The 61,821-nt window shown below is 34.8% G+C and overlaps 4 protein-coding genes across 5 annotated transcripts; 2 read left to right on the top strand and 2 right to left on the bottom strand.

Moving 5' to 3' along the window:
- Nucleotides 1-5,166: 5,166 nt before the first annotated feature.
- LOC129265534 (methionine adenosyltransferase 2 subunit beta-like) lies at nt 5,167-18,292 on the top strand. Its single transcript, XM_064101409.1, has 3 exons — nt 5,167-5,435; nt 12,772-12,965; nt 14,234-18,292. The coding sequence occupies exons 1-3, from the start codon at nt 5,249-5,251 to the stop codon at nt 14,498-14,500; spliced, it is 648 nt and encodes a 215-aa protein (XP_063957479.1). The 5' UTR covers nt 5,167-5,248; the 3' UTR covers nt 14,501-18,292.
- A 351-nt stretch (nt 18,293-18,643) lies between these two features.
- LOC129266023 (uncharacterized) lies at nt 18,644-22,238 on the bottom strand. Its single transcript, XM_064101410.1, has one exon. It carries the CDS (start codon nt 21,863-21,865, stop codon nt 21,251-21,253), a length of 615 nt encoding a protein of 204 aa, XP_063957480.1. The 5' UTR covers nt 21,866-22,238; the 3' UTR covers nt 18,644-21,250.
- Nucleotides 22,239-23,069: 831 nt separating this feature from the next.
- LOC129264976 (uncharacterized) lies at nt 23,070-39,731 on the bottom strand. 2 transcript variants are annotated; one of them, XM_064101906.1, is made up of 11 exons: nt 39,332-39,731; nt 38,291-38,325; nt 37,844-37,980; nt 37,508-37,558; nt 36,693-36,856; nt 35,483-35,597; nt 33,048-33,101; nt 31,946-32,166; nt 29,782-29,856; nt 25,570-25,675; nt 23,070-24,999 (listed from the first exon to the last, which is right to left on the bottom strand). In XM_064101906.1, the coding sequence occupies exons 1-11, from the start codon at nt 39,419-39,421 to the stop codon at nt 24,950-24,952; spliced, it is 1,098 nt and encodes a 365-aa protein (XP_063957976.1). In that variant the 5' UTR covers nt 39,422-39,731; the 3' UTR covers nt 23,070-24,949. The 2 variants fall into 2 exon arrangements, with proteins under 2 accessions (XP_063957976.1, XP_063957977.1); XM_064101907.1 differs by having other exon boundaries at nt 38,291-38,350; nt 39,332-39,485.
- A 4,874-nt stretch (nt 39,732-44,605) lies between these two features.
- On the top strand, nt 44,606-56,426 carry LOC129264975 (organic solute transporter subunit alpha-like). The gene is made up of 8 exons (XM_054902949.2): nt 44,606-44,887; nt 47,751-47,823; nt 48,779-48,939; nt 49,541-49,614; nt 50,077-50,235; nt 50,755-50,866; nt 53,459-53,711; nt 54,124-56,426. The coding sequence occupies exons 2-8, from the start codon at nt 47,769-47,771 to the stop codon at nt 54,540-54,542; spliced, it is 1,233 nt and encodes a 410-aa protein (XP_054758924.2). The 5' UTR covers nt 44,606-44,887; nt 47,751-47,768; the 3' UTR covers nt 54,543-56,426.
- Nucleotides 56,427-61,821: the final 5,395 nt, after the last annotated feature.

The following is a 61,821-nucleotide window of genomic DNA, read 5'->3' on the forward strand; positions in this document are numbered from 1 at the left end:
AATCAGAGCGTGGTGAGAAGCCTTTACAAACCAGAAAATTATATTTCTGAACTGTTTGCAAGAATTAATGAAAAGAAAGGTATAAAAATAATGCAAACTCGTAGCTATAGATGAAAAGTTATGACATTTGAGTTTGAAAAACTATTTTTTTTAGAAGGAGTGTTTGTTGGAATTCATGGAGAGAATATAAGTATATCACTAATTAAAAGTTGCACGAATATTCATCCCTGGGTAAAGACATGCAAGATTATTTTTTTACGTTGAAAAGTGCATTAATGGTACAGAGAACGGGGGTATTACCGTCAGCGGTATTCCTTTTTTCAGCGTCTTAATTCCTTTGCTTTTTCTATTCATTTTTTCCCTTTCTTTCTTTGCATCTATCTCCCGTTTTTGCACCACTGAAAGTAGCACCCGGGGCACGTGCCTCCATTGCCGCCCCGGCTAGATACGCCATGTAATAAAGTCCACTTTTCATGTCGGAAGAAATATCAGCTTGCGCTCCGCGCTCTAATCGATTGTTGAGTTATATATATATATATATATGTATAACATGTACATGTATATATGTATAACATGTACATGTATAACTTCACACATTTATATATATATATATATATATATATATATATATATATATATATATATATATATATATATATATATATAGCCATTCTGTTCATGGTTCCATTGCTTTTTATGTCTTGTTTTAGGTCTAAATCTAGGGGGAAAATCACCTCGCGTCTAATTCTCTAATATGACGTTTCTTCTTTAAATAAAAAACGGACTTGAACTTTCCAGTTTTTAGATCTGAATTAAAAAAAAATAATAATCAGCTCGCGCTTCGCGCTCGCATTAATTGTTTGATTACATACTCATCCAGGTTATGATTTCAAAACGTGGTTAACATGTTCAGTTCTCAATAATACTCATATTGTACATGACAGAAAAAGTGCTTAGATTGTCCGAGTTTCGGGCGGAAAATTAGAATTTCTGTTCGCGCTTCATGCACGCTCACATCATAAAGTTATGCTTATATATCCATCCAATTTATGGTTGAAAATGTGATTCGAATATACATTTTTTAGTCCCAGATATTGAAAATGTACAACTCGCTCTCGCATTTTATTGATTGGTGAGATTTGTATTACATGTACATTCATGAGTCACTGCAAAACGAATACTTTTGTAGGTGAGTATATTAAAAATTACTTCTGTGTTTCGCGCTCGCACGAATCTTTTCGTTAGATACGCATCTTCTTCATGATTACAATAACTGCCCAGAATATTCAATTCTCAGTTCTAAATAAAAATATACAATAAATTTAGCTTGCATGTGATATATTTAGACCTCATGAGATAAGGTAAGATAAGACTGTATTAGAACTTCGATCTTTAGTTAGGTCAAGCCCTCTAATATAAAATGAATAAATAAATAAATAATAACGTGAATAATGCCCCCCCCCCCCAAAAAAAAAAAAAATGATTTTGGCGGCCTATCGGGAAAGTGTGAATGATAATTCCCACCCCTACCTTTAACTGATGAAAGCCTGTACTGCCCTGGGTATGGTGGAAGAAAATGTGACTGAGGAGAGTGTTGAACACTTCCAAGACTCATGGTCGTATAGCTGACGTCGGTACACGTTACCGATATACATTTGTAGAATCAAGGGTTATACCGACAAACATTTTGAACATTTACGATGGAGCGTAGCTCGTGAGCAAAAAATAAAATAATATAATCACTTTTTAAAATGAACACCACTTCTCCCCCCCCCCTCTCCCTTGCATGGTTGTGGAAGTTCGTAGTGTTTTTCGTTTGCGCGGGGGAGGGGCTCAAATAAAGGATTATAGGTATGTTCGTTTTGATCACGCGAATCAAGCAGTGATAATAATACATGGGCACCTTGAGCACCTAACAAGATGGACACGTGTGCTATATATATATTATATTATTTTATTACTATTATTATCATTACTTAGAACTTATACGCTACTCGCCCCTCCCACTTCCCTCGTCTCCATTTTTTTTTGAGGGGGCCGCAGGTATAGGCATAATCTATAGCGTTCCCGCTCCCCCTTTCAATTTTTTTTTTTTTTTCATCGTCCATTCTGGAGATATATGATTTCATCTCTCCGATCCGCCTCGTCAGTGTGTAAATGCGCTAGCGTGAAGGGAGGGGGTCGCTAGCAACCAACCTCCAACCTTGGACAACACAAGAAATAGGAGAAAAAATAAAGGACATTTTAATATTAGAAACGAAAATGTCTGCTATGTTCTTGTTTGTCTTTTCCCCTGTTTATATTCCATAATGATGTAATGATTTTCATTTCAAGATTTCAAAAATCACATGTTCAGACCCCCCATTCCTCCGTGTCCAGGGTTGCACTTTGTGAATAAGAGAATTCAACCTGGTCACACGTCGTTTTATTTTCGTTTTCAGATCCTTTCATTTTACTTCTCTCTCCCAATTTTCTTTCTTTAGTCATGTTCGTTGTGTTGTAGAACAATAGAGTGGACTCTTTGACGTCGAAATAAGGTTACCAGACTAACGAAGGGAATGGGAAAGGTAGCGATAAATGGAAGCGAGGGGAAGGGGCACGCCCTCCTAAATTTTAGATAAGTGGGGTAGTTACCCCCTTAAAAAGGAAGAGGGAAAGAAAGAAAGAAAAAAGAAAAGAAAGGAAAAATGTGAAAATAAAAATAAGAAAAAGATGAATATCACATGTTTACTAAAACCAATAATACCAAAATAGCAGTTTTGACAAAGGAAAATACTTAAAATTTAAAGCAAAATAATCATACAATCAAAAATAAAAAGTTTGTTTTCCGCACCAAAATGAAGGTGTTTGGATCAAACCTGTACATCACCCCCATATAAATCTTGGAGGTGATTTAGCACCCCCGCTTACAAAGGCCATGTGCATCGGTGTTTCCACAGATCCAAAACAAACTTCTCGAATTTATAGACATTTCCTAGAATTTTTAATTTGATTTTAACAAAAATTGTACAAAAATGTAGCCAGCCGAAACTTTCAGCAAACAATTTTAAAAATATAACATGAATGTTGACAGTTGCTATGTTTAATTATTGTTTACTTGTAATCTTTGGATTTCCCGAAATTTCCTGCATGGATTTGTTTCATTCGGAACCTTTCCTGGAAAAGGTAAAATTTCCCGAAATTTCGGGAGGAGTGGAAACACTGATGTGCATCACGGGAATATCTATATATAACCCTTCATAATGCAATGTTATATCTAAGTAATATCACGAACATGCTATTGAAATAAAAATGTAGGATTTTAATATAAAATCGAAAAACTTTTCAAATTCAACTCTTTGCGTTTACTCGCATTTCTCTATTTTATTACTAAACTTTATATGCCCTGTCGCCGAACCCTGCATGTGTCTTTCCACATTTTTTAAAATCGGATTAAAGTGACATTTTTAGATTGGTGACTTCATTTTTTTGTACAAAATACCATCTGGACGTCTCAGGATTCTGGAGTTTCTTGGGGCTTTGCTATCCATGCCTAGAGAAAGGGGAAATAGAGAGGAACGATAAGAAAGGATATAAGAAGAAGAAAAGTGAATGAAATAAGAAAAGAGGAACGATTTGAAAACAGAAAAAGTAGAAATCATTATACAAAAAAAATCAATCGCGAATATACTTTTTAAAAAATCAGCTTGCGTTTTACATGCGCTCTTATCATTATTCAGGAAAATATGCAGCAATATTCCAAAACAGTTTATACAATGTTTCGTATTAAGATCTTAATTTCAACAAATATCAGCTCGCTTGGCGTATAAACTTTATACTTACCATAAGACCGTATTTGATTAGAATGACCCGATTCAGCTCTTCATGTCAAAATATTAATAATTTTCAACTCGTTCTTCGTGCTCCGCGCTCGCACCATTCTGTTGTATAATCGATGCAATTTAATAAGTTTGAATCTCGGGTTTTCAGTTATTTTTTTCCAAGCAATGTGCTTATAATGACAATCCTCGGTCCTGCTAATTGTTAATATCATAATATGTTGGGTGTGGATCATTTGGTGTGTGTGGGTTGAATCATATTTTTAATAAGTACACTCTATTATTCATGCCAAAATTTTAAACGATATTATGTTTCTTTTGTTATGAAAATGCTAATACGCATTTACGAGAACAATAAATCAAATCGAATTGTTTAAGATGAACATACCCTGCGTGATTACCAAAAGTGAGTAGAATGACCCGTTTAAGATGTTCATGTTCATAAAAAAGTTCGCGCTCCTATATTTATTTTCAAGGCGAAATATAAAAATAAACATTACCTTGCGCGCTTCGCGCTCGCATCATTAATTTAGGCCATATAGGTCCATGATTGTAAGAATAAAGCTACGATGTACTTAAAAATTCAGACTTTAGTTGCATGGGACACCCCCCCCCCCCCTAAATGATAATAATCAAGCATTTATCAGCCGATGTGGAAGAAATGTGGATGGAAATATTTCTTACCCCCCCCCCCCCCCGAAGTACGTAAAAATATACATTCTGGCACTGGCGGCGGAAGATCATGCTTCAACACCGCCGGAACACCGCCAATCCAGAATCTAATATTTTTATGCTTTCGCCGCCGGCCACAGAATAATGCAATTATTTTTATGTCCTTTTTATCCCCAGCATATACCTTTATATTTTATATATTTTATGCTGCACCAAATCTTTTTATATAATTATTATAAAAATGTTCGTTATATACATTGGTTGTTGGGCTGTGCAGTTATGTGTTGGAGGGGGGGGGGGGACAGCTTTACGTTGTGCAGGGGTGGATCCAGGTTTTTCTAAAGGGAGGAGGCACAATTCATGAGAAAATTTTGAAAAGAAAAAAAAAAGGTTTTCATCTAAAAATTTACAATCTAAAGGTATTTCGCCAAAAATTTGTCAAGCAAAAGAAGAAGAAGAAAGGACCTCGCGTCCAAAGGAAGGGAGTGCATACGTGAGTAAAATATGGCAGATTTACTACACAAGTTTTGACTACTACTCTCAAAAAGGTGCTCGGCCCATTAGAGAAACAGTCTTGAATAAATGAAATGTTATATTCATGTGACTGCACAATTAAAAATGAATGTCCTGTATTATGTTCATTTTTCGAGCGATATGGGAAGAGTCTTACGTAATACCAAGTAATTTGCATACCCACATAAACAACGAAACGTTCACGCATGGGATAAAGCCATCCTTCCCTCAGCTAGCCATGGTCCATGCCTCAGCTCACGACACACGCAGAGCTCGAGAGACCACATGTTCTTATTCTATTCTCAAGTACATGTATGATGTTCTGGATCGCACATATTTTATTCTGGTGCTACACTTTCGCTTTATCTTCATGTAATATTAAAGTACATCGCCCCAAATTTGCCACGTTACTACCATCCCGGCGAGGAGTCAGTAAGTCTGCATTTTTCTTATCTTAGATGGTCTGTACATAGCTTTCGTTGCGCTATCAGAATCTGTTTTTCTTCTTTCATACTACTTTCTCTGCTTCGACTAGAACCGTCAAGGCACTATAGAAAAGAGCCAGCAGAGAACATGCGCTGGATGTAATGTTTACAATTCTCAGTGCATGCCGGCCGGAGCGGCCTTGCCCCCATTCACTATTGGTTGATTGACAGTTCTCGCTTGCGTGTCCGTTACGATCTCAACGCAGAGGGAGGCATACAATTTTATTTTCAAATCGGGATGTCACAGTAATTTGGGAAATCGTCTAGTAGACGAGTTCTAATATAATCACATTTTCCTACCTACTAACAACTTTTCATTCAAAATAAAGATGATTTCTAGGGTTTCTTAGAACAAGTACATAAACTCATAAACATAATTCATCTTAATTTGAGAATTTTTTAAATCAGCTTCTCACAATGTTAAACGATCCCTTTAAAGGCTATGTTTACTCGTGGAATTTTTCGAGATGAGAAGTATATCATCACGACAAGGTGCTAAAACACGACCATTGTCATTTTGGATTGAAATGGAACGCAAGAAGGTCATCAAGTCATCTAACATGAGAGAATGCCGTTTGCCGAAAACATGCTACTTGGGTGAAGAAGTCCAGTAGCTTGTTTCCAAATTCTGATTGGTCATCAAACGCGTCGGTATAATGTCCCAGTGCATAAATATTTCGTAATTGGTGACGTCATAGCCGTTACTTTCAGCGAAATTTTGTACATTCTTCGACGATAGTTGTTCGTTAGATTGGGTTTTGCCTGCGAACCATGTGAACCTGTTGAAGATTTTTGCCATGAGGTTTTCTATATATAATATCAAGAAAACAAGAAATTTGATAAATATGATTGATTCCCGTAATGTGCAACGCTGTCACTTTACTTATTAGAATAAATATAAGAAAATAGCACATTATAGCTGTAATGGCAAGGAGCATAACTTTACAAATTCATATATTAGTAGGCCTACACTATTGATTCGTATAATTTACACAGAATATACAAAAGATTCACAAGATAAATGTGAAAACATAGCGTACAAGAAAATGTCCATAATCAATAATTTTCATAACAAATTTGTGTGGCATTTTGTAAAAAAATCATTGGCAAGAAATGATGTCATCGTTGCCCCCCCCCCCCCAAAAAAAAAAAAAAAAAAGACAAGCCAAAAACGGGTTTTACACCAAAAGTTGTCGCATTTACGTTTCGAGAAGTATCTGGCAATAAAAAAAGAAAGCATCACACATGCATTGACATGATGGGGCGCCCACCCGTCAGTAACGCGCAAAAATTAATCCTTCTTGATTGCTGTTATCATATCTAGCGCTACTATACCCCCACCCACCGAAGATGCTTGTCGGGATTTTATTTTATAGGTGCTTATTATCATTATTTCTTTCTTTTTTTGAGGGGGAGGGTTGGCAAAAATGTTTGCCCAGGAGCGAATCCAGGTTTCGCCAATATGGGGGAGGGAAGGAAAAATATGTTCATCCACAATTTCCCCGATCGGCAGCTAAAAGCTGATTTTTGTTAGTAAGTGTTTTCTAAGGGGGGGGGGTGTCCTAACCATTGAGTGAAGTTTGAACTACATCTTACCTTTTAAATTTACCCCCCCAAAAAGAATTATCTGACAAGGCCGAAGTAAATACATGTAATGCGAGCGCGAAACGCAAGCTCATTTTTTTTAACATTTCATTTACATGCATATTGACATGACAATTGAATGTTATGAGCAGTTTTTAATCATGAATAAGATAACTAAACAATTTAGCGCGAGCTGAACATTAATAAAGGAACTTTTTAATGATGGTTTGCAGAATATAACTCAGGAAGAGAAGACATATGTCAAACAAATAAAAAAAATACAAGCGCGAAGCACGAGCTGAAAGTTCTAACTGATCTGAAAAGGAACCTGTTAATGACGGTTTGTAGTGACTCATGAAGAGGATACATATCTCACCAATTAAATAATGTCATGGCGAATAAAAAAAAAAATCGTTATTCCGACCGGAAAACTTTCTAATTAGAGCAGCTTTTGTATACATGAACATGACAGGTATTTAATTAAACAACTAATATAAGCACGAAGTTCGAGCTGAAAATTTTTGATTTTCCAACTACAGAAATATTCAATGATTTATGTAATGTTTCTTCATTTTTCCATTTCATTTTGTTTGCTGATGACACTTATCTAACATTGTCTCTTCACACAAAGATTTTGATATACTCCAGCGTAAGACAAGTGAAGAACTCCGCAAACTTATCGACTGGTTTGATTCCAATGAGTTAGCAATCAATTATGATAAAACATGTATTTTGTATTTCTCCAAATCAAATATTAAGTCTCCTCACCACAAAGTCAAAGTGAAAATTAATAATTTATATTTGAATGTTTCAATGTCAGTAAAATTCCTTGGAGTTTTATTAGATGATCAACTTTTTTTCGAGACCATCGCATGAATTTACTTAATAAGATTTTCAAGAATGTTGGTATCATCAATACATTACGTTCTATTTTACCCGAAAAACAATTATTTATGTACAACTCACTTGTACTTCCTTTTATTTATTATTGTAATATTACTTGGGGAAACATAGGAAAAAATCAATTAGAACCCTTTCATAAATTGCAGAAAAAAGTCTTACGTATCTGTACTAAATCATATTTATGAATTTAAAGTTGCAGTTTTGATGTATTATATTAAACAGGAAATGGCACCTGTAAACATTATGATCTTTTTTATCATAATAATGATTTTCACCAGTATAATACTCGTTCAGCTTCTCATTTTCATCTTCCACTGACCTCAAATAATCAAATTCATAATTCTTTTAAACATGCAGGACCTAGAATTTATAACAATTAGATCCTATAATTCGTTCAACTGCCTCCTCATTTAAAATTTTACTTAAAAGACAATTAATTGGTGGTTATTCATCTTGATTCCCTTTCCCTTTTCTAAACATACCCTCCTCCCCCCCCTCTCTCTCTTCTCTCTTTCTCTCTCTTTTGTTTGAGTGCAATGGGTCATGGATGTGTTGGGTTTGGGTGATTCTGTGTTTGATGTGTGAATCAGTGAATGTATAATGATTATAAATGATTATTTGAATACTTGTAAAGGGGCAACTGCCTACAAGATTTTAATCTTTTTGGTTGCCTCTTACCATATGTTGATTTTTCTTTTACATGAATGTATAAATTATATTTATTTGTTGTATATTTATTTGTTGTGTGTCTTGTTACATTTATGCATTTATACAGTATGTTATTTTACATTGTATTTTAATATTTTTATATGGTTAATAAATGAATTGAATTGAAATATGGACATTCTAAGCTCGTTTTTTAAATCATGAACAAGATAGGTATCTAATTAAGCACCTGACATGCCTGATGCAAGCGCGAGATGATTTTTTATTTTATTTGAAAACTTGACAGTTTTTGTAACCATGAACAGGATTGGTAGCTGATCAATAAGTTCAAGTGAAGCATGAAATGAAAATATGTGATTTTCTGCTCTGAAAACCAGGGGGCCGTTTCATAAAGCTGTTCGTAAGTTAAGAGCGACTTTAAGAGCGACTGGTGAACCCTTCTTACGCGCTAAAGCATCGCCAATGAATATACCCTTTACCACAAGAAAGGATCACACTCACGGGAATGTCTGAAGCGAATTAACGAAAAAAATTTAAAATGAGAGATTCGACATCAGTGGCATCTTTAATTATGTAGGTGTCGGGAATACTCACAAACACAATTGCAAATATCTTGATGCGTGGCGTTTGCATTATTCAATTGTGTGGGATGATGGGCATCTTGCCATCAGTCCTGATGGACATATTGCCATTTTCAAATGTTCTCGATGTTCTTTATCTGCCTTACACGGTTTAGTTTGATATATTTTCTTGAAAAAGATGATTTATTGTAAACCTAACATTATTGTTCTCATTATTATCTTTTATAATTGTTGGATTATTCTAAAGAGTCAATTGTGTAATTATTGAAACTCCGTGTAGAACTTGAAGGTCCCGTGTCCATCGCTACGGGACCCAACCCAAGTACATAATGTGGAATCCCCTTGGGTGTCATCTCGTCTGACTGAGACTCATATAGCAAACTCGAACATTGGTCCTGCTGCTTTACCCAAAGTACCAATTCCGGTACTCAAAAGGCAACGCTGTTGCTGTTCGTCAGTCATGGCTGAAGTGAAAACCTATAATGAGCTGATAGTATGTAACATGTAATCATATGGATAAATATTTTTTGTATCAGGTATGTTGTCGAGGCCGGCCTCGAGTCAAAATTTTGTCGACTTTGGCATTGGCCTTGGGCCGAGTCATGTGTAAAAAAAATCGACCGAAGAAGGTTTTTTTTTCAACGCCCTCGTGACTCGAAACTTTACTAGACATGCTAGACTGAGAGCCCATATAGTTCACAAATTGAAATTATATTGATTTTATCAAATAAGTGTAATTCCGACATTTATTCAAACATAAATTCAAATATGCCAACCTTCTCCTACCCCGAGTAGACTGAACTCTTCGTCACTTCCAAACGAATCGGTAAGCTTTCCCATCACTTCGTCGTTAAAAAACTCATTCACCTTATGACGGAGAAGATCCGTCTCACCTATCTTGGAGAAAGCCTGGTAGTAGACATCTTCATAGCGCTCAGGATTGTCTGTTAGAGGTTTGATGTTCGAAAAAGTGGCAGACATAATCAAAAATTTGTCTTATCCTGTTACAGAAGATACAATATTGCCTAAACATGTAGATCCTAGTATGCTCTGCATATTAACGGAAGGACCGGGCGGAAGGAGTGTTAATTTCAATTTATGTGACGACACGGATTGACATTATTGCACATATAATGTGTTATGAACACAATGGATAAATTCCATATTTAGTTTTATCAACACCCATACGAGTCATTGATGCACATCATCAACATGACTACAGTTTAATCAAGTTTTATTTGGACTTTGTCCCTTGATATTTCTTTTTATTCAATCTCTTTATTCAGTTATGGGACTGTCGATACAGATTCATCCAAATAAGAAACACGGTATTTGGCTGAGTGCCTAAATACAAATAACAACAGAACATAATAGATATCATGATAAATCAACCTTCATGTAGTCAAGAAATATTATTAAAAAACGGTAAAGTTGTTTAGTACTTGAGTTGTTTATTATCAATATCTTTATTGCTATCATTATCATTATCATTATTATTATTATTATTATTATTATTATCATTATTATTATTATTATTATTAGTAGTAGTAGTAGTAGTAGTAGCAGTATTAGTAGAAGTAGTAGTATAAGTAGTAGTAGTAGTAGTAGTAGTAGTAGTAGTAGTAGTAGTAGTAGTAGTAGTAGTAGTAGTAGTAGTAGAAGTAGTAGTAGTAGTAGTAGAAGTAGTAATAGTAGTAGTAGTAGTAAAAGCAGTAGTAGTAGTAGTAGTAGTAGTAGTAGTAGTAGTAGTAGTAGTAGTAGAAGTAGTAGTAGTAGTAGTAGTATTTGTGGTTTAAATGGGTGTATAAATAAATTTGTCATGATTGCGGATCGGCAACTACGCTATCGATATTGGAAACAGAATGGAAAACAAATATGTTTCTGACATAACGAATACTGCATTCATTTTGGTAAAACTCTTTCTCCTTTAATTTTACCCCAGCAGAATTGGTTTTCTTTGTTTCAATTATTTCTTCTTTCTCTTCATGGAAGCCATTCTTGCGGGTACTATAGCAGCCTGATATGCCTGTCAATGCAAAGTGATTCAGCAACATTGACATTGGTGAAGTGTAAGTATAGTTACGGTATGGTGAGAATGACTAGCAAGCTCGTACATGCCTTATTTCTTTCCGATATTGTGCGTCAGATCTTCTCCTGGAATCGCTTTCTCATACTTCGATCGACTTTCATTCTTTTTTTAAAATCCTATTCAGGGGACTTAGTGGTGATGTATGCCATGATGGAATTAGTATATAATCTAGGCGGAGGCTGCAGTTATTGTCTTTGCTGTTATGCTGAACGCAGGCGATAGTCTGATCTGGCGAAGACTACACATTGTGGCTGCGTCTGCTAACGCAGCCACAATGCGTAGTCTTTGCTAGATCAGACTATCGCCTGCGTTCAGCATAACAGCAAAGACAATTACTGCAGCCTCCGCCTAGAATACGATGGAATAGGACTTGATCCATTCTTACATTTTGTTCTTGTGAGAGTATGATAATTTTGAGTCCAATACACACAGCCTTCTGGAGTCCACACTTTCCAATAGTCTTCCATACTTCCATACCTGTGCTAAAATAAACAAGAGTGTTGTGCTCCTCGAAGACAACGATTTAGCTATTCCTTGACTTTGGCCCTAATCTCTGGGCTACGAGATCTGATATCCTTTGCATCGGACGTCTAGTCCCTGGCATCGTGAGGTCCGAGGTCCATGAGTCTTTGGCCTCGGGCAGTCGATCAGCACTTGACCTTTTCCTTGGCCTCAGACCGTATCCCTAACATCATGAAGTCTGAAGTCCGTGTGCCCTTGGCTTCAGACAGTCAATACTTGACTTTGACTTTGGCCTCGGACGTCTAGTCCTTGGCTTAATGGGCCCTTGGCCTATTGCAGTCAGTACTTAGCCCGGGACTTAGCCTTGTACTTGAACTCGGGCATTGAGTCAGACCTCGGCTTTCAGACCTGCGCACACCACTGTCAGATGTGTCCAGAGGTTCATTCTGCTTTGGCATCAGATAGAAGCAGATAACTTACATCTATAAAGAATGTATTGATAAATTATCGGGCATAATGTAAGTGAAGAGCCGGGTATTTTGATAGGGATGCACATCAAATTCCTGGGGAGCGTTTCATCAATATTTTCATCCGACAAGTTGTCAGATCTGACATCTTTCCATGATTTTGATTGGCTGAAAGGCACTGTTCCTATGGTAACTGTCGGATAAAATGGGACTTGTCGGATAAAACGTCAGACAAGTCCTTTCATGAAACGCCCCCCTGTACACCCTCCATCCCGGATTGCGCCTTACTTACTTGATGGTCCAACACTAACGTCATATCCAGTACCAACCTTTTTGCAAGTGTTAATTGCTCTAGCTGTGACATAATTCCAGTCCTTGCAGTAATGAACATCAGCTCGTCAATTACACTGAATCCGTACAACATAGTGATCCAAATAAAACCTGAGATAGTGAGATAATGGTTTATCGTTGAAAGTAAAGAGTTTGAAAAGCCAAGTAGTCTGTTTTTGTGTCCATTCTTCACTATTATAGATTGTGCTGTCTTACGAGTGCCCATACTGTACGGCCAGATCGAGACGATAGAAGAGAGTGCTGTCACTACCCTTCTCAATACCTTGATGAACCAAGACAACGTTGACTTGGTGAATGATTGTTGCATCCGATGTCCAACCCATGTTGATGATATCGCTGTGGTCTGCAGACAAATGTGTGAGAGGAGAACGACGGTAAGAATGTGTGATGACGAAGATGGGCATGCCACAGGGTAGGGGTTGAAGTGGCGATGTGGTGTTGATGATGATGGTGATGATGATAACGAATATTTCAGTAATGTTGATGATCATCATCATTGTTAATGATTATAAAAGTGACATTAACGACGACGACGATGCCCGACAATGATGGTGACGATAACTTTATTTTATTGGTCATTCATTTAATGCAATGTGATCTTTTGACCCCTACATGGCTTTTGAACTTATCATCCTCATGAACACAGGTGTGGTGTTTATCATTTGTACCGAGTATAAACAGTTGAAAACAATTGATGCAGATATGAATAAGAGCAGGTTTAACAAAGTCTTGAAAAAAGGATGGACATGACCTCATATCATTCGACCTTTAAACACCTAGATGACCTTTGACCCCATCATCCTCATTAACACACATGTGGTATTACTCAAAGCTTTGTACACAAGTGATGCAGAAATTAAACAAAATGAGAGCACTTTGAATAAAAACTTGACTTTTTGAACCCTAGATGACCTTTGACCTCATCATTATCATGAACACACGTGTGTTATTACTCAATGATCATTTGTACCATGGAGCTATTGTTAATAGCTCTATGTTTGTACCAAGTGTGAACATAACTGATGCAGAAATCAGAAATAAAGAAATGAGAGCAATTTGAACAAAACTTGACCTTTCGACCCCTATATGACCTTTGAACCCCACCTTCCACAACAACACACATGTGGTATTACCCAAGGATCATTTTATCTAAGTGTGATAAAAATTGATGTAGAAGAAATGAGAGCAATTAGTAGAACAAAAATTTTAACAGCCTAACGGACCAACAGGAAAAGTGATTACAAGGTCTCTGCCGAACTTATTTCAGGCGAGACAAAAAAAATAACAGGCCGGCATCCCCTACAGATATCATGGATATGGGCCAATTCCAATATTGTTTTATCTGATAGAGCTTTCTATGTGCCTATATTCTTTATTGTATAATGTGTTCGAGTTAAGTATTCATTTTGTAAACAAAACAGATACTTATAGTATAGTGGACATTTCCATAACGCAAATAATATAACCCACCAAACTTGGTTATACATGTATAACGACGCTTAAATTTTACCCAAGCGTAACCAGACTTATGGACGCTGAGGGCATTCAAGGATTTTCTTCCTTCATGTAGACATCTATCCGGATACACCTGGGTAGAGGGTGGTAAAATAAAAGATTGTCATTTATTCATCTGTGTGTTTAGGATCCCGAGTCGGTCAGTGGTGTGTTCCATTGGTGCAGAGCTGACTTCATGACGAAATACACAATGTTAGTCACAATAGCCAATGTCTTCAACCTTCCTCATGATCACATTAGAGCTAACCCAGTCCAACCAACAGGTGAAACGCCACGCCCCAAGGATTGCTCCATGGATCGATCAAAGCTGGTAAATCTGGGTATTGGACAGACCACACCCTTCACCGAAGGGATACAAAAAGTGATGAAACCGTTCATCTCAAAAAATCAATGAGATAATTTTTTTATTCGATAAACTGGTACTCGGCTCAGGCTTACCAATCATACCGATAGCTACACTCGAAGAAACACAAGTCAAATGGATTTTGAAACCTCCTTGGTATTACTATTATGTATGATGCAGGGCTATGTGCAACTTTACACCTGTTATGTCGCACCTTTCATAAAGGAAAGCACCTTTAGAGTTAATTCTTTCAGAAAGGATATAGGCATGAATCTCTAAAGCAATTGAGTAACTTTTTGGACTTTTGCTAACATCAGTGTTGTGGGACCCTAAATGTCGTCAGTGCACGCAATTATGTTTCAAGAGGACAGCCATAAGTATCATTACATGCTCTGCTGTATAAAAATATTATTTTTCATCCGCTCCCTAGTCTTATTATTCTAAAACTTTAGCGGTTAATAGGCCATTATGACACAATTTGCAGACAATTTTTAAGATTGTTGTGTATCATAATTTAAGAGCTCAAAACTTTTGGACCTGAAAAACATCAAGGTTTACAATACAAGAATTGAAATATGGGGAAAAACCCTCCAAATATTTTTTTAACCTTATGAAAAAACGTAGGACAGAAAAACAAATGATTCAACTGCTTGATAAAAATAATGATGAGTTATATATGGATGAGGAAATAAAACGAGAAGTTCTCATGTTTTATGAAGAACTTTACGGTTTTCAACAGGTGTCAGATTTTCGTGATATTTTGCAAGAACTAAAAGAAATCGAACATAATCCAGTTTCAGACGAAAAAGCAAAAATGATAGAAGGAGAGATCTCTTTCGAAGAAATTCGTAAAGCAATTAACAATTTGAAGACGGGGAAATCCCCCGGTCAAGATGGGTTTACTGCAGAATTTTATAAGTTTTTCATGCAAGATATTGGAATTTATTTATCAAGAAGTTTGAACTCAGCATTTGCTTGTGGAAACTTATCACATTATCAATATTTAGGAATAATAACTTTGTTACCGAAGGGGAATAAGCCGAGAAACTTGCTCAGAAATTGGCGACCAATTTCTTTACTTAATGTCCAATATAAGATTCTTTCCCATTGTATTTCGAATAGAATAAAACCGTTGTTAGAAGAAAATATACACAACGATCAAAAAGGTTTTCTCGCTGGTAGATATATAGGTGAAAATATTAGAATTATTTATGATATAATTTCCTACACAGAAAATAATGACATACCTGGTATAATTCTTTTTATCGATTTTGAAAAGGCATTCGATTGTGTTTCGCATGATTTTTATGGAATGTACTGCACTTTTTCAATTATGGTGATAATATTATAAAATGGATTAAAGTTATGTATGCTAAATCTACTTCTAGTGTTTTGGTTAATGGCTGTTTAACCTCACGTTTCAACATTAAAAGAGGATGTCGCCAAGGGGACCCCCCCTCTCTCCCTATTTGTTTATACTGTGTGCAGAGATCTTAGGAATGTTAGTAAGAAAATCTCAACGGATTGAAGGCATAGTTATTGATAAAAAAGAATACAAACTATTGCAATATGCAGATGACACCGTTTTGTTTCTCGATAGTAAGGAAAGTTTGCAAAATGCACTAGACCTTTTAGACATGTTCTCGAAATATTCTGGTTTAAAGGTTAACATGACTAAACGCAAATATTGTGTATTGGGTCTCTGAAAAAAACTGTTCAGATTGATTTGCCTGTGACTGATAAAACGTTGATTAACATGAAATTCGTTAGATATTTAGGAATCGATTTCTGTATTGGTCTGAAAAATCTCCCTGATTTCAATTATAATAGAGTATTTGATAAACTAAAAAGACAAATGATATCATGGTCAAAGCGTAATATTTCTGTATTTGGTCGTGTAATCCTTGTCAAATCATTGCTTGTTTCACAATTCAATCATTTATTCATGTCTATTCCAAATCCGTCTAAACATCTTTTAAAATCAGTAAATGTGTCTTTTTACAAATTTATATGGAAGGGGAAACCCGACAAAATAAGCAGGAAACAGATTGTTTGTAACTATGAAAATGGTGGACTTAAAATGATCGATGTTGGACACTTTTCTAGAGCTTTGAAGCTGTCTTGGATAAGAAGAATACTGTCAAACTCATGTGAAGAAGTTTCTCATTTAATGTATGCATTTTTGAAACCGTTAGTAACATTAGAATGGGGTAAAGGGGATATATATTTCACCAAACTATCACTCATGGTCCGAAACAGTTTTTGGAAGGAAATCTTTATTATAGTTTCCTCCTTTATTCGAAATGTTCAGTGTACTTCTCTTTTTTGGCCGGCTATTCCTTTATGGTACAATTCTGATGTAAAAATTGGTGGAAAAGGTATATTCTTAAAGGAATGGTGGGACAAAGGCATTAGATTTATTAACGATTTATTAGATGAGAATGGAAAACTTCTGGAAAGAGAAGAGTGTGAAAAAAGATTTTCAATCAAAATTCAGTTTCTTCATTATTATGTCTTATGGCAGATTATTAAATGTAAGTATAAAGCTCAGTTGAATACGTGTAATATGAAATCTAATGAACCATTATGCCCTGCTTATATCTTTCATTTACTGAAGGACAAAAAAGGATGTAGACATGTATATTATATCATGTTAAAAGAAAATGATGATAACTTGACTAAATTGTGTAATAGATGGTTTGTCAATGGCATTTCGATGGACACCAGAGATATGAAAAATTATTTTAAAACGATGTTTCGATGTACAACTTATACTACAATGAGGTACTTTCAGTACCGACTGCTAAATAAGATATTATATTTGAATAAGGATCTTGTAAAGATGAAAATAACTGCAGATGCAAAATGCTCTTTTTGTGGAAGGGAAGAAGAAAACGCTATACATTTTTTTTATCAATGTCATGTGGTAAATCTTATCTGGGTACGATTTACAGACTGGTTATACAGTTTAACAAGATTTAGAATAAATCTTTCTGCTGTACATGTTTTGTTTGGTTTCACAGAAAAAAGAAACGATGCTTTAAATTGTTTAATAATTTGGACGAAACAACAAGTATACTCTGCTCGTGTGGAAAAAACCATACCTAATTTTGAGAAAATTAAACAATATATAAGAAAATGTTACAAAAATGAGAGGCAAATCAGTATTATGGAAAACAAAACACATAAATTTGATAAAAAATAGGTAAATTTCGAAAGAATTCTTGTCATTTTGTAATAAGATTTCCGGACCTTTATATGTATTTCTGTTTAATGTAAACATATTTTCATGATGAATGTGCAGTGTGTTTCGGGTGAGAGGTGATCAATTATTGTTGGAGTGGCCTTGTTCGGTGCTCATTTGTTCTTTGCTGCTGCAAGTGTCGGCGGCGGAACGGATGGGTGTAGGACATGGCCACTCTAGTATCGGTTGTCTTTTGCTTGAAACGCCCTGTAGGCCTATACTTTGTACAAAATTATGCTATGTGTGTATGATATGTTATTTCATTTATGTCATTGTTAAAATGTTTATGCAAATATATGCCCTATCGGAGGGAAATAACAAAAAGCTTTAAAAAAAAAAAAAGGTTTACAATGGGATAGATGACTGATTTTTCTCTTGCCATTTTTCAGTCGTACTTTATAGTTTTGTAGTTTCACATTGCTGTGAAAAAAAAATCGTTCAGAATCATTTTTCCCGTTCTTACTGTTAGATTAATTCATTTTTTTATTATGAGATAATATACTGCAGTTACAACGACAATAATGAATATCTATGAGTAGTAATGTTTACAAGGTTTATGGTAATATATCGTTTCATTTGATTAAATTAATTATTGGACGAATCTTGTGTTCATCTTCTCTGCATTTTGAACTTAAAATTTTGAAAACCCGACGCAATAGGTTTTTTCTTCATGCAAGCCTGTGCACTGGATGGAGACGACGACGATGACAACAGTAAGAGGGTGGTGTCAGAGACGAGGCGGTCCACATTTTAAACCAACTCCTTTGAAAAAAAAAAGGAACCATTGGGCCCCTCGTCATGCCCGAGCTGCCGAACCCTTGAGGATGCTAAAGTCACTGGCCCATGTTATGAAATCGGGGTTGGTCTAACTCTGCTAAAATAATTACATGGTATGCTGAAAATATAACCAAAAAAATGCTTACATTGTACGATTGATTTTCGCTGTTTGTTTATTTATTTTCCGATTATTAAAAAACACAATAGATAAATAACATAGATGGCATCAATTGAAATAAACAAAATGAATTGCAAATATGTTGAATAGATAAAATAATCGAAATGATTGCCCATTTTAGAGTCATTAACATAATTACTCTGTTCTTCCATGGGGTCCACTATAATCATGCGATATAGCTCCTTCATCATGCTATATAGTGACGAAGAAAATTGATTCAGTTATTATTCTAATGCAGACAGTTGAAAACGAACAGAGTAAGACATTAACAGCTGATAAATCTAATTTGTACTTTTCTTGATTTTTTCACAGTTGGCTTTCCATAGTTAAACCAGAACGTTAGACCAGGGTTTGAATCAAACTCAAGTTCAGAATACGGACCATTCTATTTCTGCTTATGACTTCCATGAATCCCTGAAGATGCACCGCACTTTCCAGTTTTAATGAACTAGATGAGAGTAGTCATATTAAGGACGTTCCACAGTTAAAGTGAAATCCATGTCATTTTCACCAAACTTTGCACATAGATACTTTAGAACCTTAATATTCGAAATACGCAAAAATCAACATAGGTCCATGTGCTTGATTTTTTGCTATAGAGTTTCAAAGTTCACCCAAATTGATGTTCTTAAGAATTGCGCATTTAAAAGAATTCGGCATTTTTAGACCGCCCAAGATTACTACAATGAGTTTAAACCTCTATTGCTCAGTCAAAATACATGAAAAAGTCATCAAATTTCGCAAGAGAGTTAATAATTGTATCGTTAGAATGGAGAATCTATTTATAGTGCTATTTGTTTGCAATTTTAAGTTTAACAGCACGTTCCGTTCTTAAAAATGGCGCAAAAGATAACAAAATCCCAATCTAAAAAATGTGAAATTTCAGTAACAAACTACAAAAGTACAATAAATGCTGCACTTTATTCAAAATCCATGTCATTTTCACCAACTTTTGCAGAGGAAGGTATACCTAAGACGTACAAACATTAAAAAATAGGGGTTCATGTGCTTGTTTTTAAACTATCAGTATTTTATTAGAGCAAATGTGCTTTTTAAAACACCAAAAATGCGCCGAATGCTTTGTATCTATGTGAAGAAAAAATCAAAACCACTCACCATTTATTCAAAGTCGGGGTAATATTCGTGATTCTTGGCAGCACTGCAGAGTAAAGTATTTTGAAATTTTAGATATATTTTTTTTAATGGTCCATGGAATAATTCAATTTTTTAGCTTCATGAAGTAACGCATCGGATCTGCAGTTAAAGTGCAGAAGATGAGAAAAATCAGCTCATACCCGCAGCTAATTAATCACCTGTTCATCCATTGTGACGTCAGCGCACAGAGTGTAAACTATGCGCAGATCATAATGCGCACAAACATAACTGTGGAACGTCCTTAAAAGTTACATTATGACAGCGCTTCTTGGTTATAATAAAGGATCATTACTTTCAATATTTATCGAAGTCACCAACTATTACAGACTCTTACTTTCAATAATTTGTTCATTATAATTCAAAGTAAGTATCGATTTCCATAGTATCTTTGCAAATAGGGATCAAGTTTTAGTTACACATCAATTAATAATGCTATATATCCACTGAATACAATAACATGAGTAGAATATATATTTTAGGTATGCTTCTTAAAACGAAGAAAATTACAATTCAAGTGGACACACAGTATATATTTTCACAGCATACAGGTACAAAAGTATATCAGATACATTCATTTAAAAAAAATACCTGAAAAAATCATAGCAATAGAAAAGTGAGGTGAACATAGTATAAAATTACGTACATAGAGCATAAGACTTGTGTAATACTTTTCAATTCAATTTAAATCCTTTTATGGGAATCTATTATTTCCATTCTCAAATTATACCCCAAACTTGCATACTCTCCATTACATTATATTAACATAAATACAAAATTCAGAGAGCTATATATAGGGAATTGAAATCATTAGTGATTTTCAATGCTACCAAATATAAAATACCTTAGTTATGCATCTAATTGACTTCAAAACATGATATGTGTACGCAATAAATGAATTCGGTGAAATGAGATGCATAAGCATATTTTCAGAAAATCAAATTTCAACAGATAAATTAATATGAAGGCCGATAGTCGGGCGTGTCTCGGTCAATGAAACAGATACATCTTACCAGCATATCGATTATGAAATTCTTGTTTTACTAATAAATTTAAGAAAATAAGCGAAGATAGAATATGCTATTCTCAGCATACTAAGTTACGACAATCATCTGAAGAGGTAAGTTTGCGGGTCATCATATTTCAGGCTAAATTTTCCATCCTGGGAACCTGATGATATTACAATTTTTCCTCATTTTGTAATGAGTCAAAGTATATAAAAGTTCCATTAACCTCAATTTTGGCTACTTGAGCTTTGAACTTCAAAAAAGGTGTGACACTATGGTGGGAACACCTCCATCCCGAGTAGAGCGTCAGGTTTCACATCAGTGGAATAGAAGAGTCGCGGGGATATTGCACCTAGACTTGAAAAAAAGGATAGTGAACAATCATGGTAATATGGCAGCAATTTAATTCAACAAATTCGTGCATTTTCTTTTTGTATCCAGTCTCATGACTCGATGTAAAGCTTCGAGTAAGAACTTGACCGATTAACTTTCGGAATCTCCATCACATGAAACTTCGGAAACTGTCGCTCCAGGACATACACGGTTTTGAGATTTTCCATTGACCGTTCGGCTGAACTCGTTAATCTTCGGTCCTGTGCATCCACGTACATCTCGATGTATCCAAGATATATCTCCAGCTTCGGCAGAGTCGTCTTCAATCCATTCAGGAGCTGATCAATGAAGATGATGCAATCATTACATGGGGATAAGTAGGTGAAGAGGTACAGCGAATGTTGGGCGTGGTCGTTCAGGTGTACCATATCTTGGAGATTCGATATGAGGTGACAAAGGACTCGTTGTTCAGCGTGCTCAATGATGCCATTGGCCTCTCTGCAACTTGTAGCGACGGCAAAATCCCAACTAAGGAATCCCCCACCTCCGAATGGATGACCTCGGTAGATAGGTTTCTCACTGTCAAGTCCAGCCATGTCCAAAGAGAAAGCAGCAAATTGTTTGCGACCAGGGGATCGCATGCTGAATTCATCTCTGAAAGTTAGATACAGACGCTTGAAATATTCCTCGACTGAGTGCGTTCTGAATTCTTGATAAAATTCCATTTTTTCTGGATTCTCTCAGAAATGTTCAGGAAGTAGTCCTGTTCGATATTATCCCCAATGCGATTTATTGTTTCAGGTTCAGGAGGCCTCTAGCTAAAAAAAGAAACAATAACTTCTTGATCAAGGATCTGAACTTGAATGTCTCGATAGCATTGTCCAAGAATAACAAGTTGAAAAAATCATTTCAATCCTGGTTTTCTAAACCATAAATAGTTTTCACCGTAATAATGTTCATGCATGCACCGAATAATATTGGTTACAGACTAAACGAACGAGCACCGCCCCGCGACTAATCATGATTCAGAAAAAGAATCTGTTTATAAACATAATGTCTGGGGAATCCCCATCATCTATGTCGATGGATACGTATACATGCGATCATTTACGATCATTGCGCAACACCATGTGTTGCATCAAAATATCTTTTAATCATTGCAGGGCCATTGTCGTGACTCTTACCATGGTTATGACCGGGGTTATGACGGGCAAACATTGATGACGTTAATGCAAAAATAATTGCTAAGATTGATCTATTCAACCTGCAAAAAAGGTTAAATTATTAAGTTACGAGTTTTAATAGGTACAACTCAGATTTTCTCAGATGCCAAATGTGTATGTAACCTACATGGCGAAAAAAATTGACATGATGTAGGACAATAATATACCTAATATGCCGACTTTAAAAAATCACACTATATGGGGCTAGTATCATGAAAATATACATTTCCTTTGTTCAAATAAGACACGCTTGTCGATGGAGGGGGGGGGGGTAAACTATATCGAGGGACCATAGCTACAGGATAGAGAATGGAAGGAAAAATGTAGGAGAGGAAAGAATGGAGACGGCATGAAAGGGGGAGGGAGGGGGGAGAGCGAAGAGGGAGAGAGAGAGCGAGCGAAGAGGGAATGAGAATTTCCTACCCACGAGAAACAACTTGCCTGATGCATCATGCATACGATTCAGGGAAATCCCCTTGACGACAACAGCTCTGCGACGGGGGAATTCCCTGAGAGCCATTTCATTACGTCATCTCACACAATGTTCCAAAAAATAATTCCAAAATAATTTGACTTTGTAATTAATTTCGCACTGCACAATTTCACGTGTTCAAATATGTTGATCATCATCATACTGATTATACTAAGCACTAAATTAATTTACATTTTATTTTTAACAAAGAAATAACAACTATTGTCACATTAATCTAATTCAAAAATATGCGATCTAAGTTTATTAGATATATCAAAACAATCATAAATATATTCATTTCAGATTAGTCACACCAAATTGATACATTCCAATCATTATCAATATTTCATGAAGAAAAATCACTGTAAAAAATAATGATAAACGAATGGAGAACTATGTAATCAGTTTGAAATAATGAAAACAATTTTTTTTTTTGGGGGGGGTATAATAATAGTTGATGCTTTATACTATCACCAATGCCATCATCATATTATTTTCATAATGTACCTCTCTGGAAGCAGGCAAAATTCTCTTGCTGAATCCAAAAAATTAACCGTCAATGTAAATCAAATCATCATATTCATAAAATAGGGTTTATGAATTTACACAAAGATGACATATCAAAAAGAAATCATGTGGTTTGGCAATGCCATGCTCTTAAAAGAAAAGGAAAAAAAACAGGAATAATGTAAAAACATGTTCTTCCACAATTCAAAATATATAGCCGTGAGAATCATCACAATAATAATAAGAATGATGATAATATTACAGTAATAATGATACTTTTAATCTACTGCTTCTGCAACTACTAATTACGTCTGCTAATAATAATAACAATAATAACAATTCAACATGTTTCCTGAATATATCCTTTCCAAACATTATATTGAAATGAAATATAATGGTCAAAGCTATAAAATTATCATATAACCCATAACCATTTTTTTAATGGAAACTGGTGATTTGTCATGTTCCATTAAACTAAAGTATAAAACTATAAATTTATTCTTCCTGTGGAAACAACCTTTACCAAGGTTAGCATACCTTCTACTGAAAACATACTGGACACCACAGAATTATCTAAAAAAATTAAAGAAACCATATAATTAAATATCAACCCTCAATAAAAGATTAATTGTTCTACATTACTTATAATATTCGATTGATTGAATGCAGCGATGTCAAAATAGAGTTAACTAGGACTTGGAAAACATAATGAGTTGAAATAAAAAAACACATAAGAACAGAATACTCCTGATGAGGAACAATGGAATACGTAAATCAAGAGATTTCATCGACCAGAAAGAACATCGGAGTTATATCATTTAGAACAATTTTAAGTACATCTACTTTCTAAAAACTTAAACACGGCCTAATTTCCATGGCATAATTCCATTCATTCTGATTTCAACATCAGATCATTACTCACACCAAACACAAATTTTGAGATGGCAATATGACTGTAAACTCTAATATTGAATTTGGAAGAAAAAAATTGGTATTCCCAAGGAATCTACCAAACCTACAACCTGTAATATTTCATCTTAAGCTATTAATGTGATTAAGATCAGGAAGATTTTTTGTCTTCTACATATTCAATTCATGGATAATGTTGTGTTTTATTTGAAGAATAGATGTATGGGATAACTGCCTGATGTTATTCTTATTATAGTAGTATATAATATACATTGGGGCCCGTATTCTGAAGTCAGGTTTAACTTAGACCACGGTCTAACTCTGACCACAGTCTAACTCTGTGCTAAAATTATGGGAAGCCAAACGTTTCAAAGTTTTGTTACGATGAATGCTTCTCATGTTTACAGTGCTCTTTACTAATTCTTTAATGGTGAAGACAACTGTCATACTTATCCTTCCCAGGCAGTTAATAATGTTTTGGGAGTCAAATGAGCTGACACATTGAACCTCTACTGTTAGAGATATATGTAACAACTGGCTCTCCATAGTTAACCAAAACTTAGAACCAGAGTTTAAATTAAACCCGACTTCAGAATATGGGCCAAAGAGACAATTTATTTCACTTGAGAATATGACTTGCTATGAAGCACACCTAGTGTCTTGAGAGAACAATAATGTGAGGTCATTCCTAGAGGTCATCATGAATGGAGGAAGCCGTGACATTCTTCTGGTACGCTATCAAATAATCCTAAAACATTCAAAAAGAGAACAACAATCTTCTATCATCAATAGGAAACAATAAGTCAATTCACACTTGAAAAAAAAGAAAAAAAAAAGTTAAATAAAAACTACAAGGGAATTTTAAGATGTAGAGAGGATTATAACAAATATTGTGAGATCTAAGATTTTTTGTCATTTCGATTGGAAAAAAATATCACTATTATTACTTTTTCCCTATTTAATAAGTCTTTTCAAATTTCCTAACACTTTAACTGTGAAAACAAAATTGGGGCTATGATCAATTATCTCTCTTTTGCACTAAAAATACAAAAAATAACGATTAAAAGGAGAACAAAAAAAGTGTGGACAAAATTATTTTTTCTTAAGGGACAGGAGTACCTTAACTATATAAATTGTCCTAACTTGGAAAAAAATTACATTGAAAAATTAAATAATGCATTGTTTTTTTCAGGAATCCAATTTCGCTTCTTTCCACTTAATCCCCATTATAAAGAAAAAAAGAAAAGGCAATGAAAAGATACTAATAAGATTTTCTGCTGGAGTGTGTGTGGCCTGGACTTTAAAGTCCCTGAATTACCTTTTTCTTTGAGCCAAGTTCTGTTGAAGAGCCTTGCATAGTATCGTTGACCAGTGTCACACAGGCAGGAAGCTACCACATGCCCAGGTCCGAGTTGCTTAGCAACCTAAATACAGATTAATAATTTTTCAAAAATTATAATAGATCATAGTGTAAAAGTAGTTTGTACAATCATAACTAATTTTCAATTACATTTTAAAACTGAAAAAAATTATGTATGCCTACAAATCTTTAAATGAATTAAGGTATATCTGCACATGAATTACATCAAATAAAGTCATAAACATAACAGCAGTACTATAGTGGCTGTTGTTTATGCTAATATTACATTTCCTAATCCTACTACTTCTTTAATTCTCTTGATTACTCATCTTACTACTTCTACAACAACTTCCAAAATTAATTTGAAGGCAAAACACTTTTTATGGCCTGTAAGGGGTGCAGCAATTGTGCTCAACACGAAGCAGTTGACCATCCCGGGGGGGGGGGGCCACTTACATTGACGAGTGGATACCATGCGTGACCAAAAAAACACGTAAAAAGGATGTCTTTTTCAAGATAGGGCACGTTACGTACGTAACGTGATAAGGGTGTCAAAAACACAAAAATATTGAAAAAAGGGTATCTATTTCGCTCGGAAAAATATACGTGTTTAGGGTCAAATATGCGGGGATGATAAAACAAAATCAAAATGTTTTATAAAGGATGTCCTTTTTGCCCCAACACTACGTGTATAGAGTCCGATTTGCGCGAGGTGTGAAAGGTGGAGCCGTACAAAACCAAAATAATGGTGTGTAAAGGTATAACCGACGACCGACGGACCCATGACATAACAATAAAATATCGCTGTACTTGTTTAGGGGTTCATTTCAGGGAATACTTGCCAAGAGTATCGTTTTATTTCTAATAGGCCTACTTGTTAAGTACATCGCTGTACTTGTTTAGGGGCTCAATTCTACTTGCCAATAGTATTTGTTTCCAATACTTGTTAAGGGTAGGGTTTCACACGCCTTGTTAAGGGGTGCATTTTCAGAATATGGAAAATACGTGTTTAGGGTGCTTTTCAAGACCCCGTGGTCGCGCATGGTATCCATTTGTCAATGGAAGTGGCCCCCCCGGGTTGACCATATAGGTCTTCCCTTCTCAGCAAAGACCGATACAATTACACATATGCTGCCCTCTTCAGTCCAATGTAGGCCATATATAATAGCCACCTTAATTATTACAACTGAGAGTACTGAAAACAATTCAGTTGCAATGAAGCTCATAGTCAATGTGTATGATAATGTTGAAGTCAAAGTAAAAACCCCACATGGCTTTTTCTTGTTTGTGATAGTGAAATATCATGGTGGGGGGGGGGGGGGAGAAAAAGAGAAGAGGAAAAGAAGGGAATGAAGAAATTGGAAGAAAATGGAAAGAAGAGTATAAAAAAGATAGATCTTGGCCTTGTATATCTATAATACGCCTATAATTCAATTCAGAAAAATTAGTAAAACTACCTTTTAGGTGCCCCCCAAAAACAATACCCTTTCAGACTTCATTTCAAAACCAATTGAAGTAATAACATATATAAAATACATTTCTTCTCTCAAAATTTGGCAAACAAACCATTATTGTTGCAGGTTTACAGCAACAGAAGAAAAGTGACAGTTTGAAAAATACCATCAATCATGATACATTTTAGAATTATTTCATATCCAGTTTGGTATAAAATGGAACTGTTGAGTTTACTAATATATTCAAATTTTATGGACAAGTGCTTTTTCTTTAGCTTCCTCAAAGCTTGCCAGAGGATTTTACGAGACATAGCAGGACGTCATAAATGCGGATTGCTATTTGATTAATATTAACATGTTATAAAGAAATACATTATTACCAAAGTCCAGGGAAAGAAAGATAATTAAATCATTTAAAATCAGGTCTATTCTCAAGAATTTACACTGAATGGAATTTGGACAATACAATAAGAAAATATAGCACATTTTATCAAGTTTAATTATGTAAATGTAGGTCAAATGAAACTGCCTCAGTTTTTACCATATAACAAGGAATTGTGTATGCATTCTTTTTCTTTCAAAATGTAAGATTTACAGATGAATTTTGCACTAATATTTCTTTGACTATAATGTCATTTCAAAGTAAAGCATGTTGCTCAGAGACAACAATACAACCCCTTCTTCCTTCTGGGAAAAAATACAAGAGAGATAGCAGGAGATGAATTTATTTGTTTTCTAATAATAGAAACAAATAACACCTGCATAGATTGAAATCAAAAGTTTAATCAAGCCACAAGTGATTGCTTCTTCACGGTGACTATATACCATAAACATCTTGCTACCACACACACCGATCAACCACAACGTGTTGTTTGCTTTACAGCTTTATCAACAACTCATCCCCTTAAACAAATTGTTGGAATATAAAATGCTTCTTTACGAGGCAATCAAAATACAACAACCTCATCATGGAGTAATTATGTATCATTTGAATGTTTATCAAGCCCAGTTGTTGTTGATTTTTGACAATTTATGATCATCAAATCACACTATTTAATCTTGGTCAAGGGTCGCTAGTTGGAAAAAAAAAGGACCTGATTTGCAAAGAATTTTTGTAACATTCTCCTGAAATATTTGAAATACTTGTAATTCTCTCTTGGCATCTCAAAAATCCTTCATTTTGTTCAGAATAGAAAAGAAAGAGTTTGAAGGTTAAACAATGCTCTAATAGTCAGGGAGATAAATCAAGTAGAATTACTAAATGAAAATCAAATTGCCAAATCTATAAGTATATATATAGAGAACTATTGATTATTAAAATTAATTCATTGAGGAAGAAAAAAATACCCACAGTTCAAGGCTAATTAAAATAATATTCAGTTTCTGATTTACAATATAACCATAAAAAACTCTACCAATATTATATTGTTGAAATCAAACAATCATCTAAACTATACCAATTGAAGATGACAAGGTGAGAAAAACATAAATACTGATCTATAAAATATGATATTTTGGAGACTTTATAGTAAAGCCAAGTATTATGAGGAAAAGTGTATCTTTATACAGTTATACAAATGCATCAAACATACATGTACACGTTTATTCAGGAATATGACTCACAGCGTATGACATCCAAAATTTACAAAATTAAATAATTGTAATTCAATTGACTTCTCCTTATCCAATCAGTATAATTTTGAGTATTCACAATAAAAAAATTATCTTTATCATTTCAAAGCTTTGTAATTCTCTGGCTCTACAATAACACAACAGCTACATCTAAAGTTAATTAGCACTTTAGCAGTAATTGTTAGTCACGTTTTACTGCATGGGAAAACTGTAACATCCTAATATTGCCATGGCAACAAATGAGCAACATCGTTACCAGTATTTGCAGGTCCTTAACACGTGGCCTTGCTACTGGTTCAGTATATCTTAAAGTCTTCACAACAACTGCAAATTTTGATGATTTTTTTAAATCATTTTTTCAATTCTCCTTGATGTTTCATGTTATCTAATTCTTTTTTTAAATTGAATTTGATTCCCATTTTATGAAAGATATTTACTAACTTCTAAATCAAATAGTCAACAGAAACAACAAATCTTTTCTTTAAAAGTCATGACACCCAACATTCACAGAAATCATTAATATACATGTACTTGAAAAAGTGTGAGGTTGTCATATCTTTTATTTCTAAATAATCTGCTTCCATTTCACAAAAGATCAAATGGAAAAAAGAGAAACAATTTCAAAAATCTAGAGCACACAAAGTAATTATCAGTTTCTGTACGGATGAGTGACACATGAAAAGTACTGAAATTGAGAGAGAAGCCCAGCAAATTTTGTAGAAAGGATTGACGTTTAAAAACAGGAATGAAAATTGACACTTTAAATCAAGTGACGAACACAAATTAATGTAAACTGTAATTCTACAACTGTGAAGCTAAGAGAGGGTACTTTTATGATTTAAGAAAATACATCGTGGAGAAAACGGAAAAGACAAGGAGATTAGGTAACCAGGCCCCCCCCCTGGGTTCCTGTGGGTAATTGACAACATTCTCCCGTATATGTCCAAAATTGCCCTAAAATATTGCAAAAAGGTACTTTGTACATTGCTACTTGGCAAAAAAAAAAAAAAAAACTTGTGAATGATCAGTAATAAGAAAATTAGCTTCCCTCTTCTGTTTTTTTTTAAAACTGGGGTGAACTAACCTCTACTGCTGCTACTACATTAAGACCAGATGAAGCACCAACAAAGAACCCTTCTTCTTTCAAGAGACGAAATGTCTACATTAAAAAGACAGATAAACAACAGAAAACAATGATTATCAATACGACTCCATCTATATCAATATATCCCACCAAAAATACTTTAGATGGATCAACAAGACATTATAAAATATCTGAACAAATAGATTCTGTATTTGCATTTTACATATTGATAGTTATAAATCCATCATTATTTTGTAATTAGTAAATAAAGCGACCCTCGATTATCCTTATCTTGGAGACACCACCTACAATAAAACAATATTTCTCCCAAAATGAGGAACAAATATTTGAAATCTATATTTAATCTGTTTAGCTAAGGCTAATTATTTTGCAATCTGGGTGTTATTAAGTCATTTGGAGCTTGCTACAACAGCCAAGGAGTGTAGAGTTCAATCGTGAGGTGACAATCAATGATTCTCATAGAGAAATTGTTGAAATGCCAATTCAACTAAAAACTAAAATATTCTTTTTTCTAGAGTAGAACAAATCTAGCTTTTGCTCTTTTGAACTTATTGTTCAATTGTTAAAATATGCCAGAAATTAAAACTGAATTGTCTTTGACATTGTCTCCCTATTGAATCCTGAAAAATAAGTGTGAGAAAGAAAACAATGGTAGTCCACCAAGGGTACACACACATCTTACAAGAACTCTGAAAGTACAGTTTGTAAATCCTAGATTAATTTTCGTTGAAAATATTTCTGCAAAATCACTTCCTGTTATTCTTTCTAATGTGGCTGTCAGTATAAATAGACAAAATATCTTTCTCTTTTCTTACAAGAATAATTCACGACATAAGATTTAACAAAATCATTTTTTTTTCAGAAGAAAAAAACATTTAAATGATTAATTTATGTTTCTCTTTGAAAACTTTTCATCATTGAACTCTAGATAACCTTTCCTCTAGTTGATAATTTGATCAAACGACTATAAAGGCAGATTTTTAATTGAATAAAGAACAAATAAAAATGCCACTCTGCAATAAAGCCACCTGACACTGAGTTTGAAATCAATTGAACATAACCTTTCCTCTATTTCATAAAACATTTAAATACATGAAGTTCTCGATTTTACAAAGCAATTAATAGAAATACTTTTCAGTATGAGTTGTAACTGTCTAAAACTTACAATGAAGAAACTGTAAAGATTAAGCACAACCTTTCCTCTATTTCATAAAACAATTAAATAGTTCTCAAAGCTACAAAGCAATTAATAGGATTCTGAATAAGCTGGAACTGTAATCTAAAACTTAAAATGGAGAAATTGTAAAGATTAAGCATAACCTTTCCTCTATTTCATAAAACAATTAAAATTTAAGGCCATCAATAGAAAGAGTAGTAATTAGCAATTTGTTTCAATTGTAGTATTTGCTTCAGTCAAGTGTTGATAAATAAACATTCCTAACAAGTGATTTAAAAGCTATTGATTTGAAGAATAGATTGACAACAGCTAACCTTTCACCCAATTCTTAATCGATTTGAACAAGATTGTATATTTACAGTCGCTAATTAATTGGCACTTTGATTTTATTAAATTGGTGTGCATGTGATTCTACAAATCAGTTGTTTTATCACCATTCCCGCATGTATAGCCCAATTAAACTATTTGAAGAGGAGTTCAGTGGGTGAAATACGGAAAATGTGCAACTTTGCTTTGAAAGAAAAAACTTGCAGAAATCAACAAAGATTGTAAAAATTCTATGAAATTCTTCTTCATGTATGTGTGTGGAAGTTCAAATCACAAAAGTGGGAGGGGCATTTATAATAAGTAAAATAAAGTCTGTTAATCAGATCAAGAGGTCCGATGAAATACATTTAATAGTGCAAAAACAACTTTGAAAAGAAAAAGAACAAACTTGCAAACTTGTACACCCTTTTCTGAAAGAACAATTGGAGGAATAATAGACTTCTCATGAGGTTGCATGTTTTATCAAAGTTTATTCTAAAAAATTTTTTTTTGTAAAAATGACAGATGAGCTTGAGACAAATCAGCTTGAACTAGTGAAAATGTTCAACTTGGGTAAAGTTGTGACTCATGAATTATGAAAAGTTGAAATTTTAGGCCTATTGGACAAGGGTTATTAGGTTAATCAAGTTTTCAACTTACCATACTGACAACATCGGTATCCATAATGCACAAAGCCTGATCAATGGGAGCGCCCTTTAGGTTATCTGTGACCCGACCTTGACCTATGCCCTCTGTGATGGATGATCCTGGTGACCTTTCTATCTTACCGTGGGTGAAATAATTATAGAGGACACTACCTTGAGGGTCTGCCAAGACGACCTTTACATCCTTACTCTTTTCCTTCATGTACATACCTACCCCTGTAAGGTAGAAACAAAACAAGTTGGTTAGTATGGTCACTGAGTACTGAATTATATGTTTAAATAAAGGGATCATTTGGTTACCAGCAACAAAGAGGTTAAATGGGAGCTTTAAGTAAAAGCAGAAAACTGAGGGAAATTCATCACTGAGGGTTTGGCAAAACCTGTAAAATAACAGTTTTAAGTTAGTGAAGTCACATGCGAGCAGACCATCTCATATGTCATGTGATATAGTCAGAAAACTGAAAATTATTTTACCTGTACACTTAATATATGATCAGACACATAATTTGATAAAGTCGATTCCCTTGAAAATAATTTTCATTTATCATGACCCATGAAAAGGGTAATTCACCTTCGAGTTAAATTATGATTATTATTATCATTTATCAATATCATCATCATAAGACGTAGTAGAAATAGAAGTAGAAGTACTACTACTACAGTGGTAGTAGCATTAGTAGTAGTAAAAACATCATCTTCATCATTATCAACATTATTATCTAATGCGGTTTTCAGACTGAAGGCAAAGTGGAGTGGACCGACATTATACCACTTTCAAACTGGTAAGCTCTGCAGCGGTGTATCTGCAGTCGTTTCTGTGGTTTCCAAGCGAGTTCGCGCCATATGCGTGGCGCGAGGAATCTTCCCCATGCAGCAATGAATAAAGTTACGCGCGAGATTCGCGCTACCGCACTTCCGGTGCGGACTTACTCCGTATGTAACCCTCTTCTCGAAGTGGGTCAAGTACTCTGCTTTGAATCCGGATTGAAATAATCCTAGAATTCTCATACTGCCCTCCAAAATGGAGTAACTCCTTTTGGTCTCCGGAGTAACTCCACTTAAGCTGTCAGTATGAAAGTGGTATAAGAGTATCTCACCTGCTAAAGTGCCACCTGTTCCGGTGCCAAAGGTAATAGCATTAACCTTTCCCTCTATGAAGAGAAAAAAAACATCAAAGCAACATTATCAACATTAGAATATCATTGCATGATTAATATTTTATATAGTCCTCCAAGCTTCCAACTGATTGGTGGTAATTCTGATTATCATGAGTGCTAGCTCGAGATAAAGCAGGGGTACAGTGATAAAAATTGTGCTTTGTATCATCTGGCAAAGCACGCTATATTAATCCAGCTATCATTATCATCATGATGAACAGAAACATTTTGCATGACATAATCAATTCTAGGTATAAAATATTTACACATTCTAAGTAATAGGGAGGAATTTTCTCTACTTAAACCTTCACATTCCCAATAATTGCATGCCTATTAATGATAGGCTATGTAAATTAAGTTGTACTTAGAGATACAAAAAAAAGAAACTTAAAAGCTTGGAATATAGACCCAGATGAATTCCAATATCTCACACACACAAAAAAATTGAGAACAGACACTTGTTATCTAATTCATATAATGCATTTTGGACTTGCCTGTATGAAGATGTAAAACTGTATCTTTACTTATTTAAATGAAATAATATTATATACTGTTTAATTTGTATGACATTTCTTTAACTTTAGTTAAAAAGAGCAACCTAGCTGAATATAAGATGATAATAATATTTAAATGTCATTTAATTTAAATGTAGCTAAAAAAAGCAACCTAGTTGAAAGCACATTAAGTTTCTACCTATATTCATAAAAATTCACAATAATAGCTTAACAAGTGGAATGCCTCTGGCGGTCTCACCTGCATCACGCTATTCAATATAGCAGCAGTGCTGACTTTGAAAACTACTATAAAATAATTATTCACAAAAACACAATTCATATAATGATACAATACTATGTTCATTGACATTTGACCTTGATCATGTGACCTAAAACTTGTCAGTGATACTTGATTACCCCTATATCCACATTTCATACACTATATCTATAAACTTTGAAAGTTATGACAGCAATCTAATAATTACCTCTAAAATGGCCAAAGTTCAATGACCTTAAATGACCTTTGACTTTGGTCATGTGACCTGAAACTCACAATAGATTTTCAGTGATGCTTGATGACTCTTATGTCCAAGTTTTATGAATTAGACCAATATACTTAGAGTTATGATGGTAATTCAATAAATACCCCCAACATGGCCAAAGTCCATTGACCTTTGTAATGTGACTAGACTTGCACAAGATGTTCAGTGATACTTGATTACTCTTATGTCCATGTTTTATGAACTAGACCAATACACTTACAGAGATATGATGGTAATTCAACAAATACCCCCAACATATGGCCATAGTTCATTGACCTTAAATGACCTTTGACCTTGGTCATGTGACCTGAAACTCGGACGGGATGTTCAAAGATACGTGATTACTCTTATGTCCAAGTTTCATGAATCAGATCCATAAACTTTCAAAGTTATGATGGTAATTCAATAAATACCCCCAACATGGCCAAAGTCCATTGACCTTTGTAATGTGACTAGACTTGCACAAGATGTTCAGTGATACTTGATTACTCTTATGTCCATGTTTTATGAACTAGACCAATACACTTACAGAGTTATGATGGTAATTCAACGAAAACCCCCAATTTGGCCAAAGTTCATTGACCCTAAATGACCTTTGACCTTAATCATGTGACCTCAAACTTGCACAGGATGTTCAGTGATACTTGATCACTCTTAAGTCCAAATTTCATGAATCAGATCCATAAACTTTCAAAGTTATGATGGTAATTCAACAGATACCCCCAATTTGGTCAAAGTTCATTGACCCTAAATGACATTTGACCTTGATCATGTGATGTGAAACTCAAGCAGGATGTTCAGTAATACTTGATTAACCTTATGTCCAAGTTTAATGAACTAGGTCCATATATTTTCTAAGTTATGCTGTCATTTCAAAAACTTAACCTTCGGTTAAGATTTGGTGTTGACGCCGTCGCCGTCGGAAAAGCGGCGCCTATAGTCTCACTCTGCTATGCAGGTGAGACAAAAACTATCTTAATAATAATAATAATATTCCGCATTTATATAGCGCTTAATACATCGGAACGACGTCTCTAAGCGCTTTACAGACATATTATTACCCCGGTCATCGGATCCTTGCATGCCCGCATACAATGTATGCACCTTCTCCACTCCCTGGGGAGCATTCCAACAAGATTTCCAAGACTCAATTGTTAGGCATACTACATATAGGCTTTCACATCCTACCGGGTACCCATTCAACACCTGGGTGGAGAGTGGCAAAGTGTGGATTAACGCCTTGCCAAAGGACGCTAGGCCATGGTGGGATTCGAACACATGACCCTCTGATTACAAGGCGAGAGTCAGAACCGCTACACCACGACGCTTCCAATCTTACCAGTCTGTTCCCATATTTCTGGTCCAGTCGTTTCTATATGTGCTTGTCTATTGGCAGTGTTGTCAAACTGATTTGTCCAAATTGCATTATCTAATGATTCAGCATGTCTCCTTGCCTAGAATGAAAAAAAAAGTAAATTATCTCCATTAAAACCACTGATAACCTCTTGATTCATGGTTTAGAAGTGAAAGACTAATTAATGGTGGAAAAGAGTTTTAATATTGATTTTTTTATTTAATTAAACATCCATTCATTCAAACTCGATTCATTTGGAAATATGAGAGAGATTGGGAGAAAGATAGACAGATAGAGAGAGAGAAAAGGACTGATGCAGAGACATGGAGATAGACAGACAGAAACAAACAATACATAATGATGCTCTTTGTTCAATTTTACTCATGAGGCAAATATTTGCAGTAGCATGTAAAGTAGGCCCTGGACCACAGTTCCGATTTGAAAACAGAAAGCACAAACTAAATAAGGTATTTCTGTTTAAAATTCCATTACTTATAAATCCTAACAGATAAAACTGACATTGAGTGGTCATTAATAACAATGAGAACTATAAGTGTTTGTGCTGGAAAAATGGGTAAACTAAAAATGCAGAATAAAGAGGAGTTTGCTACAATCTTAATAGGAAAATTGTCTCAAACTTTGGACTTCAATACAATGGTTTACTTTCAAATGGTTAAATGCCAATTTGTCCAATTACCAACTCATCTACTATCATTTGGTCTACCATCCACATGGTCTAATTGCCATTTCGTCCACTCACCATTTCGCCTAATAACCAGTTGGTCCGATAGCCATTTAATCCATATACCATTTGTGTCAATTGGGCAAAATAAATGAAAATAACATAGATATTAGATCAACTGGTTATGAGAAGAAATGGTCACAGACGAACTGATGATTAGTCAAAGTGATGATTAGACCGAATAGTTATTGGACCAAATGGTTGTTGGACGAAATTGTGATGGATGGAATGGCATTAGACTAAATGAAGGTAGACCATGTGGTGAGTGGATGAGTTGGCAATAAAAGAATTGGCAATTTACCAATACAATTTGTATTAACAAATATTATATGGACTGAAAATTTTGTAAAAAGAAAAGAATTCAAAACAATGGTCTGAAAACCTAACTTAATTTTAAACAGCTTTCATGACAAAAGAGCATCTAGAATGTATTGTCAAGTAAGAGCAACTGACCTGGTGGTTATAATTATCAGGATTATCAAAAGGCACAACAGGAACAGGAAAGACTTCAGCACCAAGGAGTCGCAGCATGTCAATCTTTTCTTGACTCTGACTATTAGGCATATAGATCACACACTTGAAACCCATGGCATTACATATATGGGCTAAACCAATGCCTGACAGAAGGTAAAAAGGAAACCATTATACAGAAGATTAATGACTTGTATGTTGCTCAAAGTATATGTTCATTCTATCTGAATCTATTATGAACTTAGGCTATCAGTAAGTACATGAGTAAGCAAGTGAGTGAGTGAGTGAGTGAGTTAGTAAGTAAGTAAGTAAGTCAGTCAGTCAGTAAGTAACTAAGTGTAAGTAAGTAAGTGTAAGTCAGTAAGTAAGAAAGTTAGTAAGTAAATAAGAAAGTTAGTAAGTAAGTAAGTGAGTGAGAGAGAAAGTGAATCAATAAGTAAGTCAGTAACTAGAAAGGTAGGTAGGTAAATTTACGTATTTAAACTTTAAACAGATGAAAAGTTATGAATTCAAACATACTGAAAACTATATCAAAATTAAATAGAAAACATCTGAATGTCTTCACTTAAAAAATAAAGAAAATTGAATATGAACAAAAAATTGAATTAATAAACAGATAAATGTAAATATCAATAAAATAATGAATGAATAAATGAATGAATAAATACATAAATTCTTTTAATAAGTAACAGTAAAGAACAGTAAATGAAGAAAGTGTACATTAATCAATTAGTCATTTATTCAAATAACTGAATAAAAAAATGAATGGAAAAAGTAGCATAGAATTCAAAATTTACCTGTATTTCCTGCAGTTCCTTCAACAACTGTACCGCCGGGTTTCAGCCGACCTGAAGAAATGGAAAAAAAACCCAAAACAAATGACTTGACAAAGAAACATTTACCCACTGCTTTACTCTTCACCTTTATTTATACATTTTTAAAGACAGACCTTTCAGAAAGAGGCCATATAGTCAAAATAAGGTATAATGCTTACCACAATAAAACACACAAAAACAACCCCACAAAAGTTCTGATCCAAGTGATTATTTGTAATGTTTTAAAAACCTTTCTTTCTTAATCTACTGAATACCACTTTAGATACTGTACATCGTTTTGAATAATGCATCACTTACCTTCGTCAATGCCCTGTTGAATGAGAAAAAGGGCGGCTCTGTCTTTTACTGAGCCCCCGCCATTAGCAAACTCTGCTTTCACCACAATATCACATCCAGTCTCCTGACTGACTTTATTCAATCGAATCAATGGTGTCCTTAAAATAATGAAGAGAAGAATATTTGTTTAAAGATTCATATCAACTTGATAAGGAGATTGAATAGGGAATGAATTTTCTTTGTTCATCTTTAATGGAAAATAGGTAATCAGCAATCAAATCTTGAAAATGAATCCTTTTAAGCAAAAAGAAAAACAAAACAAAACCATCAAATGTGTTCATGATATAGTTCATATTTTGTTAATCTCCTTCATTCAAAACCATCTTTACAGAACTACAGAATACAATATGTAGACCTAATTTATTTTTAGTTTAGACTGTTTCGGATAAATCAGAAGTAAAAACTTACTTGCCAACCATTCCAACAAATCCCATGCGCACATCCTGCAAATAAAGAAGAAACAAACATCTGGAAATTACAGTAAAAAATCAAAATCAATATAAACTCAGCATATAAGTACACAAATGGAAATTAACTTGAGGTCCTTCCCCATGCCTGAACCTTCCGTCAAAACTTTAAATTCCAATTCATTCCATCCTCCTCTGACCTTTATGTGGTTGGAATATCAAGATTACAATAAAAATATAACATGAACCCACTTTGTATCAAGGTGCATAAAGTCAAGAGCAATGAATCCAATAAAGTTTTTGAAAATATTTTTTAAAGACTCAAAAGAGATCACAATTTTGATGTCTTCATTTCACTCAGGAAGTATATTTCACAATGTTGGGCATGCATGATCATGATTCAAAGGCCATGAAAGGGTCTTTGAATTTTTAAAAGTAAACATTATATATTTTCATCATCGCCATCAGAAAGGTAGGCTAGACGTCTAGATCTAGGTGTTCATTAAAAAAAAAACTCCCGACAGTGACAGTAACACCAGAAGATTAAATAACTCACGATCAATCTACAGTTGTTGTTCCCTTAAATCTGTGGGTCCTCCAAATAAGTTCAATGAACAATATAAAAAATGTTTTTCTTTAAATCCCCCCCCCCCCCCCCCCGGCCCAGCCCCAGGGGCCAATATGATTTTGATTGCAACAAAAATGGTTAGCTCAGCTCAGGTTTGAAAAGAAAAAAAAATAAGATGATTGATATAATTATTCAGCCGTGTCAGCTATTGATCACATCATCAGGCAAGCATAATGAAAATGCATAGCCACAGACGATAACAACATAACTAATCTGACCTGACCTTTGATCCAGGCCAGGCACTGTGCATGACGAAGCGTTTTCATTATTCATCTGTGATCAACAAACAGAAATATGAGTATATGGGACTGAGTTAAACGACTCGGTATCAACGATAACGCGATACATGCAAATGCAACAGCACACAAAGAATCACATAAATGCACATTCCTAATGGTTTATTAGAATACTCACATTTGAGAGTAATCTCTGTAATATGCTCTGATCTCTTTTGCAATAGGTTGACAGTATTTTCTGTCCGATTTTCCTCAAAGGCGATGCCATATGTTTAGAACAGGTATTACAGTACAGAAACACTAACACAAATTATAACAAAAACTCATTAAGTGGGCGGGGCTTAGAAATCAGCTGTTAACCTCATGCAAGAATTCCAAGGTCAATCCCAAGTACATTAAGTTATTAAAGTTCATCAAAGTTGTCAGCACTGACAAGCTGCATTTTTCTCCGACAGTTACCATAGTAACAGCCAGGGGCCAGTGCATCTTAGCCAACCAGCCCCATGGATTTCAACCTTTTCATTAATTGTCAGGACTGAGAAGCTGACAACTGTCATAAAACACCTACACCGGATCTGAAGGTTCTATCTACAAAAAATAATAAAATTAAATCTCTTAGTACAAAATCAATCAAAATGTATAAAAACTGCTGTGAAAGACCTCCTCCTTTGAACATTGAACTAATTTCCTGATAGCACTCCAGTGGAGTTATCTATAGATGGATGCATGGGGCAACTTGAGGGGGGCCGGGTCATTGAAATTGGAACTTCGGGGCGCAAATGAAGAAAAAGAAAACAAAAACGACAAGAAAAGGGCAAATGAATAAAGGCACAGAAAAGGAATACCACTGAAGGTGATTTATACTCCTGTCCTATATGGTAATGCTGTTTCCAATACATTGAGAAAATGAATCTTACATGTCTTTACCAAGGGATGAATATTAATCCTGCCAACTTTGTGATTAGTGATATGCTTATTGTCTTCAAGAATTCCAACAAACACAAACAGTCCTTAAAATATTCATTTTTAAACGCAAAGTATAATTTTTCATCTATCGCTGCGGGTTTGCATTTTGATACGTCATACAAGCAGTTCTGAAATACATATTTTTCTGTTTAATTGTCAAATGAAAGCTTTCCATCATTTTTGTAAGGGAGATACAAATCCTCTTTATTGATTTTTACAAAAAATCATTGAAATGTCCCTTTCTACATGTTCTAGGTGAGGATACATTAAAAAAAATTGGTTCGCGCTTCGCGTTTGTATTACGCCGATGAGATACGTATCTTGTACATGAATTCCCAGTGGCGTAGCTAGGATTTGTTTCCTGGGGGGGGGGGGGGGCACTGGGGGGTCCTTGCTTTTTCAGGGGGGGCACCATTTTTTTCCGGTGTGTGTGTATGTGTCATAAGGGCGGATCCGACTTTCGCCAATAGGGGACGGGGCCCAAAATTATCTTCACATATATTTTCTCCGATCAGTCACTTGTTATTTCTTATAAAACAACATAAACATGAAATTATCTCAAAAGCCTTATAAAAAGTGCGAGCGCGAGCGATTTTTTTTTTACTTTCATGTTCTTTGTCCTGAAAATTTAATATTCTGGGCAATGTTATGCGTGATCCTGAACAAGATTCGTATGTAACTAGAGGGTTACTGCGAACGCCAAGCGCGAGCAGAAATTTTTATTAACTGTTCTAGCATTATCGAAAAGGGACCTGTTAAGGACTGCTTACAGTTACCCACGAAGACGGTATATATTGCGAAGTGCGAGCAATTTTTTTTGACATTCCGACCTAAAAACTTGTCATTCTAAGCACTTTTTGTATTAATAAATGGAAAATTGAGATTTTAGACCTAAAAGCGGGACACTCTATTCATATTTTGTAAATCATAAATAGGATATAGTTAATTGGGTATCATTAAAGGACAAGTCTACCCCGACAAAAAGTTGATTTGAATAAAAAGAGAAAAATCCAACAATCATAACACTGAAAATTTCATCAAAATCGGATGTAAAATAAGAAAGTTATGACATTTTTAAGTTTCGCTTAATTTCACACAACAGTTATATGCACATCCTGGTCAGTATGCAAATGAGGGGACTGATGACATCACGCACTCACTATTTCTTTTGTATTTTATTATCTGAAATATTAAATATTCTGATTTTCTCACCCATGTCATTTGAAATCGAGCTTTATTCCTCCCTGAACTTGTGGAATTAACATTGTTTAACATTATGTAGTTCAGTCAAGTTTTACATTATTGTCAATTCTGTATAAATTGAAATATTGTATAATTCAAACAATAAAAAACAAAAGAAATAGTGAGTGATGGACATCATGGACTCTCTCATTTGCATATCGCTGAGTTGTGCATTTAACTGTTTTGTAAAAAAAATAAGTGAAACTTAAAAATGTCCTAACTTTCTTATTTTACATCCGATTTCGATGAAATTTGCAGCGTTAAGTTTGTTTGATTTTTCTCTATCGATTCAAATCAACAATTTCCTGGGGTGGACTTGACCTTTAATAATGCGATCGTGAAGCGTGAGCAGACAATTATTGATATTCTGATGTGAAACTGGATAATTTAAGTACATTTTAAATAAAGAACATGCAGGCTATCGCGCATGTTTTAGATTCAGACCTAGAATCTGGGCATTCTGAATACATTTGTTTAATGGAACATTATGGAATACACGTAGACAATAGGAACTTGGCAAATCAAACAATGTGACCACGCAGCGTGAGCTAAAAAAGGCTGATATGTTGACCATAAAACGGACGTTTTACAGAGCACTTAAATTTGTAAATGAAAAAAAATAATGAAAGCTCGATGTCCGAGCTAAAATACGTTTTGTATATTGACTTCAAAACTTGCTCCATATCAGCCTATTGAGCAAGATTTGAATCTTATCGAACAGGCAATTCTGGCGCGAAGCGCAAGCAAAATTTTTATAGTAACATGAAAGATTTTTTTGTTGTTGCAAGTCTTCCCCTCACATTATTTCATTAACTCGTCTTCCTCCTCTTTTTTTCCTCTCCTGTCTTTCTTCTTCTTTTCCTTTTTTCTTTTCTTCTTTTCTTCTTTTTCCCTTTTTTCTTTTTTTTGCTCTGTCAATTTTTTTCAGGGGGGGGGGGGGCACCTGGGGGGCACACCAAATCTCAGGGGGGGCACGTGCCCCCCCCAGGCCCCCCGTAGCTACGCCACTGTGAATTCCTACAAATAGTCCTTTTCTCCTTTTTCTTTCTCTTTTTTCTTCATTATTAGCTGTTGGCGATTATCAGGTCTTTCGAACTCTTTAGAGTTTTAAAATATAATATGTTCTCGAAACAGCCTTTTCATCGAGAACATGATAAACTGGTTAATTATCAAAAGTAAGTGTAATTGGAAGCAATCTTGATTTCGTAGAAAATTAAGGTACTCTTATTCTGGAATATGACGTGTCAGTGGTCTCACTGGTTTGTTATTTGTTTGCTTGTTTGTTGGGGGGGGGGGGGGGTAGGAGAGTTAGAAGTGCATGGCTTTTTTATCATATCAGTTTTAAATCGAATCAAACGTACATTATATGACGAAGGTCTGACATGATTGAAATCTGGCTAGTTCAACATTCTATTTTGTTTCGTACCATTGTTTGACCCTAAATTTTTCCAACACCATTTCACTTGAATCAGATGTATTCGAAGGCCTGTATAATCCTCAAGGCACTGGGAATGGCTGTTTTTACTGGAGGTGTTGATGTAAATTTGAAAAGCAAAAAAAAAAGGTTTCACTACAAAATGGAGATGAAATTGGTCCCGAGAAATTTGAAAAGCAAAAAAAAAAAAAAAAAAAACATCTTCCAAAATACCTGGGATGCTGCCTGTGGAGAATAATACCCCAGTACCCCGCTTCCCAGAGCCATGACCGCGTCCTTTGAAATGAATACTCAGGTGATAGCTTTTTTTCTTCATTCGTGTATTGTACTCAAATGTACGTCTCTCCAGGGGTCGCCGCGGAGCGGGAAGAGGGAGGGGAGGGGCTTCAGCCTCCCACTTTTTTCCCGACACCACTCCCACTTTTAGCTCAGCCCCCTCCCACATTTCAAAATCGTTCCACGACCCCTATCTGCATATACATTTTTTTTTATTGAGGAGGGGGGTAGATATAGAAAAGTAACTAAGATTTTGTTCAATTATCAATTATTCAATACTTATTTACATTATATATACTTGAGGTTAAGTACCAACAAAAATGAATTCACAGAATTTCAAATGTTACTGAAAAACTAGAAATTATACAAGTCTAAAAATTTTATAAGATATTAAATTGTTTCTTTCCTCATTTTTATTTAGCATGGAAGTTTAGACCTAAATAAAGTTCATGCAGAATGAATAGCTTCAATCATGTTAATTTGAAAAATCTTGAGTGTTCGACCGTCTAAATTCTAATTTGTTATCATTTTGGCGGGTTGGAATAGGATTATCCATGCAGGTGGAAATGTGGCGTTATACATATGTATTTTATGATAATGTTTTTCGATTAACATTTTTATGGCCTCAAAAAAAAAATTAAAATGAAAAAAAGTTTTTAAAAACTCACCATCGCAATATCCAAAAATGCTTTCATTATTTTGTTTTCACTCAATATGCTCCCTTTTGTGATATTTCGTTATTAGGCATCTAAGCTTATCACGCCATTGTTGTATTTAAATTTTAGACAGCTTGCGGCTGGTGGGGGCAGGAAAATAGGTTTGTTTGTTTTTAATGATAATAGAAATGTGTGTGACAAAAATGTATACCCCAGTCATCCAGCGTCAAGGGATGTGATTAAGAGTGATGACTTTTTGTTTATTTCCCTTTTTTTAGGGGGGGGGGGTAGGCTTGTCAGAAATTTTGACGAAAAACTGTGCCCAAAGAAATCCTGGAATCACCCACCATGGAATACATGAATACAATTTTTCAGTTTTCCGCAAAAATACCAACTAAATAAAGAACTATAAGTCTACTCTTTGACAAGATTTAAATGAAATAACGAAATTCTTCTTCTAATCATTAGAAAAATGCTTCCTTTTCTAACCTGAAATGCAAGACAAAGTAATTGTTAATTAAGATAGACAATTACTTCTCAATCTCGATATAGCGTCTTTTACTAGGAAAGGAAAATCTATATAATTTAGGAATAAATTAGATCAAAGGAAATAACGGAGAATCTCGCATTCCTAAATACAGACTAAATGGGAATAAAAATCTATAAATGTCCACGGATAAGTATTTCATTGTATGTCATAAACCGTTCACCCCAACACCTCGCAGGCAAACTGTGATAGTGGAAAAGTCAACGATACCTTCGTGACAATGATTTATGACATAGCCTCACACGACACAGTTCGAGTAGAGCCCCCCCCCCCCCCCCCCCGATATTTGCCATCGAATTCGAATAAATACCGAGGTATTTCAGCAAATGCAGATCAAGATTTGTTTCATTTTGGCTTGGTGAGTCTGATCTAATTCGTCATTCTTTCATCTCTTGATGAGTTTGGATTCTGCGTTGACCGAATAAATCAGACAGAAAAACTAAGACATTTTTAGATGTTGCATCCTTTTATAGTCGACAGAATTGTGTAGCACCGACAAACGTTTATCCGGAGTCTTGAAATTAATCAGGTCACGGTTTTTGTTATTTAGAGAGGTTGTTTTCTTTTCACTACCTACTTATTGCTGCTACTGTATTTCTTCCTCGTCAAAAGGTATTTATTTTTTTCCTTTTTCATTTTTATTTGTAATTTAAGCATGAAAAGATTTAAATGAATGAACCCGAATTGCATAACTGTAGTTTACTCAAATTTGTTGTATAAACTCTTAATCAGATTTGATCAAATTGGAAATTGAAATGTGTTTGAACATGCGAGGCTTTATAGGAAGATAATCTGATTTATGCAAAAAAAAAAGTTGAACTCGTATTGGCTCAATTAAAGAAGAGCAACGTCTTCACTTTCTCATGTCTTCATAAGTTGAGTGTGCTGTCAGTGTATGAAACCCGAGCATTTACATGCCATCATCTCATAAGCTGCTATATCTCAAACGACTTTAAAGAGTCTATCATTCCTTTCTTAATTATATCATTTTGATTTCGTTAGTGATTTATTGATACGGATTCATTTCATTTTTAGCCAATTACATATTTTCGCAGAAAACAAAGATAAATGCAGTGAAAATTGAATGGAATATATCTAAACGAAATTCGGCATCTCATAGGCCCTGTTAAATATAAAGACTTTTTTTGGGGGGGGGGTGTTTGTTTGCTTGTTTTGTTTCATTTGTTCGTGTGTGATTTTTATGTTACTTTTATACCAAGAAGTATACTTATATAGACGGATTTATAGAATTGCTGCAATAAGTTAAACTGCACTTCGATTATTTAAATTTTAAATTTTAATATATTCCTCAAATATTTGAACCATTACCTCTTGTTAAATTCCGCCTTAATCATTACACTAAATATACCATTTAAAATATAATGATGAATTACCAATTAATACTGTCCATTGTGGCCACGTACAAACACACACACACATTCTTTTTTAACTTTGAATGCATACACTCCTTTTCATTTTCTTTTTTTCACATTATACGTTAGCAAAATTCATAAAATTACAAGGTCTCAACTGAAATTCATAGCGAGATTGTTGCATGGTCGTATCGTATGGCATGCACAGCAAATACATCCAGTTTGAACAGTTTGAATATCAAATAGTGCTTCAAGAAAAATATATATCCCCGCTATACTGTTAAAACTAAGTATTTTCCCTTTGGACATTGATTGATTTTAAGCAAGCAAAAGTACAATAACAATCAATGTATGCCTACCACTTATTGTATTTTATGGCTAACTCTTTTAGACTAGAAATATCTAAATAAATTTAGCGGATCGGTAGAATCAAATATCAGCCAAAATGTAAATATCATACTCGATCTACATAGAATTCAAAGCGAGATGGTGAGAGTTCCACATAAATACAGTAGGCATATCTTTTTCTGTATGAATTTAATAATTCGTAAGTTATTCGTAAGTTATTTCCTACAAGTTGCTTATGAGTGTTACTCATGATTTTCGATATATCAATTCCCGCGTTTTGTTTCTAAATTAAGAATATAAAAAAAACGTTCCAGTGTTTTCATTTGCTTTAATTATTGACATAAATTTACCTCAAAACCGATGTAAAAACATAATGGTTTTTGCTACAGGCATGCAGTAGGCAAAGAGCAGTCTAATCATTTACTTAACATGTTTAAGGGGGTTTAATGATTTGGCGATGTCTTCGTTTATAAAGAGGTCTTATTTTCTTTAATCATAATAATCGGCAACTGGTGGTTATGTTAGTTAAGTCATCGAAATGATACTTACTGACTCTCATTTTTATTGGTTTAACAGTAAATTAAAGTAATTTTATCCTATTTTAATTGTGAATTTCGGAATGGTTGAAGCTATTGTATAAAATCTATATGCATTGGAGGCTACTAGATATATATAGATAAGTTGCACAAATTCCTTACAAATGAGCCTAAAATAACAAGAATTATAAGCGGAGGTATGTGTTATAAATGCGTTCTTTATCATCTGGTGGAAACTCAACACCAATAAAACATTTGAGTCATTTTAAGTTATATTGTCTCTAATAAATTCCTTAAATAAATTGTTTCCGAATGACGCATTTTTGGGGTAGTTTTGCACAAAGAAACAGAGGACTCTGGATATATATACAATTAAACATCCGCTATAAAACATTGCATTTCAAGTTGCCAACTACAAGTGCAATCTGAATTATACTACTCAATTAACTGTGCTTCGTTAGAATCAGAATTTAAATCTGTTAATTGCTCTCGAATCGGGCATATGCAAAACCACAGTATAGTATTTGCAAAGTTGATGGTGTAGTACTAATGGCTATTGTATTGATCTTAAGGGATTAAAACTTCCGTGTATGTGAATAAAAAGCAGGAGTTTAACTTATTTCTTTCTATATTTCCCAATATGAAATAAAAGTGTGATTAATTATATCTATCTTGATCGGAATAAGCTATATGCACTTGAAATGTATCGGTAGAATTCATGCCTGTAAAATAATTGTTCAAGATATAGCCCAATTTGACATTCAAGATAATCAAATAAAAATAATTTGTCTCGTGATTATAAAAGATGTATGTGGTACGTCGCCAAGCAAAATATAAATAAATATATAAGTAAATCAATATTCGAATGAAACTGAGTTGAATCGAATATTGCCATTTTTGCGGAACTCGTGCAATATAACCTATAATGTCAAATTATTAATGTGAAGAACACCCCCCCCCCTAGCTGATCAGCTGCTTCGTTCCCTCCGTGTCTCGCATTCATAATTATGCTTATTTAACATTTTGCCTATTCTTGCTCATTGGGAAAAGATTCGGACATAATGTCCGTACGCCTACTCTTTTATTTTTTTTTCCAAATAGCTGAAACAATATCGGGATGAATACATTCATGCAAATTTGAACCACGCTAATCTGCATTATTCTTATATCAGAACCAACGAGAACTATCATTCAAGAAAACAATTTTTTTTCTTACAGCGTGAACAACTTTAAACCATGTCTTCCAATTCGTGTGTTGTAGTTGAACCAACTTCTAAGGAACTTTTCGACCGTAAGTATTTCATGATTTATGTCTCTCTTCAAAACCAAACATGTGTTTCAGAATATTAAGACTTTGAAGAGAAAAATACGAAATATGCATTCTTATTCCATTTTGCTTCTGCAATGTATCAGGTATATTGTTTAACATGCAAATAGTTAAAATGAAAGGGAACTAATGATTCGCCGAATTTGTTAAATTATGAAATGTTTGAAGGGCTTTTTGTAAAAAATGTCCTCATTTCCTACGTCAAATTTACATTTTACCTTCCCTTTCTGCAATATTAAGAATGTACATTTTGAATGATTCTCCCCAGGGCGACGCCAGAATGATGCAACGGTGGCGGGGGGGGGGGGGGGGCATTCCGGGCGTAATGACTTGAAAGTGAAATTGATTTCTTTTCAGACAAGAAAACAGGGATATTTATAAAGGGCCTTTATACTAGTCCATTATCGTACTTAGTTTAAAAATCAAAGGGGGTGGTCGGATGTGTGTCCTCCATACTCTCTAAAAAACACGGCTGAGTAAAATTGTACTTAATATTGGGTAGAAAGGGAACATGCATGTTTGCTGGGTATTTTTTTTAACCCCATATTGGGTTATTTCAACGCAACATTGCGTCCCCTTTTTTTACCCAACCAACATGCTTCTTCCCCTTTTACCCAATATTGGGTAAACCTTTTTAAGAGTGTAGAGCGACTTTGGTTCCCTCTAGAAGTAATTTGTTTATTTGTTCTTTTATTTCCTAAATCTGATAAAGCATTACAGATAAAATACCATTTTCAATGACCATACCAAATTGCAAGAGAACAGTCACCATGACAATGTAAATTAAAATCCGATACGTCGCAATGTTTAAATAACATTAACGTTCTTTAGGGTCCTTACATCTTTTGATTGCTTTTAGAAATAAATACTGAATTGAAGATTGAAATAACATATTTTATTGTTTTTTTTTTCAATCTAGATTACAGTTCGAACACTGCGGCAATTGTTTTGATTGTCTTCATGTCTCTCTTCAGTGTGGTGACTGTCATCATGTACCTAGAGGCATGTCATTACATCAATAAGAAAGTCAATGATAGCCGAACTCGGGTTAGACTGATCGTCATCCTCGGCATCTATCCAGTCAGTTCATAATTAATTCTTTTTTCAATGTTATATATTTCAAACATAATCATAATTATTTTAGAAAATACTCTATAAAACAGGATCAACTGGAACAAAAATGTATATAAACTAGATTGATTTTTGTTTTTCATGTTTTTTTATTTTTATTTTACTTGTCTTGTCTTGTCTTGGGTTAACTCGGCTTATGTAGGCTTTTTGTACTCCACCAACTTTGTTGAAAATGTGGGGTCACCGAGCAAGCAGGTTACTTGCTTACTTTAGGCTATTGTGTGGCTTTTGTTTTGTATTAGTTCAGTGTCTTGGGTTACAGTTGTGCTATGTTCAATTTATTCCAATCATTAATGGTCCGAGGGAAGAAACTGTATTTATGAGCATCCCTTTTGACTAGTTGGCGTCAGAGTTTGTTGCTATTCCCTATAGTCTGCCGAGTGGTATAGGTGAATCGGAGGTGGTGGCAACAAGACCTTTAATTACTTGGAACATAAAGCAAAGTCTACTATCAAATGCTGTTTGATATATATTTTAACCCATAGCAAAGGGTCAGAAATCAAGCATTCACGTTATTTGGTTCGGATAACATTTCTCTTTTTTTTTTAAGGTTTACTCGACGACATCATTGCTCGCTCTTTATATTCCAAGAGCACATCTTATAACCTACCTGACTGCAACACTGTAAGTACTTAGTCTCTCAACTTCTTCGGAGGTGGCGTGGGTTGGGGGTTTCTTTTGCATTTTAGTAAACCAATGAAAGGGGTAAGCCTTTGAGATTCTACATAGTATGAATCTATTTATCACATTATACATGTTATAGAGTTCGCTAGGTTAACCGATATATACTGTACTCTTTTGAATGCATTGATCGCTAACTGAACCAAATTATTTGAACGTGCAGAAAACGTTATCGAGCATGCATCATGTTAATGCATGTCATAATAGGGACACAAAGCAAACAATTGTTGTCACCATGATCATAATATTTCTTTTGCTAAATTAGAACGGTAAATCTTTGAAGCTACACTATTCTAATTGAACAAAGCTTCAGCCATCTCATGTAGATCGAAATTTAATTGAGATTCAACTGTGTATGAGGCGTAAATGTCTAGTTACAATCTCATTTGTTACACTCTCGTGTAGATATTTTTCGGTCGCCCTGTATCAGTTCTTGATGCTGATTGTGAGCTATTTTGGTGACAGGGACCAACTGATTGTCAAGCTACAAGGCTCAAAGATTCCCATCGCCAGCCCTCCTTTACTCTGCTTCTTTCCTTGTCTTCCAAAACCAGATATGAATGTGTAAGTTCTCATTATATCTTCTTTGATAAATTTCCACAACTACGTACAGTTTCAAACTCCATCGGCATGGTGAACACACTCTTATTGAACTATTAGCAAATTATTCACCGCCAACCAACCGATAAACCAAAAAGCTGAACAACTGCACTAAAATTTGACCGCTAGCGAGTCAACCAACAAACCAATAACCACAACCAATTGTTAAAATCCAACAGAAACAAATCATCATACGGCACATGACAATCAACTAAATGTAGATATCCAACGACAACCATTAAAAATAAGCTAACTTACAAACTCGACGCCCACTCTCCTCGGCCACCAATCAACCGACCAAATAAACAACAGCTGACAACCAATAATCATACAACAAAATAATCAAATGTATAATCATCAAACTATCAACTGACTGATCATGATTGGGCCTGCCACCGACAGTGACTGTAACTTCTTCTTTCTGACAAATCAGCACGGTCTTTTAGTAATTCGATTACACAAATTTTGTTTATCCCTTTACAGCAAGAACCTGCTCCGTCTTCGTCGTCTCGTTCTCCAGTTCGTCTTCATTCGACCGATCTGTAACTTCATCGCTCTTATTCTTTGGGCCGACGGAACCTATGTTCCAGGATTGGTAAGTTATCACTTCTACAGTGCTATAAAATTAGATGAGGTTGCTGTTAGTTGGTCCGAGTTAGTTCCTTCACTTTCTCGGGTTTCTGTTTCGGTTTATTTCCAATTCGTCTATTGCCAATTCGTCCAATTGCCAACTCATCTACTATCATTTGGTCTACCATCAGTTCGTCAACAATCCACATGGTCTAATTGCCAATTTGTCCACTCACCATTTCATCTAATAACCAGTTGGTCCATTTGGTCTAATTGGACTAAGTGTTAATTGTGCAAAAAGAATGAAATTAAAATGGATATTAGACAAACTGGTTATGAGACTATATGGTGATTAAACGAAGTGATGGTTGGACCAAATGGATATTGAACCAAATGGTTGTTAGACGAAATGTTGATAGACGGAATGGTATTAGACTAAATGAAAGTAGACCATGTGGTGAGTTGGCAGTAGACGAATCGTCTACAAAACGTGCTCAGGTGAACAAATGTTTGAAGATGACTGGCGTCTTTAAAGGGGAATCCAACCCAAATAAAAACTTGTTTTTATAACAAAAATACAAATCAGACAAGTTGATAGGTGAAAGTTTGAACAATATTGGACAAACAACAAGAAAGTTATGAATTTTTAAAAGTTGTAAATATTGGTAATCACTATACCCATGGAGACTTCAAATTGGCCGCATATGGGATGTCATAGTGATGTAAGGCAAGGACTACTCTTCCATGTACTCCAATACATATTATGGCTAAAATGTCATTTTCCCCAAAAGATTTATTTCAAATTATATTTTTCTTTCATGAGGGCATAAAGCAATATTCGACCTGGATTATATTTAGATTACTGTCCCAGGGGAATGAGTACTTAGGAGAAAACCACAAATCCCTGATAATAAAGTACATGGCCTATGGGAAAGTTGTCCTTGCCCCTTGTCATAATTTACTTACCCAGTTGCCAATTTGAAATCTACATAGTATTAGTGATCTCAATTTTAAAGCAGCTATAATTTTCTTATTGCTTGTCCGATTTCTTTCAAACTTTCGCCATTCTGTTTAATATATATTTCTCCTTTCCAACACAACATTTTATGGCCAAGGCTGGATTCCCCTTTAAGATCATGAGGATGTTAGCGCTTGATATGATAGATAGATAGATGGTTTATTAATAAAAATCAAGACCTCATCGCTGCTAAGGCCGAAATGCGATGTATTTACAAGGTAATAATGACACAAAAAATGTTCAAACAATAACACAGATAGTTACAAAATAAATAATACGGATGAAGTATTGTATTAAAACCACTTGTGTTGTAGAATTCTGGAAAGGAATATTAATTGAAAGTAAAGTGTATGTCTTAGAAACGACTTGTGTGTGTGCAATTGTAGTATTCAACTATATCATAATAAAATCGGAAATGATCAACAAATTAACGGAAACATTAAACATGTTAAACAAATTGGCAAAAGGTATTTTAAATGACGAAAACATTAAGAGATAAAATATATAAAAAACTATATGATTCATACATGTGCTATGATACGATTTTATGAAAACGTGGGTAGCGTATGTGTTAATAATTCGTCTAGTATACTGCCAGTTTAAATTTTACGTTTATCAATTTTGAATAATTAACCTATATTAATAAATATTAAAAAAAGAAACAAGTTATCTATTAAACACAAACATAATAACATAATGAAGAAATCCTTATATCGGTGGAAAAAAAATGAAGATTATAGTCAGAAGCGTTTCCTGGTGTACAATCAAATCTGAATAATAGAGATATAATGGCGGTAAATTAAAGTAAGTAAAGCAGAATTAAGATTAATCTGAAACTAACCATTTCGTTTAAGGACTACAAATATTACATGAAATAAGAATTGATTAATTAATATTATGAATTATATCTGATTTCGAATGCATGTATAGGCGGCCTATTGATAAAGGGAAACGATTTATGAACGTGTCCACCATAATTGCTAAAGTTTTCTTAGAAGGTCGTTGGTAATTCAGAGGCAGCGGAACGTATTTTCGTTGTGTGTGGGGGGGGGGGGGCAAAGCCAAAACGGGCACTTATATGTCAAAATGGGCAAGTGGTGCAACGGATATTTTTCCATGAGATTATCATCTACGTGAAGTAGTTTTGTGTTTTGTAGTAATTAATTACAGCGCGAGCTGAATATTTTTTATATTCTAACTTGAAAAGTTTACATTCTAAGCATATTTTGTAACCAGGAACAGAATGAGTACCCTACTGAACAATAATTGATGCAAGTGCGAAGCGCGAGCAAATTTTTTGGTGATTTTCTTAACTAAAATGTATAATGTTCAAAGAGGAAATTTCATAAATAAGGCACATTTCATTTCGAAAAAAACGAAATTTCCCCCTCAGGGATTTTTCTTTGAGGGGGGGGGGGCGGTTCCGCCGCCCCTGAGGTAATTGTTTTAATGTGGCAGTTTATCTATTTTTTAGAGAATAGAATAAGTACTGAATGAGCAGCATTTATAAATGAATATATTTCTAATAAAGGGTATTGAGATTGAACATATTTTCCGCCTCAAATAACATAAACAGTAATTCTTTTTCTGACAATCCAGTTTACAGCCGACAGTGCATACGTGTGGCTCTCGGTGATCGCTCTTTGTTCCACCTTTGCTGCCCTCTATGGCGTCATCATCCTTATGCGAATCACCAAAGGACCCTTGGAGGGGTATAACGTCCAGCCCAAGTTCTTGCTCATCCAGCTCGTCCTCGTACTCATCACCTCTCAGCTTGTCATCGTCGGCATCTTCGTGCTCACGGAAATGGTTCCATGTGACTACCCATTGGGGTCGCTAGCCAGGGGATACTGTACGTGGCTTGTGATTTTATTTTTCTTTTCATAGCGTCGCAATTTATCCATCATTCTATGATTTCCTTTCTTTATTTTATATATCTGTCCGACTGAATTGCTACAAATATATCCCAATCTTAATTCATAGTCGCGTGTAATTAAAATGATGAAGTGTTCACTTTCAGTTTAGCTTTCAAGAAATAATTGCCCTCATTATTATTAGGTAGCCCATTTCAATTTAACATATTTCCCAACAGAAGCTCTCGAATACTATGATTGATGACGCTTTTGAATGTTTGCGTTATTTAAGTTCTCCAAATCTATTATCTTCCGTTTGATTTTCCAACAGTTCTTGAATATTGATATGATCGATGGTGCTTTTGAATGTTGGCGTTGTTTAATTTTCCAAATGTATTATCTTTCATTCAGATTACTGCGATCTCCTGACAGTTGCAGAGATGCTGGTGTTCATCACCTTCGCACGGTTCTTCTTCCGAAAGCGCATCGACAGAACACCCTCTGGCAAGGACCACCCCGACCACACCTACAACATCAGCAAGCGCAACTCCGAGCCCTATCTCGACATCAAAGAGAGCTACACCTCCTCCGTAACGACCTCAAAGATGAACGGCAACGGCGTCAGCTATAACAACAACAATAACAGTGGATCTTTCGTCAACGAAGGAGCGGACGCTGTCGAGGTCGACGTTGAGAACGGGTCTACGTTGAAGTCCTTCAAAAAGCTCGAAGAGGAAGATGAATATCAGGATAGGGATGAGGTTGATGTCGCGCACGGAGATAGCGATATGCCGACGGACATCGAAGTCAGTATCCAGGAAAATGTGTAGCTCTATCTCACCAACTTGCTAAAAGAGAAATGTATCAAGAGCTTAGTATTTTGAAAGGACTCATTAAAAGGGGAATTGTGATATGATGTAAATAATCCAACCAATACTTTTTTATATTTCTATTTTATTTATACAGGCCCACATAATGTACATGATGATGTTGATATGTGTATAAGCTGTTTTTACAACGATTTTTAAGATGATTGAAGGCATCCCATACAGCTCTCTTTGTATTTGATTGTTATCTATTTCTGTCTTCTCACAACCCCATACCTGTTTTGTTTTATATTCACTGTTTTAAGATTATCATCAACCAGGACATAAAAGGCATCATTATGATGTTTAAAGAGGGTATCATTTTTTGGAAATGCATTTTTGGTACAATTCGTGTATGTAAGCCATCATTCAAAATTTCCAATTTCATGTCTGACTACGGCATCTCGTTGACTGCAAGAGGCTTCTTATTTTAATTTTAGTCTTTGGCCTGTACTAGCCTACGTTTTGTTGGTTTTAAGGCAAACCTTGTACCTACCTTGTTACATTTATTTGTACCCCCCCCCCCCCTGAATACGATTTTCAACATTGCCCTGCATAGCAAGATAACTAATGGTATGCGGAACATATTCATGATTCATGTGCGACGATTGAAAGAATCTCATAGGAACAAAAAAGTTCTTTAATCATTTTTCTAGAACGCAACAGGCTTGATGTGATAATGACGATTTAAGATTTTGTTGGTTTTTTTTTTAAAATCTTTTCCCCACAATTAGTGTTTTCATATAATATCTTGTAAAGAAAAATGAAGTTTGTTATTTCTCCATGGTTAATTTTCAAGATGAGTTTTTATGTTGATGTAATCTGTATCTGTAATGACTTTTTAAAACTGTTATATTTTACCCATCATCTATACCAATATATTGTAAATATGGTAAATAATAGCAGGACATCTTCTGCACTTGATGGGACTAGAGAATGTTTGTGACATTACCACGGTGCGACTTTAACTAATTATCAGCAGAGCGAGACAATTGAGTCGAAAGAGAATAGAATGAAGATTAATGAGTTAAAGCTAAAAAGGAAATAAGAAAAAAGGTGGACTAAATGGTGGCATGGAAAAGAATAATAACCATAATGTTAATGTTGTTGATGATGATGATGATGATAATGATTGTAATAATAATAATAATATTAAGAAGAAGAAGAAGAAGTAGAAGAAGAAGAAGAAGAAGAGGAAGGAGAAGAAGAAGAAGAAGATGATGATGACATAGAATGAGGAAGAAGTAGGATAAAATGGAAGACAAAAGAGGAGGAACAGGAGATAAAGAAGAGTGGGAAAGAAAAGAAACAAAACAAGAACAATGGAAAACATAGAGGTAAAAACAAAAATATAAAGGAAGATCTTTACAACAAACTTCAGAAGAGAATGATATAGGACTAAACAGTCACGTGTACGGCTATATAACTAGCAATTATCATATGTGTTATGTTGTATTACCATTATGTCTATGTTGAATTACTAATATGTATTATGTTGTATTACCATTATGTCTATGTTGAATTACTAATATGTATTATGTTGTATTACCATTATGTCTATGTTGAATTACTAACATGTATTATGTTGTATTACCATTATGTCAATGTTGAATTACTTATATGTATTATTTTGTATTACCATTATGTCCATGTCGTATTACTAATAGGTGTTATGTTGTATTACCATTATATCCATCGTATTACATGGAAAATATTATATATCATGATTTTGTAAAAATAAATGCATTTCTGTATATTTACATTTTTTAAAACAAATGATAGCTCACTTTATTTGAATATCCTTTGTACGAATTAGAGAGCATTACGAACAATGATTCTTATCACATTACTATTGTTGTGATGGTGATGGTAGTTGATGTTGTGATAGTGGTGGTGAAGGTGATAATGATTATGATAATTGCCATGATGTGTTCTTGGTGGTAATGTTGATGATGGTGTGGTGGTGGTGGTGGTGATAGTGGGGGGTAATGGTGGTGGTGATGCATTGGTGGTGATGACGGTGATGATGATGATGGTGGTGGAGGTGGTGATGATGGTGGTGGTGGTGATGATGATGGTGATGATGATGAAGATTATGATGATAATTTGATGAAATTATGTTGGTCGTGGATGGTGGTGATGATGACGTGTTGGTGGTGTTAATGGTGATGGTGAAGGTTTTTTTTGTATCATCGTCATAACCCTGATTGGTAATGTTGGTGTGAAGTTGCAGTGGTGTATCCAGTCTATGTTTCGGCTCATACACACCATAGTCTGCCGACCTACTAATGGTTAGTTTCGCTCATGTTCGCTCATTTGGTTTACGTAGCAGACGATGCTGGCCTGCTAGTTTATACTATACGTACGCAGACCCTATTGCAAATCAAAATAAATTCCGGACTCGATACTACTAAATATTTGTTTTCTCAAACTGTAGCTATATATAATAAATATCAGTAGGCAAGGCTTTATAGTACAAGAACATTGTTACTTTCAAAGTATTATACATCAACATGTAGGTAATCTATTTAGCATTTAGATGACAATCAATCTCGTCTTTTTTACCCTTAGGGATATTTCAGTGGGAAAACAAAGGTGCCGGTGTCTCGAAAATATGGGTGGCTTCGGACCCTTTGCCATAGCAAGAGTTGTGAACATGGACAATTTCAAATGAACAGCTAGACGTAAACAGTGAATTAATTGTAATTATATTTACATCAAATTAATGGAAGTGAATTAAGTTTTCTTAAGTTTATCAACCTGGTGTGAGATTATTAATAATTATAAAGATATACCCGGATTTTTGCAATAAAACATTCATGAAAAGACTGTTCCCTGTGCTGAAGCTCTGTGTGTGGGCATTCGGACACTCAAATGCACGGGACTAACAAATATATCTGCTCCATTATAACTGAACTAACCATTATAACTGGGCGTTGTGGTGTGTGCCTGTAATCCAAGCTGTGGGGGAAGTTACAAATTGATGCAGAGGTTCGAGGTTCGAGCCCGGGTCACGTCTTTCGGATGGTGACGTTAAAGGTCGGTCCCAGACGTAAATAATCATATCTGATTGATACACGTCAGACAAAACTCAAATACACAAACACATATATCTGCTCCCATCACGTCCTTCTCTCTCTTTAGATAGAGGGTCAGGGGTCTGAATCCCATCAAAGCGATACACTAGTATTCTCACCGTATTCACCAATTTAAATAGATATTTAAATCAATAGTTATTTCACTTTGGGAGGGCAACGGATATAAATCATTGGTTGGAAATCTATTCAAATGCTTTTTTTATAAGCTGATATATTATATTCGTATCAATAAACCAACCAGTTTAACAAATCTACTTTATGTAGAAAGTGAAACATATTGTATGTGAATGAAAAGAAAGAAAGAGAATGAAATCGAAACGGGGGTTTGAGAAGAGAAAGGGGAGGGTGATAGTTGCATTCTTTGTTGATCTCTCGTGGACATCTCTTCTGTTTAGCTCCCTCTATTGGTCATGTTACTCATATTGGTAATAATGATTTCTCACCAATCTGCAGATAAACAGACCAATATGTACAAAAATAAAGATAAAGACAGGGAGAAATACAGTATAGAGGGGAAATTGAGGAGTGAATGGTGATTAAGGAGAAATAGGGGAAGACGAATAAGTGGGAGGAGGAGAAGGAGGAGGAGAATAAGATTTTTTTATAATCTTTGTTTCTCTGGTGTACTCGTTACAAGATGTGCTTTCAGAGTTGTCACCTTCATCATATTGTAACTCTTATAATGTCTTAATGTGAATAATGCTTAGCCCTTGGAAACATCATTGTTGCTGACTTGAATCTTTGAATCTAATTGAATTGAATTCAATTTAATTTAATAATGCAAGTCCCCATGATGGTATCGTACTTTTACGCTAAGACAGTATTACTTTTCTAAGACTGCTTGATATAAGTTTCATTGTGGGTCATTTTGTCACTCATAATCTCGAATGCAGATTTGAATAAGAATGGCAATTTAAATAACAGAAATCAGAAATTGATTTCAAAGTCCATATCACTGTCTCATTACGTTTCCTAAATACATTTTGATTATGGATTTATGACTTAATAACGATTACATACCCCCTCTGGAGATATGTTTCTATCACGTTCAGAGAATGCTATTTGGTTTGTCTTAGAGTAGCAAATAGATAGATTGAAAGGGTGAGAGAGAAAGGAAAGAGAAGTAGGAGGACAGTTTGGTGGAGTGGAGAGGGAGGTGCATTAGAGATGGAAAAAACGGAAAGAGCGAAAGATGGGGGGGGGGCATGTCATAGTAAAGGACGGTGAACGGAGGATTGGAGGGGTGTGGGTAAACATTGTAAAAGGGAAGTGGGCACAAGTGTACACAGGAGGAAACGGAAAAGGCAATGGCAATTTAGACAGGCCAACACATTCAAATCAATTTAATTTTTTTTTCTACTTTCAATTTTTCATATTCAAATTGTTCACATTTACATTCGCGATATTACAATAAGTTATTATAATGATTCCAAATTATTTTTTAATGACCGAAAACTAGACAATGCCAGGCCAGGGAAATGGCAGTACTGCCAACTTGTTATGCTACACGATTTTAGTTCCCAACGCCTGTACCATTATTTTGTTTTTCATTGACCAAGAGGGGGTTGAGGGGGTCTAAAACCATGATTTTAGGAAAGGCTTTAGTAAGAAGTGTCAAATATTATTTCAATCATTTTCAATTGAATTGGATAATAATTCAATATAGAGCAGGTCGATTAAGATTTAATGAAAGAAAACTTTTAATTGAAGGCACTTCAGTAAATACTTCTGAAAAGCAACCTCCCAACTCCCCGGTATAATTGGCATTATATATAAAACATCCGTTCTATGCATAACCGTCATTTTGATACATTTGACACAGACCTTGCCCCCCCCCCCCCAACCGATCCTGTCCAATGTGGCTCCAAGCCCCCCTTGAGACGCAGATGGGTATCATTAATAAACTACCGTCTTTGGATTGATACACTTCTAATCTTATCAAAATTACAAATAGCAATCGAAGAAAAGAGGGTCGTTCTAACGCAATTAGTCGTAGGAAGTGTCAATACAAATTGCAATTGATACGCGTCACTATCCAATATATCCATTGTTTGTGAGTAAATATTAACGTTATCTGTACACTGTGTTGAGGTGATGAGCAAGCACGTTTTATTGGGTAATAATATGGTGTAAGTAAACATACAAAACAAGGATGGGAAAGATAAGGAAGATCCAGTGTCGCCATGGAAATCAGATTCCAAGCCGAAATTGTGAGATTCCCTTTATATCATAATATTTAATTTTTCGATTTCATTTAATATAATATATTAAACGCAGTATTTTGGTGCGGCAATTAAATTTTGAATTAACTGTGGTACTTTATACTGCTTCGCTCTTTACTTTGTTTGAAATGATGTTGTCATAAAACAACAATAAAATATACAAGGATTCGATTTCATAAAAATTGTAGCCATATACTTATACATAACTTATATGCCCCATAATAATACATCATTTTTAAATACAGTAAATTGTTGTTTGACTTTCCATATATAAATGTGCGGATAATCTCCATTGTACTGCGCAATGAAGAAACCATACTCATACTTTTTAAAGGACGATATTTCATAATGCTATATACCGACATCGAAAAACTCGTTCCACGTATCAGTGTAAAGTTTTGATGTTGACATCGTCTTATTTTGCACGTTTTTAACATTTAAAATCTTGATTGAATTTATTATTTTTTGTTTACTCCATTCATTATTTGATTTATTTTTTTAGGTGGAATTGATCCCCAATTGGATTGTAAGAATCTAGAAAATAGAAGTGATGCATGCCTATATATAGTCAAAAATTCATTCGAGTTCATTTTAAACCGATTTCTTATCATTGCGACGAGTAGAGAAGTTGCCGAGCAACGATCTCGCTTCTTTTGTATTACACAGGCCTTTGTATATCGACATCTATGTTAATGATGGTACAATTTTATTCTTTGAAAGTTTCATGTAATTTGATCCAAAATTGTTCTCGTTCAAGAAAGATTTTTAAAAACTCATTGTATTTCTTGTCCAAACGCAACATTTATCCCTAGTTTTCTTCACATGGCATAGAGAAAATTTAAGTTTGCAACCGGGGCCCCGTCTTCATAAGTATTGCGATAAGATTGATATCTCTTAATAGAAGATCAATCGCAGTTTGAGATTGATCTTAATCTATGTAATAAGATGTAAACAGGCACAGTACATTATCTTCTAATATATCATGTAAATCTATCTAATTCCATTTGGAAATATATGTATTGATGCAATTAAAGAGTTTAAATGTGTGAAATATCCATGTGTTGAAAATTGCAAAACTCGAATTCTAAGTGAATGTAATCGCAAAACGGTGGGGTGTCGTTGGACTTCAGGATTACATTTGGCTTGTGTTTTTTTTTAGTTGACCCACCGCTGAGATACTCAAGTGCGCTTTGTCATTGAATAAAACCCTCCCGTTGAAGTTTTCATTATTATCATTTAAGGTTCAAACACCCAATACATTCTCGTGAATTATTTGGGGTTTTCACTCCTTCGTTTCTTTTTAAACCGTCTCTCCCTTTCTCTCTCTTTCTTATCCTCAACCATCAAAAAAAATTAGTGACAAACCAATAACACAGTAATAATAATCATGATGGCAAATGACAACAACAACAATATTCTAATGATGACAATAATAATAAATAATAATAACAATGACAACAATGAAAATAGATACAAAAACAACAATAATTAAAAGAAATATTATTCATTGTGATCATTTTTTCAACTTTTACCTTTAAACCAAGACGACCCAAAAGTGCACTAAGAACACCACCAACTCAACTTATGTTTGCCTTGGGGTGCATTTTTTCCCTCGCTTGATCACCACTTTTGGTGAGTTCGCTGTTTACATTTTGTTCCGTATAGGGTAAACATTTCTGGGCGACCACGTCATAATTTATGCGGATCAGCTATCAATAGAAAATTGTAAAATGTTGTGAGGCGTGCAAGAAGGAACTTTATGACAGCAACGGCAGGGGCGGATCCAGCTTTTTATAAAGGGGGGGTTGGGGTGGTATGCGAGGGAGCGTAGCGACCGAGTCCAAGCGAGCGGAGCGAGCGAGGAGGGAGGGTGTGGGAGGGGGGTGTCCCCCTCCCACAGTAGGGACAATTTTTGAAAATCTG

This window comes from Lytechinus pictus, chromosome 7 (assembly GCF_037042905.1).
Source record: "Lytechinus pictus isolate F3 Inbred chromosome 7, Lp3.0, whole genome shotgun sequence".
NCBI lineage: Eukaryota > Metazoa > Echinodermata > Echinoidea > Temnopleuroida > Toxopneustidae > Lytechinus > Lytechinus pictus.

Bases quoted from the DNA above. Each gene is read 5' to 3' on its own strand.
- LOC129265534 (XM_064101409.1), top strand. From the start codon at position 5,249: ATGCCTCAGCTCACGACACACGCAGAGCTCGAGAGACCACATGTTCTT. The intron at 5,436-12,771 runs GTAAGTCTGCAT...TCACTATTATAG, and splicing joins ACCATCCCGGCGAGGAGTCA to ATTGTGCTGTCTTACGAGTG. The intron at 12,966-14,233 runs GTAAGAATGTGT...CTGTGTGTTTAG, and splicing joins TGTGTGAGAGGAGAACGACG to GATCCCGAGTCGGTCAGTGG.
- LOC129266023 (XM_064101410.1), bottom strand. From the start codon at position 21,865: ATGGAATTTTATCAAGAATTCAGAACGCACTCAGTCGAGGAATATTTC.
- LOC129264976 (XM_064101906.1), bottom strand. From the start codon at position 39,421: ATGGCATCGCCTTTGAGGAAAATCGGACAGAAAATACTGTCAACCTAT. The intron at 38,326-39,331 runs GTGAGTATTCTA...CTTTATTTGCAG, and splicing joins TACAGAGATTACTCTCAAAT to GATGTGCGCATGGGATTTGT. The intron at 36,857-37,507 runs GTAAATTTTGAA...ACCTTCTGTCAG, and splicing joins AGGAACTGCAGGAAATACAG to GCATTGGTTTAGCCCATATA.
- LOC129264975 (XM_054902949.2), top strand. From the start codon at position 47,769: ATGTCTTCCAATTCGTGTGTTGTAGTTGAACCAACTTCTAAGGAACTT. The intron at 48,940-49,540 runs GTCAGTTCATAA...TTTTTTTTTAAG, and splicing joins TCATCCTCGGCATCTATCCA to GTTTACTCGACGACATCATT. The intron at 50,236-50,754 runs GTAAGTTCTCAT...ATCCCTTTACAG, and splicing joins CCAAAACCAGATATGAATGT to CAAGAACCTGCTCCGTCTTC.